This window comes from Diplotaxodon limnothrissa, linkage group LG5 (assembly GCF_057381915.1).
Source record: "Diplotaxodon limnothrissa isolate DT_005_m linkage group LG5, D_limnothrissa_male_GT1.1, whole genome shotgun sequence".
Taxonomy (NCBI): Eukaryota; Metazoa; Chordata; class Actinopteri; order Cichliformes; family Cichlidae; genus Diplotaxodon; species Diplotaxodon limnothrissa.
This window is the reverse complement of record NC_140600.1, coordinates 18526565-18590439: the sequence shown is the minus strand read 5'-3', so window position 1 is coordinate 18590439 and position 63875 is coordinate 18526565. Positions and strand designations below refer to the sequence as shown.

Below are 63875 nucleotides of genomic sequence, written 5' to 3'. Positions count from 1 at the left end.
TGCTGAACACCACTAAAGTGTCTGAGAGCACCAGTGATCGCTAGTTCGGCTTTTCAAATTAAAAAGGTAATGCATGTGAGCAAAACTGAGTGTATTACGTTGTTCCTCTTGGGCTGAGTGCCTTTAACTTAAGTTTAATCAGTTTTATTCCATCATCTCAACAGTAAGAAAGATTTTACTAAATTATAACAGTGAGGTCAATGCACGGATTGGGAGAATTTGAGGGGAAAATTATTTATGGCCTTTGCTTTTCCTGTGTGATATTAGTCTGTTAGTCTGCAACAGCTTTATTTGTTGTATAAGAGGCGCCCTGCAGGCCTTTGCCCTGTTCTTCTGTTTAACTAAGCTTAATATGCCTTAATTAGGCTAAAATATTGTTTGCTCACAAAACTAATTTCATTCTCTATTATTAATTTATTAATCCTAGAGGAAGTTATCTTGCCTAACATTAAGTTACTGTAGGATGGAGTAGAGTCATTAACTTTTACATTAAACTTTATTTTCACCATAGAGCTTTGTTGAATGACAACGAGTAATGAGGCATGAATAGTCAATGGTCTTCCCAAAATACATACCAAGTGCATTTAAAGGACTGACAAAATAACACATTTCATTAAACTGACAGCATGTCAGTACAGGTTTAACCATCCTGCTCTGATTTGTTCGAGATGAATTTTAAAGAACCAGAAAATCCAGATTCCTCTCAAGTGTCACCCTTTTTGTTACCAAAGTGCTGAAGTATTAAGACACGAGGAGTACATTTGACCAGTAGATGGCACTAGAAAGCCAACCAGTTAACAAAACAACAGGATCACTATTCTAGGTGTTATTATGCACATATGTGACAGAATTTTCCTACAGAGACATAAAAACACTTACACACTCTTCCCACCTCTTTCACTGCTCAGAGAATAAATTCTATAAGCTGTTGAAAATCTATATGAACTCCACAGCAATAAGAACATAATCCATTCAATTTTTTCACCTGAACTGAACCCTACAGGGATCTTTACAACTCTTGTAAATTAGTACATTCCACCGAATTGCAACAACCTACACACCACTGGCAGACTGTTAGTATTACATAAGTAACTCTTAAATATTTATATAAGGTGTGTGTAAAGTTTGAATGTAACCTGGTGGCTCTCTTTCCATGTGGAATCTGTCATTAACCAGGTTTTGTCTGTGAAATGTTAAAATACACAACATGAGTACCTGTTTCACGGGCTACCTAGCAACAACATGAAGAAACAAAAGAAAAGGCAATGTATCACTACTTGGATACGAAAATATATATTTTGATTTACAAGAAGACTATGTGTGCAAATGTAAATGGCCTGTATTTGTATAGCGCTTTACTTAGTCCCTATGGACCCCAAAGCGCTTTACACTATATTCAGTCATCCACCCAATCACACACACATTCACAAATGTACCAGGAGATTGCCAAAATAAAGATAGGGCAGTCCACTAAATCTGCTGTTGACATAGCAACCCTGTCCTCAGACCAGTTTTGACTGGATTACTCAAACATGGCAAAGCTCACATATTGGCCAAGTTTAAACAAAGGAAAGGGGCAACACTCTGACACATCAAACACAAGAGTGGACCAATGTGGGCACACTGCTAAATTCTTCCAAAATGTGAGTCACTGCAGGGTTTTCCATTTGAATGTGTAAAGGAAAGTGAAACTGCGGGCGTGACCTCAAAATGAAACTGAAAAGATGGGATTAAAAGAGAAAACAGGTTGCCATGCCATCATAAAAAAGGCATTTTGTCTTCATTTTGCAGTTTCATTCACCTCTTCCTGCTGAGATGCACAGAATAAAAACGTTTCTGAGTTCAATTCCATTTCCATTGCACGTTCTCCCTGTGTTTGTGTGGGTTCCCTCCAGGTACTCTGGCTTCCTCCCACCGTCCAAAGACATGCAGTTTGTGGGAATAGGTTAACTGATTAATCCAAATTGCCCAATGGTTGTCTGTCTCTGTGTGTCAGGGCGTATCTCGCCCTGAAAAGGATAAGTGGAAGCGAATGGATAAGGATCTATGTGTCTGGGAGCAATAATGCTCAATCATAATAATATCTGCACTAATTTGAGAAGGTATTGTAACCGTGTTGCCAACCTGTCAGAGCTATCACAACCTCTACAAATATGAATGCAGATGGATAAATGTCATGCTACTGGTCCAAATTTTGGGATTCACTTCAAATTCCTTGCATTTGAAAAGAAAGTACAAGGTCTTTTGTGCTCTCTTCCTCCCCTCACCCCCTCCCTGTGCCCGCTTCTATTAAATGTTTGTTCCTGTTAAAAAGGAGTTTTTCCTTTCCACTGTGATGATTAATCAAACGACCAGATATAAATTTTTAGCAGAACATCTGCAAAAGTGTAGAGTAAGGCGGCAGCCACCATTTCTGCAAGTTTACCATGCATAAAGACTAGTGAGTGTAACAAGTGTCACCTGGCAGTTTGTTGCCTTCTGCCAGGTGATTGGCTGAAGAGCTGAGAAAAGGTAGTGGGTGTGTGGGGTGAAGTCAGCGCTCTTCTGTGGAAAAACCCAGAGGCAATTAAGTCACTCAGGTGCGAGTGGGTATACTGTCGGTAAGAGACTTTTGCCATCTTTGTTTGGATCATTTGCTATTGCATGTGTCTATTTTTAATGTGTCATTGGACTTTTTTAGTGTGACCCAGGGGCGGAGCGTGGGGGTGGCTTACTGGGCTTAAGCCCGGGTCTTTTTGTCAGAAGCCCGGGGTCTTTTGGAGTGTAATTTTTTCATAGTTGGATGCCTGGCTGACAACTGTATAAAACAAAAAGTACACACAATATTCGAAGCACATAGTGCACACTGTGGGAATTTACGACTGTGCGTGAATCCCCCCTGATATTGGTATGATTCAAGACACTTCACCCGCTGCCTACTGGTGGTGGTCAGGGGGCCCGGTGGCGCCAGTGTCCGGCAGCCTCGCCTCTGTCAGTGCGCCCCAGGGTGGCTGTGGCTGCAATGTAGCTTGCCATCACCAGTGTGTGAATGTGTGTGTGAATGGGTGGATGACTGGATATGTAAAGCGCTTTGGGGTCCTTAGGGACTAGTAAAGCGCTATACAAATACATGCCATTTATGATCCAAGCTCAGGCACTAAGCGACTGAGCGAGGGGGCAGGGCAGCTGCCGCCTGTGAGTGCGCTGTTGGAGAAACGGAGCCAGCCATACTAGGAGAGCTTAAGTTTGACCAGGTACCAAAGCAAATCATTCGTACCGTACAAATAATGTAAATATGACTGTGCATCACGAAAGATTGATATCAAACTGATCACTTGACCAATATTACATTACTCGCTCTTCAAGTGAATCAACAAATGGCGGAATGAAAAGCCGAACAAATGCTATTTTTTTTAGAGAGTCTTAGCTTACGTGTGTTTATTTCATATTTTCAGTTCTTACCCTCCCCGACTAAATCGGTTTCAGTAATGCACTGAAATATAAGAATGGACATTAGAGGGTTCTTTCAAAGAAAAAACTCAGGTAAATGTTATTTTATATATTATGCTTTGTATGGTGTTCAGTATATTTCTATGCAAAACAAGAGGGATTTCAGTACACAGCAGGATATTCACATTTGTAACCAGATATTTACATACACTTTAGGGAGAAAACGTAAAACATTTTTACTGTACAACATCAATTTAGAGTAAATTTTTGTTTTAGATAAATATTGAAATATATTTTGAATTAGTTAAATGTCAGAATAAAAAGAGACAGAGCTTCTATTTTTATCACTTTCATCAAATTTAGGAGTACATATACACTAAGTTTATTGTTAATTAATAAGAAAACTCCAGACGATTCCATTCTGAGCTGAAGAAGCTTCTGATTGGTTAGTAGAGTCCATGTGAGTAAATTGGTGGCACACCTGTGGATGCATATAAGGCAAAACACAGAGCCTGTTTCTTTGAAATGGGAAAATCAAGAGATGTCAACCAAAACACCAGGAAAAGAATTGTGGAGCTCCATAAGTGTGGCTCAAGTTTGAATACAATTTGGTGCCATTTACAATTAAGAAATACAGATAGTTTCTCTCTTTACTCTTAAAGTTAACAAATATGTTTTTTATATTTATCAATCTAAAAAAATAAACATTTAGTCTGATTTGATGTTACAATTAAAAAAAGTGTTTTGATCTGAAGAGTTCGTAAATATCTGGTTTCAACTGTAGATTTGATGATTGTCAGCACAAAGAGGGAGAGAGAGGAACAGAGAGGGAGAGAGAGGGAGAGGAGAATGGGAACAGAACAGAGATGAACAAGAGCAGGTAGACACACATGTTAGTCAAATGGTCGTTTACCACAAGTATCACCGTATCATAGGTACTCATGTATCTCGTACCTAGTGTTTCTTTTTAGGTTTGTTATTTTTCAAATTCTGTATTTATTAAGTTATGCAGCTTGTTTGCACAACAAGGCTAAATAATTATATAAACTTTTCTCAATCTAAATATTGTACTTTGGTAGAATTAAAAAAATAAGTGTAGTGCAGGTGTATGATGATTTTTAGTGCTACTATCATCTAGTTCTGATTCTGGTTCTGTCTTGGTTAAGTCCCAAGTAGCCCTGATTTTGAACTGTTGTAGTCCTGTTTTAATTCAGGATCAGTTCTGGGTCTGGTTGAATTGGGGTTTAGTCCTCGTGTCTTGATACAGCCAGACTTTGTTCTGCCTTGCTGCTTAATTAAAAAACTAGTTTAAGGTGTCCTGCACATGTGATATATATTTTTCCCTATATGAAGTCATTCTTTTTTGAACAAAACTCAAAACAAAGCCAATTAATCTTTCAGTCATTTCTAACCCCCCCCCCCCCCAAAAAAAAAAAAAAAATCCCACATGCATACTACCCTTTAGGGCTAAGCCCCGGGTGTTTCAAATGTCTGGCTCCGCCTCTGGTGTGACCACGAATTTTAATAGAAGAATTGATCAAGCCCTAGATCGACTGCGCGCAGGGAAACTGATCAATATTGTAGGTATATTGAGTGTTTGTTTTAGCTTCATGATTTTGAATGGTTTCATAAAATTTATATTTTATTGGGTAATATTTTAATTGATAATGTTGTTTGTTTTTCAGCTGTGCTGTCTCTGCTGTCCTTTTTTCGTTCTTTTGATTGATTTGTAATTTTGTTTTGGTTAGTCCGTCCAGCCGTAAAGGCGGTTATTGATTGAGAGTAAGTTGTGTAAGGGCGGACTAATCCCCCTTTTTGTTTTTTAATTGTTTGTGCCACTTCCCTTTATCTCCCAGATCGCAGGCCATGCATAGCACTGATTCCCAGCTGCGCTGAGACCCGAATTGTTTGCGGTGTGTGCCACGATTGCAGTGTCGCTAAGCGGGGTGTGACGGGTTGCAGTGTTGTTATTTTCGCACAGTTTGTGTGGTAAGTCTCATGTGCTCTGGGATATCAGCAGGATGTGTTGTAAGTCCTGTCTGGAAATGACTGGGAATAGCTAGGTTTCATTTGACGTAGACGTGACGTCGACGTAAAGCGCGAAATTTGACTGGCGGTCGGAAGTGAAAAAGATAAGCGCAAAATCACAGACAGACAGTACGCAAAATGCCTATGTCCTGTTGTGTTTACGGATGCTCCAGTAGGTCGACCCGAGAAACTGATAAACGGTATTTTAGGGTACCAAAAATAGCCCAACGAAGAGGAGAAAAATGGAAAATTCTAACCGAAAAACGTAGGAAAAAATGGATTTTAAATTTACGTTTACAGTCGGGAGGAGCAGAGTCTGCCAATGCCCGTGTCTGCAGCGACCACTTCGTCAGAGGTAATGTTATGTTTGCAAACGAACTTATTAGCATTAGGTTGTCGTTAAATTCTCGTTTACTTAGTGCTTTTAAGTTAGTAGTCTAATATTGACTTGATTGGGACTATAGGCTGCCCAAGTGCTTTGGATGACGAAGAGTCGGAGGACTGGGCTCCGACGGTCAATCTCGGCTACGAACGAAAACCCAGATCGGAATCAGTTCTCAAACGAGAGAAAAGAATGAAGCTTAAGGCAGAACAGCATCGATGTGCAGAGGCGATTTTGACTGGTGTCAAGCCAGCCTCCAATTCGAGACTTGCAGTCAAGCCAGCCTCCAGTTTGTTTTACGTTCCCTGTGTATTCAAAGTATTACGGGAATGGATGTGGAAACCGGATTTCAAAATAAAAGCCAACTTCGAGTGAATTAACAGATATGTTAAGAACATAATAACATATAATTTAGGCTTTTTTTTTTTTTACAAACTCTAATGTTAGATCTATATGACACAGCCTTGTACCCTAATTGTGCCCTGTCACTATCAAGGCCATCTTATTTTGGATTTCAAAGTAAAAGCCCTGTGAATCTTCATTTTTGAACTACTCTTTCAATGACTTAATAATGCTCTTAAAAGCAAAAGTCGTATTTCCAAATACTATTTGAACTTTATATCAACACTTTCCAACCACAGTCTTTTTACAGTGATACCATATCAATATCAAGTCAGTCTGATTTTGCCTTTCATAGTAATGGCCCTTTGAAATTGTCCATAATTGACTTAATCTTCTAACGATTCAAAATGCTCTAAAATGAAAAATTCTTGTTTCCACAGGGTAATTCCACCTTAGATCAACAGTATACAGCCCCACAGTGATACCATATCAATATCAAGTCATTCTGATTATGCCTTCCAAAATAAAAGCCTTTTTAAATTGTCCATAATTGACCTAACTTTCAGTGATTTCAAAATGTTTTAAAATGGAAATTTCCTGTTTCCACAGGGTAATTCCACTCCAGATCAACAGTATACAACCTCACGATGTTACCATATCAATATCAAGACATTCTGATATTGCTTTAAAAAATAAAAGCATTTTCAAACTGCCCATATCTGAGTTGCTCCTGGAACAATTTCAAAATGCTCTAAAATGGCACATTCCTGTTTCCACAGGGTAATTCCACCTTAGATCAACAGTATACAGCCCCACAGTGATACCATATCAATATCAAGTCATTCTGATTATGCCTTCCAAAGTAAAAGCCTTTTCAAATTGTCCACAATTGACCTAACTTTCAGTGATTTCAAAATGCTCTAAAATGGAAATTTCCTGTTTCCACAGGGTAATTCCACCTTAGATCAACAGTATACAGCCCCACAGTGATACCATATCAATATCAAGTCATTCTGATTATGCCTTCCAAAATAAATGCCCTTTCAAATTGAGCATATACGGCCTACTTTTTTGACGATTTCAAAATGTTCTTAAACAGAATTTTGCTGTTTCCACAGGATAATTTCACTTTAGTTCAACAGTATACAACCTCACGATGTTACCATATCAATATCAAGTCATTCTGATTTTGCTTTCAAAAATAAAAGCATTTTCAAACTGCCTATATCTGACTTGATCCTGGAACAATTTCAAAATGCTCTAAAATGGAAAATTCCTGTTTCCACAGGGTAATTCCACCTTAGATCAACAGTATACAGCCCCACAGTGATACCATATCAATATCAAGTCATTCTGATTTTGCCTTCCAAAGTAAAAGCCTTTTCAAATTGTCCACAATTGACCTAACTTTCAGTGATTTCAAAATGCTCTAAAATGGAAATTTCCTGTTTCCACAGGGTAATTCCACCTTAGATCAACAGTATACAGCCCCACAGTGATACCATATCAATATCAAGTCATTCTGATTATGCCTTCTAAAATAAAAGACTTTTCAAATTGCCAAGATACAACCTACTCTTTTAAAGATTTCAAAATGCTCTAAAAGTGAAAATTGCTGTTTCCACAGGATAATTTCACTTTAGGTCAACAGTATACAACCTCACAATGTTACCATATCAATTTCAAGTCATTCTGATTATGCCTTCCAAAATAATGGCCTGTTGAAAATGCCCATAATTTACCTAACTTTCAGTGATTTCAGAATGCTCTAAAAAGGAAGATTTCAGTTTCCACAGGGTAATTCCACTTTAGATCAACAGTATACAACCTCACGATGTTACCATGTCAATTTCAAGTCAGTCTGATTTTGCTTTTCAAAATAAAAGCTTTTTCAATTTGCCCATATATGACTTACTCTTGGAGCGAATTCAAAATGCTCTAAGATGGAAAATTGCTGTTTCCACAGCATAATTCCACTTTAGATCAATAGTATCCAACCCCACAGTGATACCATATCAATATCAAATCAGTCTGATGTTGCCTTCCAAAATAAAAGACTTTTCAAATTGCCGATATACGACCTACTCTTTTAAAGAATTCAGAACGCTCTAAAAATGAAACTTGCTCTTTCCACAGGATGAATCCATGTTAGATCAAAAGTGTACATCCACACCATGGTACTACTTCAATTTCAAGTCATTCTGATTTTGCCTTCCAAAATAATGGCCTGTTGAAAATGCCAATAACTTACCTAACTTTAAGTGATTTCAAAATGCTCTAAAAAGGAAATTTTCTGTTTCCACAGAATAATTTCACTTTAAATCAACAGTATACAACCCCACAGAGATACGATGTTAAGATCAAGTCACTCTGATTTTGCCTTCCAAAATAAAAGTATTTTCAAATTGCCCGTAGACGACCTACTCGTTTAACGATTTCAAAATGCTCTTAAATTGAAAGATGCTGTTTCCACAGGATAATTCCACTTTAGATCAACAGTATCCAACCCGACAGTAAAACCATGTAAATTTCATGTTGGTCTGATTTCGCCTTTCAAATTAATGGCCCGTCGAATTTGTCCATATGTGATATACTCTTTCAATTATTTCAGAATGTTTTAAAAATGAAAATTGCTGTTTCAACACATATTGGGTTTTCATTTTGAAAAGCAAAATCAGACTCAATTGATTATGACAGAATTGAATCATAAAGATGATGTAAAAGGAAGCTGAAATTGCCACTAGGTTGTAATTGATAGTACGTTTATATTTTAAGTCTGTGGAAAGATGTCATTCTAAATAAAGAAATTACAAAACAGCTTGCAAACCAACCATGACATCTTTCCACAGACTTAAAATATAAATAAAGATCACGTCCGATATATTTTTTAACTATCTGTTTATATCTCTCCCGAGAAACGGGGTCTAAAGTTGCACAATAGCTGCTCTCCTGACTCTCCACAGTGTCCTCCATGTTTACTTCCGCCCTCCACTCAAAAATCGCGCTGCCTCCGCACGTCATCAGAACCACGTGACCGCAACCCAACTATTTGTATGTCTAACTCATGTAATAAATAAATGATCAATTTATTTCTTTGCCCCGTTTACTCATCCCTTGTCCTCGGTTACATGAGCAAAGCGGGAAACTGCTGTGCTGATTGAAGAAACAATACATTCAGTTAGTCTTGTGTCTGGAACATTAGCAGCTCCTTCAGAGCTTTCTTGTCTCTGTGAAAGTGAGGCTGTTCCCATTCATTATATTTGCTCGTTTTAGCAGCGCATGAAGGCTTTTCGTGGCTTCTACATTTGTGCATTTGTTCAGGGTGTGGAGGACAAGCTGTATTTTGCATACCAGTTAGTATTTAACCTGTCAATCAGGTGCGTTCAGGATTATCTGGTCATTTAACTAGAGCTGAGCGTGTTAAAGTCACTGCTGGCACAGTCAATTTAGCAAATTGTTTATAATGCCTGTTATGTAAAATTCTGCCATAGATGTTGATATCACATTAATAACTATATGATAATACGCTAATAAATTGTTTTATATTTTGCAGCAAAAAAATAATAACGAGGTGTACATGGTTAATTAAAGGTATAAAAAGGTGTTTTATTTGTTACAGTTAGTAGTGAAGTTGTTTTATTTTTAAGACAGAATATTCAAAATTTAGTTTTATTATTAATTATTTCGGCGGATGAAGCGTGCCCTGTGCTGTCATTACGTGGATGAAGTAGTAGCTTTCTTGAACGTTCCTCGTTCACTGTGTGTGTGTGTGGGTAAGTTCAGAGATCCACAGGGTAGCTGTCCTTCGGGCATCTTGAGCAACACAGAACACTGCACACAGAAACACAAGAGAGGTGAGTGCGCTGCGGTTTGGACCAAAAAGCGGGAGAAAACTGATTTCTTCTGTTCATGAAGACTTATTTACAAGTTGGGTGAGGAAGGGCTACAAGAAGCATGCTTGCTAACTGAAATGTTAGCTAGGTTAGCCGTGAGGATGGTGATGAAGCGCAACGCCGGCATGTTTGTTACGTAGACATTGAAGTGCTGCCATTTTTAAAAAAATAAAATAAAATTTAAATTAAAACTGTGCTTGTGTTGAATTCATTAGGATTATTGCCGCCTTGGTTCGCTGTGGTTAATATAAAATAGTCAGTGAAGATTTTTAATAGATTTTTCCCTCGCTTGTCATCAGAAGCCTCTAACCGGTTTAGCTAATGTGTACTCAGCGTGAACCAGCAGGGACCTGGAGCTTCTGTGCCCTCATACTCCTTTTTTGGTATTATTATTATGATGATGTTGTCCATGCTGGTTGTTTTGCCAGGTTTGACCAAACTAAAAAGGACATTCCTCTGTATTTTATTTCTGTCTTGGTTGTTTTGAAAGTACATATTGTCCTTTTAGTTTACTTTTTCTGAAATGCAGGATTTTATATTGTTTTCATTTTAGTTTCATACATTTTATATAAGTCTGCTAATACATGTAATTTACTTTATGAAGTGTAACATATGAAGTGTAAGTATGTCCTGTCCATAGTGTTAGTTTTGAGGAACACCATGCAGATACTAGCAGATACTACAGAAACAAGGTGATTTAGCACTTTACAAAAAATGTTGAACCCGACCAAATATGGGATTTTGCAGATTTTGTTGATTTGTAAATTCAGTATTCCAATATATTGGCCAATATTTTTTTTTTCTTCGAGGCACATATTTACATAACATTTGTGTGTTGTTATTTACTCCTTTATGCTCTGCCCGACCTTGCTGGGATCAGTTGTTGTTGTTGTTGTTGCTTTCCAAAGATTTTACCAAAGATGGTAAAATCCAAGCCAAGGCTGGACAAATTACGCAATGTTAACACTCATAACATGGGTGATTGGCGTTTATCCTATCCCTTTCTTTTTAAAATTCCATCTACTGGATGATATAAATGCTGATGGTGACTGATTAGATCAGTTGGTAAGGCTGTAACATACATTTATTCATTCGTCCTTTCACCATTCAGAGCTGCGACTGAGCTCTGCCCTGGCAGGCTGTGCTGGGGGAAGTTGTGTCTGTGGTTGTGGTTACTGATTGTGGTTGAATTTCAGAGGTGGGTCGAGTATCCAAAAATTGTACTCAAGCAAGAGTAGCATTACTTTAAAATATTATTACTCAAGTAAAAGTGAAAAGTAGTCTTCAAAAAAGTTGCTCGAGTAAGAGTAAAAAAGTACTTGGTGAAAAGACGCAAGTAGCGAGTAACTGTTTGAAATGTCTGATTTTTATAAATAAATGCTATCAGACAAACAATAAATAAATATACAAATTTTAGTATTTTCAAAAGGAATATATGTAAAAATCAACAAAATAAGGCACAACAATTCTAATTTCAAGATTTCAGATTTTCACAACATTTTTCAAACAAGCTTTTTTCACCAATACCTACAGTAAATAATATAAATATATAAACAGTGCAAACAATTTCCAGTGACAAGATATGCTGTAAACTTTATATTCATTTTTGCTCCAAATGGCACAGCAGCCTCAGAGAAAACATTAGAACGAGGCAGCTTCATCATATGTACATACAAGGCAGCTCAGTTTACCATAAGTTGTATGGGTGTGCATCTATTTCTGCATATTTAGCAAAAATGTGCCATTTCTTCACTCAGTGAGGTGATGGTAAGCTTCAGCAGCAGTTTGCTCTCAAGGTTCTTGCTGTGAAGCTGTCACTGTTTATCAGTGAACAGGAGTCCTGCATGACTGAGAAGTCCTTCACAAGCTCCAGATGCAGGAAGAGCTGTATTGATTTTGATCAACAGCTTCTTGATGTGAGGAACACCATGCAATAGAGCCACACCTCCAGTGAATGGACATGAAAGGTACCTCTCCAGCCCTGCTTCTGGCTTTCCTGACCCCATGGATCCATCATCTTAGTCGGTTAGGCTGCTTTTTGCGCTGGCCTCATCCAGCTCTGTCTAGGCGATGTCTGATGAAGTTGAGACCTGTGGAAAGATATAAGGTTTTCAAAAGAATTAGCTCTGGTCATTATAGTGCTGTATACACTGCAAAGCTGTGGATGTTTGGCAAGAAGATTCGATCACACTGGAGATGTTTTTTTACTAACTCTTGTAGAAAAACAAAATCTTGTCATTCATATCCCGCACAAACAGTTTGCAATGAATTCCAGATTAACCCATATGGAAAAGATATATATAAATCTTATAAAGTTTGTATCTGTCTTGTGTGAAACTTGTATGAAAAGCATATAAGAGTGAAAATGGATATAAGATCCCTTGAAAAATTATATAATGAAACTTATATGTTTTGGATACTTACTAAAATGTATGAAAGTAATGAGAAAATGGCCACTTTCATGAGTAAATCATGTAAGCCTTATATAATTTACTCATGAAAGTGGCCACTTTCATGAGTAATCGCATAAGTTTTTACTATTTCTTTTCCATATGGGTTAAGTTTAAAATAAGAATGCGTGCAAGGCTAAGCAGTGCTAGCCAATAGATCCTCCTGTTTGGCTGTTACTCTGGGAAAAGACGAGAAAGACATTGATGGAAGCGTGACTGGAGCTGCGATGTAGCCTATATAATATTTATATTGTACGAACGTGATAATTCTGTATATTGTAATAACGTGATATTATATTGATACGCTTCCGTATCCGAGGCTTTTCAATGTGGCCTCACAAAATTATCACAACTACAACAACCATGAAAAGAGCTGGATGGACATTGCTGCTCAATCACAGCTGCCTGGTCAATGTTTTTCATTAGTAATTTAGCAAAGTTGACGGTGGTGGTGTGTGTGCCTGTGTGAGTGAGTGAAAGACAGAGAGAGGGAGAGCGAGAGACAGATTTTGTATGATAAGCTTCATGTTATGAATGCACAGTTTGAGCACTCAGGTCGTATCAGGCCGTATAGTGTGAGACCCTGCATCGTGGCCTATGAACTTCTACCCATAAATTCATATGGATATTTCACCATCTATCACCATTCAGACACAAAGAGTCTGTGATACCTTATTTAACAGGATTTTATGCATTTTCTTGTTATTTCAAGCCTTTTGATGAACAAAAATCTGTTTTTCAAGTTGGAGTAAATCATAAATACAAATCATAAATCAAGGTTTTATGTATTTATTTTCTATATCTATTTATCTTTTTCTTATCGCTGTGGGTGCCAACAAAAACCGCATCATTGTGCTTTTGTCACATGTTAGCATACTTGTAACAATACTGCTGCATGTCGCTCGTCTTACACCCATTCATAAAGTAATATGTTGCCAAGAATCATGATTGCTAGTATACATCCACATTTAAAACCAGAACCACTGTAAAAGCTGTGTCATCTTTTAAATACAGTCTGTCCAAATCAGGTTTGTAGTTGAAATCAACAGTGCAGAATCGTGCAGAGCGTTGTACCAAGTTTGGTCCCAATACTTTATATGATAAAATATAAGGTAAGCTTAACTCTACAGGTTAGACACACACACAGATGTTTTTCTGTAGCCCTGTTGTTATTTTACACCAATACAGTTGTGTTTATGGTGATATGCTCAGTTGTAACATCTCCGAAAGGTTAGATTTGGTGATGTTTCTGCTAAAAAGTGAAATTTTCAGTTGTCATTCTGAGTGAGACAGACTGAGGTCATGGCATTACTTCTGTTCAGCTTTGTGAACACATGACTCGGTGGTTGCACAACGCTTTCTGTTAAAAAAAAGAAAGTGGTTAGATTCAGGAGTTAATGACGTCATTCTTGAAAGTCTTTGAAAATCTGAATTTCCTCAGTGACTGTAACTGTGCTGCTTCTTTAAAAGCTGTCAGATAAGTCAAAGTAATGTTTATGGCTGTTGTGATAAGATATGTGTAATCACCTGATAAAGCACAGCTATGTCATGTGATATCTTCTGGTTTATCAGTGGTCTGTAAATGAGTATGGTATTGTTCTCGATTCTCGGGTTAGTCAATCTTCTATTCCTCAGTTTTTATTGTTTGCTGGACAACATACAAGAGTGAATTGAACCCTTGGCCTCCTCGTTCCCCTCCTCCCTGCTCACTCCCCCTCAGCTGGTTGGCTATTTTTTTTTTTTTGAAGGATGAAGTAACAGCTTGTTGGTCAGTTGATTAGAAATGGAAACATTTTAAAGTTCTGTTTGTCATTTACTCAAAACCCATTGGCTGTAAGTGTACACACAGTTTGGAGTTTCTCGAGGAGTGCAACAACATTGAATTATACAAGTAAAAATTGGGAACTCTGTTGAAATGTTTCACATTACTGACATTTTCAGAAGTACATTTATCTGCCCCTAAGACCTGCTAACAAAGTGTGGATGGAAAAATAATGATCAGCTACCAGATGATGCTCATGTGCTTTTTTATTTTTATTTTTGTTTTTATTTTTTTATTTCTCTTTCTTTGTCAGAACGTCAATGCAATGCTGCTCCTCAGACGCTGCCACAGGCTGAATCCAATTGGCCCGCTCAGCATTGACAGGTACATTATTATAACAACGTATTTCTAATGTTTATTTCATATAATTTACTTGTGATGTAGCTCAGTAGCTGAGCTCCACTAAGACAACTTTTTCTGGTTAACAGACTGTGTACCTGCAAATTAATTTAGTGTTACGAGTTTTTAGGTTACGTTTTTAGTGTACAATAAATCTAAAAGCTTGCACTTTATTTTGGTGCTACAGTAGCAATTAGCAACATATATTCCAGGTTTTTCCTGGTGAACATTTAAAACTGACAGAAAACTGACAACTACAGGATGTCTTAGTTTTTTTTTTTTTTTGTCTTGCATTGTGCACTTCTTCTTTCTGTCACAGGCATAATCTGTAAACAAATGATGGCTGTAGCTTCCAGTGAATAAAAAGTAAAGAAAATGCAGAAGTGCCTTAAACCTGGAAAGTGTCTGATTGACAAGAACATTTTTCAGCTTAACCCAAACACATTGCCAGTGCAGTAAAAGCATGCATCAGTCATGGATTGGCCATCCTGGAGCTCAGACCTCAACTTTACTGACCCAGTGTGGGATCATTATGACAGAGAACCGAACAAAGAGCAGCCATCTTCCAAAGAAGCGCTTTAAATGTCCTTCAAGAAGCCTAGCCTTCTGAAGACTAGTTAATGAAATGACAAGAAAGCTGCCTAAGAGAGTCAGACTGTGTTTAAGAATGAAGGTGGTCATACCAAACTTTCATTCTCATTAGAATTTTACTAGTAGGTTTTGCTGTGTGTATATATGTCAAAGTTATATTTCCATTTTTAAAATGTTCTCAGAAATCAGGTGGCACCTGTAGTTGCATCGTGTGCAGTTCGTCTCTGCAGCAGCAGCAATGACCAGAGGTTTCACCAATATGGCTTCAGTGCCAGCTGGAGACACGTCCTGGCAGGACTGCTGGCTGGCACAGGGGCTGTACTAGCATATGGTCTACACCGTCACAAGGTTACAAACGGACAATATCTGTCCATTTTTACTTTCTTTTTAAAGTTTAATGCACTTTTTTTTTGCCATAATTTGCTAAATTATGCTAACTACATATGTTTTTAACCACAGCAGCAAATGAAAATTTAAAATTGCACCGTCTCAGCAAAAATCTTTATCAGCAGATTTTGTACCTTCAGAGTTTGTCAAGCAAAAACAGAGCACTGCCATGCAAAGTCCACGGTCGTTACAGAAACCCTTTATCAGCAGTACAACCAGATTAACAGCACCGACAGCATAATTTTCTCAAACTGCCAAGTCTGACATTTTCTAACTTTAACAGTTAAATGTCAACTGATGTCTTTCCAGGAATTAGGCTGTACCTAATGAGGCTCGTATGCAAGCAGTCAGTGCTAACTCTCAAGGAGCTGCTTACTGGTTGTTTATCTAGTCAAATAAAAAAGGCCACACGGTTTTATGTTAAGGTAGTAAGCAGCAGTAGCGCTTCAAATTTGAAAAGTTGAAAGCTCATATATTTTCTTCTTTTGACATCCCAGGGAACTTTTTGGTGTTTTTAATATAAGTAGGGAGTATATAGGTCTGTGCATGACCATTAGTTTATTGCTATTTTGATAGAAACTGATGCCTGATGCCTCTTTCTGTGCAGGCTATAGAGAAGAGCTCCCCGCTTCCTATCATCAGCCAGGAGGAAGTTACAAGGCATCGCTCCCTGAAAGATGGCGTTTGGGTCACCTACCAAGGCGGTGTCTATGACATTACCGAGTTTGTTTCCATACACCCTGGTGGGGAGAAAATCATGATGGCAGCAGGTGGTGCCATTGAGCCCTTCTGGTCGCTTTATGCGGTACACAATCAGGAGCATGTGCTGGAAATCCTCTCTGAGTATAAGGTGAGAAACCCGCTTGTTTCTGTTGATTTAACTAAAGCGCTGTTACATACTAAGGAGTTAAAATGTACTGCACTGGGGTTTGTTATTCAGTATTAAAAGATCAGGTGTAACCACTGAGCTTGGTTAGAGTTTAACATAATCACCCCTGTAGTAAGTTAGCTAAAGGGGAGCGTGGGTGTAAAAGCTTTAGCAACACTGCTATTCATAGAAATTTACCAGGAAAAAAAACTTTCTTATGGGTGGAAATAGTTGTGTCAAACGGGATATTACAAAGTATAGCTGTGTGGAAATTTGCACTTAAACCAAACTGCAGACCTCAACACATGTGTGAGCCTTTCATTTGACATCAACACAGACATACCCACTGCTAAGCTTGCAGAGCTCTTTCTTTTAATAAGGTTCTCACTCAAAAGAAAAGCTGACATAATAATAAAACAGTAGATGCTGTTCATTAGATATTTTTGAAAAATTGCAACAGAGGTTGATGAGCTTTCGCAGCACATCGCTTGAATTTATCCTTAAATTAACTTTTTAAATGTATGCTGTTCATCTTGCCCTTCTGTTCAATGCAGACACATATGAAAAGGTCTGCTGCACACTATATACTGAGGAAAACCTCATGGCTGTAAGCTGAATGCTGGCACTCCCTCAAGTGGTCACTGAGGAAAAAATGTGTGGCTGATGTTTTTATTAGCTTCTTGAGCTGAAGAGAAGTTCAGTTGCAGTTTTGGTCTAATAAAATCTTTGTGTTTGTGGTTGATGCAAGATTGGTGAGCTGAAAGCAGAAGACCTGAAGAAGCAATCTACTTTTAAATCATCAGACCCCTACTCTTCTGACCCTGAGCGTCACCCTGCCCTGCGCACCAACAGCCTCAAGCCCTTCAATGCTGAACCTCCGCCTGAAATCCTCGCTGACAGCTACATCACGCCCACTGCTTTCTTCTTCAAAAGAAACCACCTCCCGGTTCCTCAGGTGGACCCTGATTTATATCGCCTACATGTGGAGGGGCTACCCAGAGGAGTGCTCACACTGTCTTTAGAAGAGTTGAAGACTCGATTCCCCAAACACACCATCACAGCTACCCTGCAGTGTGCAGGAAACCGCCGTAGTGAGATGAATAAGATCCGGCAGGTTAAGGGACTGAACTGGGGCTTTGGTGCCATTGGTAATGCGACATGGAGCGGCGCCAAGCTCAGGGATGTCCTGCTGGCTGCAGGTTACGGGCCAGATGTAGCCCAGTGGGCTCGCCACGTTCAGTTTGAAGGACTGGATAAAGAAATAACAGGGAGTGCGTACGGTGCTTCAATCCCTATAAATAAGGCAGTTAGCGAGGAGGGTGATGTGCTGCTGGCCTATGAAATGAACGGCAAGGATATTCCAGCCGACCATGGCTTCCCCATTCGTGTGGTTGTACCAGGTGTAGTGGGCACACGCAACGTGAAGTGGCTGGGTAAAATAGTAGTCAGTGCACAGGAGAGCAGCAGCCACTGGCAGCAGAAAGATTACAAAGGTTTCGCCCCTGGAATAGACTGGGACACAGTGGACTACAAATCTGCTCCAGCCATCCAAGAGCTGCCTGTTCAATCTGCCATTACCACACCTGCAGAAGGCTCCGTGATCGATCGCAGCGAAGAAATGCTGACTGTGAAGGGCTATGCTTGGAGCGGCGGGGGCAGAGAGGTGATACGCGTCGATGTTTCTGTGGACGGAGGGAAGACGTGGAAGGAGGCCAAGTTGAAGAGCAGCAACAAGGAAGGAGATCAAACTTCTCCCCCACTAGGACGAGCTTGGGCATGGAAGCTGTGGGAGATAACGGTTCCTCTTCCTCCAGAGGCCCAAGAGCTGGAGCTCATTTGCAAGGCAGTGGACAACAGTTACAACACGCAGCCGGACACATTCAGTCCGATCTGGAATGTGAGGGGCTTGCTGAGTAACGCCTGGCACAGAGTGAAGGTGAAGATCAGCGAGGATGACGACGAAGAATAGGCTCAGCGGTTGAAGTACAGAAATCAAAAGACTTAGAGCTTAAACAGAGTCATCTCAGAGTGGGCTCTTTTTGTCTTTTTTAATTACATTTGTGTCATGGACTCAGCAAATGTAGGATCAACCAGGAGTAGCACTACATTTTGAAATATTTTTGACAAACAGCCTTAAAAATGTATTCATTTTGTTGCCTGGGAGATTTGCAGCGGTACACACATGGGATGAAGCTCAAGGCTGTGAACAGCCAAATTAAATTGTCTGGTTATCTCCATTTATTAGTCACTGTCTTTTATTCTTAAGCAAAACTGTGGTTCAGTTTGACTCTGAAGCTCTGTGGTTTATAATGATGAAGCATTTATTTTTTATAATCTATATTTATAACACTGAAGATGAACTTAGAGCTATTCAAAGAAAATCTACCTGATGTTTGGCTTAGGTTAGCGCATCAGTGGTGGACTGTGGCCTCTGACTAATCATGCTGCTCTTTCAGAGGAGATATGAAATACAAAACTATAGTGTGAAGTTCCAGCTGAAGTCCAGCTGTGTACAGGACAACGCTACAGCGCAGCAGAGGTCCCTGTGTGGTAAGGAGAGGCCAGAAAAAATATACTGTTGAGAAGTGAGTGCTGACTCCTTACACTCAGAGAGAGGACGGGAGAATAATATGTAGGACCAGTAAAATGTAACGGTTAGTCATTTTAGCATTTGTTTGAAGAACTGGAGAAACTGCAGGTTTTATTTTTTTACAACATTATGAAAATATGCCGATGCACTGCTCTTAAGTCTTATTAACAGGTGGATTATATTTGAAAGTGTGAGAATCATGAAATGTATTTAACTGCTTACAATGAATAAAGACTTGGACTTTACACTGGCCTATGTCTGGTTATTCAGCTTTTCCTGATTTTGGCCTTTCACACTATTTTTTTTTTTTTTTTTCTCAAATTAATGTACAAGGAATAATTACACCATGATGACAGATGGCTGTTGTTACAGATGGATTTCAGCAACTTTCAGTCCAGCTGGTACACACAACTCCTCCTGTCAGTCACGTAGCTCTGCTCTGTTTGCTTTAGATACTTACGTGTGTGTGTGTGTGTGTGTGTGTTGTCTTATGATTTCAAAAGCAGCCCGATCCCAAAAAAAGAACACTTTGTACATACTAGTCTTACTCTTCCCTCCTTTTGTTCCTTTTTCCCTTTTAATTACATAACTAACTTTCACAACAATGACAAATGCAAATGGCAGGAAGCACAAAGCTGACGCCTGAGGTTTACTGCAAGGTCAGCAAACACGCAGAACTGTCACATTGATGGTAAATGGTAATATTTTGCCAGTATGATGCGAGATTAACATAACTGAAGTCTGCAATACAGTTGTTTTCTTTGTAAAGTTTTATAAAAAGACAAATATTAAGAAAAGATGTTTCACCTCTCATTGAAGATGCTTCTTCATTTCTAAAAACAAATAGTGGAGAAAGAACAACGTATTTAAACCCTAGTGGGGTTTTGGAAGTAATCCTGAGGGTCCTCATATGAGCCAAGTTGTGGAAAAAAGGCGTGGGTCATTACCATCACCAGGGGTTAAGGGTGAAACCCCCTGTGAGACCTTGCCCCACTCTGCCATGTGAGGTCACCTAAGGAATAGTGTGAGTGTTCATTGAAGATCCTGGGAAGAGATCTCAAGACTGCATTTTAGGTGGCTAAAGCTGGTGTAAGTCACCGCCTCTGTTCAATGATGGTTGTTCACATTGGACATTGATAACCTCTTTCACTCCTGTTTCACACCATCTGTCTTCTCGGTCATTGATATGATGAGAAAGAGGTTTTTTTTTTAAGAACTAAAAGAACTGAAGAAGTCCTGTTAACTTTTCAGGCTCTCGCGCCTACCATGAACCTGGACAGCTGAGACATAAGTCATTCTTCTTAGCTTAGTACTACTATGTAAATCAGTGCTAGAACTGAATAATTATGAGCAAAGACACATCACGTTATAAAAGTTATTACTATAACCTAATAAAAAAATGTGGATTCAGACTCCTCTGCTGGTGTAACAGACTGCCTGTGTGGTACCTGTGAGGCTATACGATGCCAACCATGCACTCACATCTTGAGACCAGCTGTTTTACTGCCTTTAATGCTCCTGTACATTTATGCCACTTCAGTACACAGCGCTCTATTCCAATCATATCGCAGACATTTTCAAGAATACACATCAAAATACAATCTCAGCCTTCCATCATCTGCAATTTTTTCATTAGATGCCAAAGCAGGGTTGAACGAAATCAGGAAATCTTCAGAATGAGCTAAGCTCGTCAAAAGGTATGACTTGCTGGACTGGCCATCTGGCATACCGGTTTTGTGCCAAAAAAGTGATTGTCTGCCAAAAACTGATGTTTCTGTGTAGTTTTTATGTGTAATATCTTTACGTATGTTCGTAAATAGACTTCGGTGAACAGGGGATACAAAGGGGTTACATAAAGAATTAAAAAAATTTCTTTTTTTTAAGTATCTTTACAACTTGTACTTACATTATAACCAATCCGGTCCTTTATCCTCACTTAAAATATTTTTACAGAACTATTGTAATATTTGCTGCCATTTCTGCTGTCCTGTTGGGCAACTTACTCTTACAAAATCCATTTTTAATGTTAATGAGATTTTTTTTACTGCATAAATAAAGGTTATATAAAAGTCACTGCCAAAAACTGATTGCGGCTTCTATCTTGTTACACGAATGTTGTTTGTGGCTCAAGATGACTTTATGTCATCCATAAGGGATGCATTTGACATATGTTTAACATATTATAGCCCAACAAGTTACTTATAGGGACGATAGCACTTTAAATATGAGCAATCGCTTTTTGGCAAATACCGGAAATCAGTTTTTGGCAGACAATCACTTTTTGGCACAACACCGGCTTCCCGACTTTTGGGAGAGAAATGTTGTCCCATTCACACAGCTGATTTGAATTTTAGCTGCTCGACAGTTCTGAGTCTTCTTGGTCATGGTTTTCATTTCATGGTGCTCCAGATGTTTGCAGTTGATGAAAGGTTTGCACTGCATGCAGGCCAGCACCCAGACTCTACTATTATGAAGCCATACTGTTTTAATAGTAATGCAGTATGTTGTTTAGCATTAGCTTCCTGAAAAAGACATCATATGAATAAATGAGCACATGTTGCTCTAAATCCTGTACATGGCTTTCAGCATTGACGGTGTCTTTCCAGATTTCCAGATGTAATCTGTCAATTCCAAAGGAACTAATGGACCCTTTTACCATCAGAGATGTAGGCTTTTGATCGAGGTCAAGAACCTTGTTATCAGCTAGACAGTCCCTCTTTTTTGAGATGTGTGTCTGCCATCAAATTAAAAATGAGCTCATGTTTTCTTGAAATCATAAATGTCTTATTTTAACCGTTTGATTTGTTTTCTAAGTTCTATTGTAGGTAAAATATGGATTTCTGAGATTTCCAAATCATTGCAATATGTTTTTATTTACATTTTATACACAATCTCAAGTTCTGTAGTTTGAAGTGGAGTTGTACAAAAAAACCTGAAAAAGATACACATGCAGCAGAAGAAATCGAAACCAAAGGCAAAACTAAACATGAGGACTTGATCATGAGGACTGGTTTTTATATCGCACCTTTCTGCCTTACTTGAACACTCAGAGCATTTTATTGTAAATGTCATGGTGCTGAGTCTGTGGACTCAGTGGTTTTGATTATTATCTTATGTTTCAGGTTAATTCTTGTTAGGATTTTCTTGTTCTGACGTTTGATATTTGTTTTGTATTTTTGAGCTCCTTTTGTTCTGTGTCTCTGTGCCTTTGCTGCTCCCACGTCTCTGTGTTCCCTCCCTGTTGCCATGTCTGATGTCTTGTGTTAAGCTCGTGTTTGTTCATACCTGTTGTATTTGCTGTTTTACTTTGATGGTCCCTGTCCTGTGTGTAGTGTGTCTGGTTTTGCTTCCCCTTGTCTTGTCAGTTCTGATTTCTCCCGGCTTTGTTTCCTTCCTGTCTCCCATTCCCTGATTGCTCCTGTGTGTATACAAGCCCTGTGTTTTCTTCTGCTTGTTACTGGTCCGTCTGTTTCCTCCGTGTTTCTTCCTGTGTCGTGTCATCCCGTGTTCCACCCTGTATGTTTTCCTGTCAGTTACGGATTCAGATTTGTTTGTTAGATTGTCCCAGTTTAGGTTTGTTCTTAGTTCCCGTCTGTCCCATCTCTGCTCTGTCTGTATTATCACCTCATGTAAATAAAGCTCACTCATTGCATCGTCAGTGCCCCCGATTGGGTCCCTTTCCCTTCAACCCCACACGACTGCCGCCGCAGCTGTGACAGTATATTTTTTCTTATTTGTGAAATTAAAGACAATAAGGAGAATCGCAAAACAACATTTTTAAAAAATGGGAAAAAAAATAAAATAAAATGCAGGTCCACTAAGAATACTGTTCCACAAATGGAAATACTAAAGCTTTTATCTGTTTGTGTATTAAAGATATCTGTTCCAGGTAATACAGGTGTGGGGGTGACAGGAATGTGAAAACAGAGGGCAGGGCAAATCCTGTGGTTTAGGCCCATACCTGAACTCCAGTCATGTGTTAAGGAATGAACAACTCTGCTGTAATCCTGGATAGTGATATATCAGTGTTGCTATGTTCAGGAAGAAGGCCCTCTCTCCACCAGCTCATAAAAAGACCAAACTAAACCCACACTACTGTAACATTTACTACATCTTCCATACAGCACCTGCATGTGGATCAATAGCTTCCTCTCGGGCCGTAGACAGAGAGTCAGAGTTGGCCATCACACATCCTCAGCCCTGAGTCTCAGCACTGGCTCACCCCAGGGCTGTGTGCTCAGTCCACTGCTCTACTCTCTCTACACACACGACTGCACTCCTCGCCACCACAGCAACATCTTTGTGAAATTTGCAGATGACACCACAGTGGTGGGGCTCATTTCCAAGGGAGACGAGTCTACGTACAGAGACGAGGTGGAGCAGCTGACGTCATGGTGTAAGGCCAATAACCTCCTCCTCAACACTTCAAAAACCAAAGAACTCATAATAGACTTCAGAAGGAAAAAGGCAGAGATCCAACCACTATTCATAAATGGGGACTGTGTAGAAAGGGTGGCAAGCTTCTGCTTCCTGGGAGTCAATATAGAGGAGAACCTTTCCTGGAGTGTGAACACCTCCGAGCTGCTGAAAAAGGCCCAACAGAGACTGTACTTCCTGAGAATTCTCAGGAGGAATAACATCACACAGAGACTGCTGGTGTCCTTCTACAGAGCCACCATTGAGAGTGTTCTAACTTACTGCATATGCATCTGGTACACTAGCTGCACAGGGGCTCAGAGGAAAGCACTCCAAGGGATCATTAACACCGCCCAAAAGATCACTGGCTGCCCTCTCCCCACACTGGAAGTTCTACACAACGCCCACTGTTTTAAAAAGGCCCAAAACATCATAAAAGACACCTCACATCCTGGCCACTCCCTGTTCGAACTGTTGCCCTCAGGCAGACGGTACAGGGCAATCAGAGCAAGGACTAATAGACTCAAACACAGCTGTTATCCAACTGCAATAACACATCTGAATACTACAAAAAAATGTCCATCACGCCACTCTTGTGTTAATCTATGCACGGTCTGAAGCATGTGTGTGGGAATGTATGTGAATGTTTTACTGTTACATCTTATTAGTATTTTAAGTATTCTATCTATTTTATTTATTGAATTTTATTGTTTTATTTATATTTTGATATTGCTAGGGATGATGCAATGATCGGGGACCATTCTTAATTTCGTTGTTCTCATGACAATGACAATAAAGTTTCTGATTCTGATTCTGATTCTGATCTTATGTGTAGAGCATGCAGGCGGGGTGGGGGGGGCTTTCGGTCTTCCCTGACAGCTGTACAATTTAACAGCAGACATGTTGATAGTAGGTCAACTGGCTGCTCTTGTAATCCTCATTCTTCAGAGGTGGATCATCACAGCTGCGGGGCTGACTCATGCGCCGGACGAGTTAAAAACCGCTGGAGCGCCAAGAGAACAAAGAGTCTGCTGTGGGACTCCGCTGAGCACGTCTCCAGAGCACCGGCTGTGAAATCTAAATCTGAGGATGATTATGGAGCACAAAGGACTGCTGCTGGTGCTGCTGCTGCCGGTGTTCAGCCTCAAAGGAGTATTTTGCGCAGTGGTACCATGGACGGAGTTCAGTGAAGCAACGGTAAGATGGCAGGTCGTTTTGTGACTTGTTTGAAAACTTCTCTAAAAGCAGACCTTTTTACTTTATCTAATCAGAGAGTCCTTATGATGTGTTTATAGATGTCTCTTTATTTTCCTGCCAAATTAGTTGATTTATCGTGGTCGCACATGACAGCTTTGTTGTTTTCTCACACATGCACAGGCTTATTTGAGGCAGTACGGCTACCTGAATGAGCCCATCGATACATTGGACCCTCGTTACCTAGAGGAGGTCATTGAAGGCCTCAGGTAAAGTAGATTATTGCTATTTCTACAGAGAACACACTTCCAGTAACATCTGCTGTTAGATCAGGATCTGTTAGAGCGATACTCCCTACACAGGATGTGGGGTGGAGTGTTTTTTTTCCATTACTTTACAGATATTTGATTTCCTTGTATTCATCAGTGTCTTCCAGAGAGTGAATGATCTGCCACCTACTGGAGAGTTAGATGAAGCCACACTGGAAGTGATGAACCAGCCCCGCTGTGGTTTGGAGGATCCTTTCAACAAGAAATTCCACAAGTACAGAGTGATGGGTGAGAAGCAAATTGTGTACATCGGTGGTTTTAACATTTACTTGCAACTGTTATACAAAATACCCAGCCAGTGTCACAATTTCCTGATTATTTTGGTTTGTTTAGTTTTTTTAGTTTCATAAAACCACGAGCAGCAAGACATCAGTGTTTCTAGTATCCTGAGGCTTTACAGTTAAGAATATATGTATATTACACAAGACAAGCTGTCATGACCGGGTATAGTATGATTTAGTACTCGTTTGTTAACTTGTTACAGCTGCAGATTAGCATTAAAAAGCTGGATCTTTAAAGGCAACAGCTATGACGTTAGTTTAAACACACTCCTGAAACAGGCTTTTCCATGCAGTTTCAAATTCATCCACTCTACTTGAGGAGCTGACAAAATGCATTTTCAACCACCCAACTCTCCACGCATAAAGTACATAAAGTCTTGATTTCGGTTTCATTATGATGACTTAGAAACAAAATGTTCTTCTCTTTTAGGCCGCTGGAGGAAAAGGAGCTTAACCTATCGCATCTACAACTACACTCCTGACATGATCAAGTCAGACGTCAGGAACGCCGTCCGTTCTGCCTTCAAGTACTGGAGCGATGTGGCAGCTTTGACCTTCAGAGAGGTCGATTATGGCAGAGCCGACATAAAGATCTCCTTCCATAAGAAAGATGGATTCTGCTCTGTCCCATTTGATGGCCGTGGTAAGTCTTGTTTATAAATGCATGTGTCACTAGGTCGTCTGTGACTGGGTTGCTGGGACTGTGACTGTTTATTTGCTCTGGGTGCAGGTCATGTACTGGCCCATGCTGAGTCACCAGAATCGGGTATTGTCCACTTTGATGAGGATGAGTTCTGGACTGAGGGAACATATTATGGCACTAATCTGCGTATTGTAGCTGCTCATGAAATTGGCCATGCTCTCGGCCTGGGTCACTCTCAGTTCAGAAGCGCTCTGATGGCACCGGTCTACTCTGGTTACCGTGTCAACTTCAGGCTGCACTCAGATGACGTGAATGGCATCCAGGCACTATACGGTGAGTGTGTCGAGGGGGTCCTGCAACATGATTGGTGCTGTTACTGGACCTGGGCTGTCGATGTTGCACATATACAACATTTGTCAGTTTAAGGGTGATGATTCTGGGCTCTGATTGCATATAAGAAAACATGCAATCGTCCTAAAATGTTTAACTTATCTGTTTAAGGCAAACGCATCATAAGCACGTTAGCCAGTCCCACAACTCCAGACAGTCTGGTTCCCACAGTGAGCAGCCAGGGGACTGAGAACATCCCTGATCCCTGCACAGCAACACTGGATGCGATTATATTAGGTAAGTTATCGATCAGTGTTTGCTAGACCAGCTAACTTTACATTAGGCCATCGAAATTAGTTTAAAGAATGAAACTTCAATATACCAAGATTACAAAGTCACCATGAGTTAAAAGGGTTAATAGATCTTGTTATTCAGATCGTTTCTCATGAATGGCTGTTATTATTTGTTCAATCAGGTCCCTGGGAGAAAACCTTTGCTTTTAGTGGTGATTATGTGTGGACTATCTCTGACCTGGGACACAACCCACCTATAAGAATTGACAGACTGTGGAGAGGCCTCCCAGGAAACCTAAATGCTGCTGTGTACTCTCAGCGAACCAACAAGACATATTTCTTAAAAGGTAATTTTAGTCCAGTCAAGCTACACTTCAGTTACCCACCGCTCTCTGGGTCGGAATAGTCAGCGTAAAAGGTTTGTGCTCTTTCTGGTCACAGGCAATAAAGTGTGGAGGTATACCAGTTTTGTTCTGGACTACGGCTACCCCAAAGAGCTGAAAAGGATTCCCCCTAATATCGATGCAGCCCTGTATCTGAAGAAGAACAAAAAGCTTGTCTTCATTAAGGTAGCTATGAAGAGAAGCACTTAAACATGAATCTACATCCACACCTTCTATTCCTCATTGCCTCATTTGTTTTTTTATTTCCGTCACCCTGTGTAGGGATCAGAGCACTGGCAGTGGGATGAGCTGAAATACAACGACCTAACTTTCTACCCCAAGCCGCTCAGCATGCTCTTCACTGGAGTGCCACCCGCTCCTCATGCAGCCTTCACCTGGACCAATGGCAAAATATACATATTCAAGGGAGACGACTACTGGCGAGTGAATGAGCAGCTGAAAGCAGAGAGAGGCTATCCACTGAGCAAGAAGAAACGCTGGATGCGATGCTAGTGCTCCACCATCAGGGGGCAGCAGGTACCAAAAGGTGTGAAGCACAGGGCATTTACAAGCCACCCTAACCTCAAGAGCAGCAATTCATCGTAAGTAATCACTGACCACATTAATGGAAAAGCTAGTGTGGGAACCTGTACCCTCGAGAGCAGGTTTGTGTTTGTATGTCTCTGAATGCAGGATTGTGCAAACTTTTGTATTATATGATCCTTGAGAAAAATCAAAGCTGTTTTGTTTTTTGTTTTTTCCATTTAACATGTGTGTTGGATTAGCTGTCACTATACACTCAGTAAGACGTAATACGATGACGGGAACGTGCACTTTCTGGTCAGTTGTGTTTATGGACTTCATTGCGTTCAATGAGTAACACTGGTCTGCGAGAAAAGCACGAGACACTCACTCGTGCCCTCGTTTAAAGTGAAAATGTATAATTTTCTACGAATAAACAAGACATAACATCAACAATAAAACTGCGTCTCGGATTGCTCACAGCATCTTCACAACAGTTGCTCACACAGCCACATTGAAAGGACAGAAAAAAAATATTTACTGTGATGAAAGGGCGGTCTGTCTCACATTGTGTCTGCAAAGAAAAAAAATCAGAAAACTGTGCGAGCGCCATGGCAACTCCAACCAATTGCAGAGTAGGAAATCCTCCCCATGACCTCTTTATTGCCTATGAGAAATCTGGTGAGTAATGCCGGCAGTGTTGCTAAGAGCCCGGAGAGACAAACAGTCTCAATAACTCCCCCCCCGACTCAAGAGACGACTAAAAACTGCTTATTATTAAACACATTTATTAATCTTTGACACTTCTATCAACAGGTATTTACAGATTCGGGCAACACGTGTGTAGTCACTGCAAAAAAAGATCCCAACAACATCTGGATAATTATTTAAAAATCTACAGATCAACAACAAACATGCTTTGTTTTTGTTTAGTTTTTTCTTCTTTTTTTACTTAGCGCTACTAAGGTACTTGAACTTTATATAAATTAAATTATAAAAAGTGGACTCTAAATCACCGCCCATTTTATTCTGATGGGAGCTACATTGCAAAAACAGAAAGATCACAGAATTTGTTAGAGTTCTGCTAGAAGATCCCGCTAAAGGTCCCAGCAAAAGGTTTTTTCCTCTCTCACATCATTTAGTTTTCACTTCACTTTGTCTTACTCCACACAGCCAGGTCCTATACTTCACTTTTTCATCATACTCCATCTGAAGAAATACACAAAATAAAATTTACTGTGATGACAAGACCTCCCCCCCCCCCAAAAAAAAAAATCCTACGACCGGACGGGAAAAGGGTAAAACAGGTAATAACACGACACTTGATTGCGATGACTAACTTCTGAAGTACAGTACATGTAATGTCAAGCATTGCTTTGTGATGTTCACTATCAGAACAGAAACACATCTGTCTTCGAGGCTCATTGGGCTGTTATGTGCTCAGTGAAGAGTGGAAATGGTCGACCTTTATTTTTGTTCGTGTCTGGGGTTTTTCTTGTGTTTCTCTGTGAAACACAGAAGTTGCAGTGGTTTTAGCCTCATCCTCTTACATTCTCCAGCAGCGCTGTGTTTTGCTGAACACCTGCGACCCACTGAGGAGAAAATCAGTTCAAGGGCGACAAACACCCCATGGATAGAAGAGCAGTTATTAACTTCTACTCTACATTAGGAAGACACAGTTGGAGAACCAGAGTGCATTAAGTAGTCCCTTCTTATGTTTGTGCTGCTCAGACCCTGACGACTGGCGTTGTGGCTGTGAGGGGCACCGTGGAGCCAGTGTCGTAGTCCAAGTCGATCGTGGTGTGGTTGGCGGTTCCCACGCTGCTAAGGGAAGTGCCGGTGCCCATCTGTCTGTCCCGCAGACTTTGCAGGTAGCTCTGAGGAGAAGAAGAAGAAGAAAAACAGAGAGATTAGCGAAGCGAACAAAGAGCTAGAAAAAAGTCCAGCGTCTAACGTCTAATCGCTACCGCACGCGGCATGTTTGTCACACTGACCGGTGCCAGTAGATCCCCAGCGTAACGTTTCACTGGGGTGGGTTTACGGCGGTAAGTGCCTTCCTGCCCACCTGCCTGCTGTCGCTTCTTGGCGTCTTTCTCTCGGATCCGCATCAGCTGGACTCTCTTCTGTCTCCGACTGATGACAACTATGAGGTGAAGGGAAAGTTCGAGAGCAACTTTTATCAATTGTGAATCGTGCTTGAAAAATGTGAGTCTATATTTATGAAAGTAATATGAGAAAAAAAATGTTAATTTTGTGAAAGTAAAAGTTTGCTATTTTCACTTCATGCGGGAAACCTAAGCTTGAAAAATTCCAGCAGTTCAGATTTAAATGATTTCACACAAAAAGGTCAGAAGATGTGATGTGATCGCCAAACTTTGCTTTCATATGGAGAGAATACTTTGATGCTAAGTTTAAGCCTTGGCTTGATTTGATTCATCGGAGGAATGAAAGCACCACGCTTACCCTCTGTGTGTGAGAAGCTGTTGTCCGTCAGTTTCCACTGGACCAGCACTCCTATGAGGCTGAGAGCAGGCCAGATGCCCAGAATGACCCAGCTGTACCAGCAGAGCGCCTGTCCGGGTGTGAGGCGCAGGCATTCATACACGTACATTCCCAAAACCAGCATCTCCACAAAGTAATCGGCACACACTGTCATGATGGCCGCCCCAAACACAGCGGTGGACAGCATGGTGAACATCTTCTGCCACTGCAGTGTCAGCACGGCAAACAGCATGCCCGATCCCAGAAGAGCGCCCAGCGGCACCCACAGTGTGGTTGGTGTGTAGAACTGCTGAGTGACCAGCAGGGCGGCGAGAGCCAGGAGGAAGCCGAGCAGCAGGCCCGTCATGAAGAGGCCGACGCTTCGCACGAGCATAGTGACGAGGCCGCACAGGAGGCCTATACCGAGGCCGATGCCCGCGCTGGCCTCGACGCTCAGCTGCGTGTCCAGCACGTGCTCCTTGTGGCACAGCAAGAAAATGATGACCGAGCCAAACATCAGGCCAGACAGGAACATGACAGCTTTGAAACACCGGTAACCTGGCAGAGGAGGGCACACAGGAGAGACGTGTAGTGAGGAAATTAGAGAATGAAGAACTGGAAGGAAACTAAAAATGAAGTTAGGCCAATATATGACCAGAAGATAAAAACAGCAGACTGCACGTGCGCCTGCAGTCTCATGTTGCCCCAAGTTTCAAATTCTGTAAGCCAGCAGAGATCCTCACCAAAGAAGCAGTAGATGATTCCAAACAGGCAACACATGGAGCAGATGACAGTAGGGATGACATCATACTTCCTCTCTATCTCCAAACTACAGGCATCTGCCATGGCTGACCCTGCCCCCTCAGAGCTCAGTCCAGTGGGATCCGTCATCGTGTTGAACTTTGAGGCTCTGGGACAGGCTGAAAGTCAGGATAAGGAAGGCGGGGACCGCTGTGGGGGTTATCTGAAGTCCATCAGAGCAGGTGTGACTGCAAGAGAAGAGAAAAGTGCCGATAAAACAAGGAAACCTAAGAAAGGGTGACCGTATCCTAATCAGTGAAGCGTTTTTAATGCTGATTAACACTGAAAATAAAGTAATTCAAAAGTAGGGTGTTAAATCTGTATGTTGCTCTGTATGTGCAACTCTCACTGCAACTCAATAAAACCCTAAATGTTGCAGTCAAACATCTCATTCACTCGCTCCGCTCATATGCAAGCTCAGATCTTCCTGAAAAGGAATTTTTATATGTCAACAAACTCTGGTTTCATGGTAAAGGAATTATGTTTCTTCACCACGTTTTACCGTCTCATGAAAACCACTCTTCTACACCCAATTTTTTTAACACTAACAGATTGTGTTTTTAATTTTCTCTCCCCTGAGTAATTCACCCTTTCCTTAAAATAAATAAATAAATCACCAATCGTTTCGTGGAAAACAAGGCCACAGATTTATCTATGGGCTAAATTGGCCCGAAGTCCACTTTTGTAACTGCAGGCGACTGTTAATATTTCCCCACCACCTTCTCTTCTACTCTGTTATAATCTCTTTTCAGAGGAAGGGCACCAACAAGCACTCTTAAAAGATTATATATGCTATTTAAGCTGGCAGGCCTGCAGATCGCCACAGAGGGCTGCAGTGGGGCTAAAGACTTATGGGTGGACTGCTCTTTCTGAGGCTGCTGGCAGGACTCCTGTATGAGCTCACCGCAGCTGAGATCCGATTACAACTAACTCACGTTTCTACTTGAGACACTCAGGAACATTCGGTGCTGCCTTTTCTCCTTAATAACCAGCTCCTCTCTTTCTGTCCATCTTTACCTCACCGTGTTTCACATCGAAGTTCCCCCACCTTGCAGCTGTTTTCTCTTTAACTCTACACACTTCTTCTATCTGTTCCTCAGACAGAAGAATGACTAATTTGGATGTCCTGCCTAAGAATGACTTTACATGGAAAAAATGAACTGGCCACTGGAAATTTCTCTTTTCTTTTGCAGTCTCTCACAGTTCTTCTGCCTTTTTCCCTCTCTGCCCCTCTTCTTTCTGTCACTGAAACTGCAAAGTCCCAATTGTGGGTCACAGAAGAAAAAATACATGATCAGTGCAAGTCTGCTGGGCTTCCCCTGCATTTTAAAACTGATTAATGACTTAAAGATATGCATATCTTACTTTTCTCATAATAAAAAACCTCATTCTCAGACTATAATGACTCCTATTTGTCAGTTTCTTCATTGGAACAGTAAACCAAAAGGAATAAGCTGTTGTGCAAATAGAAAGATTGCAAAAAAAATGTTTGTTTGTTTTTAAAAAGTAATGAAACCAAGCTGTGCTCTCTGTTGACTACAGCAGGACAAATAATAAAAAGGAGAAAAAAAACTTTTCTAACAAGAATGACTGCTGCGGGCCAGATCTCTGTTTACAATCATGACTATAATCTTCACATCAGCCCTTGCCAGCTTACAATGAAGGCCCATACTCAGCTCTGGGACGCAGCTATGCACAGAGGTCCGGGCAGCATTGGTGGATCAGTGCAAATATGACAGCTGGTGTCTTTCTTCGACATTTTTGCATTCTTTGTATGATTAAGGGTTAATGCTACCTCCTAAAATTCAGAGTAAGCACTAAATTTCGAGCAGATGTTCGCGTCAGTGTGTTGTGAAAGAGGTTTAGAAGGGGAAAAAATCCCTTACTGTTAGAGGCTTTTGTTTACCTCCGGCTGGGGAAGTACTACGGTCTCCCTCCTCGTGTTACCAAAGGTGCAGTCATGTGAGAGAAGGGGAAGGTTTTGTATATGCGTGACTCTCTTTAGGTGTCAAATGAATTTGAATGAAGAAAGTTGGCTGATGCACTTTATTTATGAATAGAGCTGACTTTTAGTGTACACTCAACTCAATGTTAAACCCAGCTGGTTTGTGTCAAAGACTCTTTGCATTAGCTGGTGTTATTATGACACCTGGTCAGTGTTGATATGAAACAGCTGCTTCAATTTTGTCTTCTTTTTTTTTAACAGTTTTTACAAGTTTGATGGCTTCTTCATATTCCAGGCATCGTTACTCCTTTAAATTAGTAGAAGACTAAAGTCCTGGGTAGGTAACTGGCTCTAAACAACTACAGCAACACCAACCTGAATAATGTTTACCACGAAGATTTGTGGGCCGTTATTAAATATTATTACTTTTATAGTAATTCCTGTTATTCCACATTAACAATATTCCACATTTACACTCACAGGCCCGACTCTGAATGAACACTTTGTCGTCTTCTAATTAGGTTTAGTTAAACAGCAGGAGGACGGCGGCGGCGCTAACACGAAATAACAACCCAGGCCTCTTCCTTTCTCTCACATATCTGGTTACTGTTGGATCTCATATCTTAACTGCTAAGATAATGACTTAATTCACTCTTAAACTAGAGATCAGCTCATATTTCAGCAGGATTTTAACAGTAATCTGCCTCAGCTTCACACACATATACACCCATGTTTTACTCCCATGCCTCTGCCTCATGCTCCCTTTTCGTCACAATGGTGTCTTATGTGTAGCAGCCTTGGGAGTCATTGCCGCTGTGGGAGAATAGAGCCATTATGGGGCAAAACAAAGACTCTGAGGCCCATGCTGTGACCTCTAGTGGCACTCGGAGGAAACCATGCGAATGAAAAACGAGACCGCATAAAGATGACTGAGCGCAGCAGCAAGGACGCTGCTACATCCCAAGTCGTTTGCTTTAAGAGGGGAGCCAAGTATTTGCCTTCAGACGGCTGGTAAGTGATGAAGGGTGGTCCTAAACTGGAAGACAGAGCTATCAGTCTTAACGCTTGAACTCCCTGGAGCCCCCCCGCCAAAAAAAAAACCTTACAATGCAGAATTTTCAACAAGCTGCCTGGCAACAGATTCATTAGAAGTCAACTAGACTTTGAGTCTGCAGCCACACAGGCAGCTCTCCGAGGCTGCACTTTGGCCTGGCAGCGCTTTGAGTCAGAAGGTAGCATCACTGGTTTTCCCCCATGCAGCAAAGTACTGCAAAAAGGTTAATGAATTCAATTCTGACGACTCAGTGGAAATTAAAGTGAAATTCGTTAGTTTTACAGCAGCTATTTGGGAAATTTTCAAAATATGACACCTATATAAGCTAATAATAGACACCAACACATACACAGGACCACCAGCCAGGGGGAGCTTGGGTGTAGTTGGACAAAAATGGGCCTTTCTAAAAACCTTTCATAAGAAAAGCCTCTTTTTAAATTTTCCTTATTTTATTTATATAAAGACATAAAGAGGTCAAATAAAATTTTACCTTGTCTTCCTATAATGCAAAAAAAAACAAACAAATCACCCGTAACCTTAAATCTACATTTAAGGTGAAGTATAACACCTACCCTTCCTCATGGAGGGTCTAACAACAGAGAAACGCATCAGGATTTTAGGGCATTCGTGCCCGTAGCCTGAGCAGAATAAGAATGAGTGAGGACGAGCTATTTACTATCCCCCCGCATGACAGGAAGAGCAAGCGGTGAATGGAAATTATTGCTGTGCTTACACGGTGGAAAACAAGGGCTTTAAGCAACAGGTTAAAAAGCTTGACGTCAGAGGTAGACAACAGTGTAATCATGCGACCGTGGTGTGCAGCGCTACAAGGTTAAGTTACTTTAGTAAGTGTTAAGTACATATTTTATAAGTTTACTTTACTAGATTTTCTGGGGGGGAAAACTACCCAAAGCTACTTCTGTGCTTACATTTGATATTCGCTGTATCACTGGATATAATGCTGCTGCTGCAGCTGCTGCTGGCACCTTGTTTACATACTTTGAATTAGGCCATGCGTCATCAATGAAAGTAACTCATTAGAAAACAAGGCCGGAAAATGCCCTTCATATAAGTATTCTTATAAATGCTTACCATGTGTCTCAAACTGCCACTCAAAAATAGGCCCATGCATCTGTTGCTTCTTAGATAAAACATCCCAAAAACTGCCAGAAGCTCCGCTGTGACAAACCATCAGCTAATCCAAAGTGTTGCAGTGTGAGTACAATGAGGAATTAGCAACACGAATCAGATTTCTGTAGCTTCCCTTCATTAGTTCACACAGTAAAGTCCACAATAGCTTTTAACCCTTTAAAGCACCTCAGAGTGCAGGTTTGTGGTTCCTTCAGTTTTAAAAAGTCTTACTGAGGCAGACAGTGTAGCTCCTTTTATGAACAGGCCTGAAAGTTTCTGTACTGATCACACTTACAGTTATTGCTCAATCAATTTAGTTTTTACTGGAGAATCTCATATCATGAATGCCCTGAGCTTTGCTTCTCTCTGGCTCCATAAATTTCTGCGCCTCTGCTGCATGTCATTATGTCGTCCCTCCCATAATTTTATCTTTTTCCTCTTTGTCTTCTCTCTCTGTTGTAGTCTCTATTGTATTTTCTCTAGTCTCTTCTGTTTTGTCTCCATTGAGCTGGATCGGCCGCTCCCAAGTCTGCTTTTGCTGCAGATTTCTTCCAGCTGAAAACAGAAAATAGTTCCATTTCTCTTTGGGATATTGCACCATTGGAAGGTTTATACTTTACAACATAAAGTGCCCTGAAATTACTGTGAAATGCAGCTTGTACAGTTTAATAACTCTTTTGCACTTCATTTCCCTCCCTTCTTTGTGTCCTGTCTACCTCTGCACTGTTAAAACACAATGAACAAGTAATAATTCAGATCCCTTCTACAAAGCTCACTGAGCTCACACTCAGTATCAGCTGCAGCGCTATTGGAATAACGTGTTGTCCTTGGGTATCCTCCCCTTGAACACACCCAGCGGGGTGCTGTCCTGAACAGCACAGATTTGAGTGCTCAGCTGCTGGAACAGACAAGGCTGACTAAAAGTTCCCCACATAGCTAATGCGGGTGTGTTTAATCAAGGGGGTGGGCGTGCGCGAGCACAGCCAAAGATTCTGGGAGCGTTTCTCCGACTTGACGGCCGGGGCCAGCTGAGAACTGAAAAACCTGCAGAGCTATGGCCTGGCCGTCTGACAGCTTCACTTGGAAGACCCTACCAAGAATGCGAGATGCACTGGGGTCTCAACAGTTGTTGGTATAAATTATGTCTCCTCAAGGTGAAGACCCCAACCAGCTGGAAGACTGAGTCAAGAAAATAAAAATGTGAATAAAGCGAACTAATGTCACAGCTGGGGTCTTTAAATATGATAATACATATTGTGCTAAGCACAAAACTTATCAAAATAACATCTGCTTTAACTCTAAAGCAGACAGAGCAAGACTTCAAATGACCCACTGCTGAGCTTCCTGCCTCGCCGTAGCAGGAAACTGAGGACCACATGAGGAAGTGGAACATCAGGTTTCAGCAGGAACTGACCCCCTGTGTTTGTGACATGGACCAAAAAGGCTATCAAAGAGCTGGATTATCAACACACAAAGCTGAGGAAAAACAACTACCTGGAAGTCAAAAAACTAGCAGTGTCTTTAGAAACCATTTCACCTGAGAAATTTGACCATTAGGAAGTTGCAGGATAGGCAACCTTATGATGCAGCGTTAATAAGCTGGTAATCTGTCTGGCTCATGGGCTAAGCTACACATAACACTTTCAATTATGTCATAATGCCCCAGCTTACGTGATTGTGGCTACTTTCAGAAGGGTTTTTTGCATAGCAGCTACTGCCATGTTTGTATGCTAAGAACTTACATAACGAACAAAGCACCACATGACAGTCAGTTTTCACTTTGACCAGACTTTGAGTCCCTGCGGGCTTTGCATTTCTTCTTCATATGCATCCGTGTATGAAAACAGATTAGTAGCTGTCACAAACTCTTGGCTGTGGTCCTTTTATTTATTCATTCTGATTACTAAGTGCCAAAAAACTAAACACACAATACACACAGAGATTTATAAACTGAGCTATAAAACTAGGGGCAAGCTATTTGGTTCAAAACCTTTAAAAAGCAGCATTTTTCAAAGCTGTTGAGGCGTAGGTAACTCAGGTCTCTCTGTGTTTTTTCACTCCATTGTACATGAATTAACAACAACTTGTTTTTAACAACTTTCCACATATCAATCCAAACTTTCAAGAGCCATTTTAGGGCCGCATGTGAACTACGACATCAACATAAACCTAATTTTTCACTGCACAAATCTGACCTGCAACTCCCCCCCTCACTTTAAAGTTCTTCATGTGTTCTCTGCCTCGTGGTCCTGATCTATACTAAAGAGATACCTACACACGCAGGGATCCGTACATCTGTCTATAAAGAAATGTCACAAAACTCAGTGCAATCGATGCCTTTAACCAAACAGTTCAGAGGGGATAATAAACTGCCTTGTGACCACAGTCTCTTAAATGCTGAGTTCAAGTTAAACAATTTCTTCTATTTGCCTCCCAAAACTGACCCAGGTCAAAAAACCAACCTCATTTTCCACAGTGGGAGGTCCCTGAATTAGGTCATCACCCTGAGGTATGGAAATGCACATTGGCAGTATTTTCGTGTACTCTGCAAGACAATAAGAGAGCCACTAGTTGAATTTCTAATTCAGTCAAGTTTATATTTTCACTGCAAAATCATTTCCCCTGTAGTCCTGGGTCCCAATTACATCCACTTATGGCTCCCTTTTTTTTTATATGAGCAGCAATCTAACTTTTTTCCTGCTCTTTAATCTCTCCATTTCATGCTTGCCTGATTTTCACCTCAATAAAAGAGATCCTTAGAGAGCTATTCATAAAGAGGCATAAAAAAATCTGATATACAATGAGCAGCCTTTTGAAGAGAGTCACATGTCAGTGGTGCATGAGTGTATACTGTACCTCAGAGAAAAAGGTCATTAACACAGTGAAAATATACTAACGTGTAATGTACATTCATCAACTGTGCTGTGGTAAGTTACCACTGTGAGTGCACCGTATGTGCTGTAAGGAGGGGCGGGTTCACAAACGCTCTATTAACGTCTGTGGTGGGGGAGCAGCGTTTAGCAGGCTGTGTGGTGGAGTCTGATGTCCATATGTTAGCGCCAGCGTGGCAGTGTATGAGATAATATAAGCGGCTGATGAACAATGACATCCAGGCCGGAGTCTAAATATAACCTCCAATCATGAAACTTTGAAAAAAGGCCACTCACTGAAATGTAAAGAAAGCCCAGTACAGAGGAAGGGACGTCAGAGCGTAACACAGCAGTGGTTCGGACCTCTAGTGCTGTGTCTATATACAGTACGTCTGCAGCACTTCCAATGCAGCTCTGTCATTTAGAGCAGGCCTTTAACCCTCTCTGTATAATTCCAGCCTGCAATAATTGTACCCCCTACAGCGCCGTCACAAGCCGAAAATATCACACGTCCTTCATTTCCCCCCCAACCCAGCACCACCCTCATGTCACAGCTATAGCACAGAGTACTTTAAATAGTTTTTGGATGTTAGAGAATTCAGTTCAATTCAATTCAAACTATACAGCTCCGAGTTACAATAATGGCTGCCTCAAGGCACTTTATATTAAAAGATAGAGACCCTACGATACGATAATACAGGGAAAACCCCAACCATCCAATGAGCACCTATGAGCAAGCACTTGAAGACTGTGGGAAAGAAAATCTCCTTTTTAACAGGAAGAAGAACCCCCTTCAAAATTATGGTCTTTACTTCTTTAAAAGCTACATGTAACACTCAGTTTAGCTTCGTATCAGTACAAAGGACAACGGTTAGAGTGAAAGAAAATTGATGAAAACGTGATGAAATGCAGTTTTTTTTTCTGCACTGTAGCAAAGACACAATATATACCGAGCCCTGGGTTGCCCCTCATTCATCGGAGTGTAAGTGTGTGTGTGTGTGTGAATGTTAGATAAGGCGCCTAGCCATAGAATAAAAAGCTTGGTGAATGTGTATGTGAATGGGTGAATGAGGCTTGTAGCTTCAAGTGCTCATTCTTTGCCCTCGTAAATGTAAAGCAATAATTTTGAATAAAATCTAACTGAAATATATAAAATCGAGGGTTTATTTTCTCATATAATTAATCATTTAGGAAAACATGACTGACATAAACTAAATGTATACCAATCAGGTACATTTTATTTGACCTGATTCCATTGCATTTGATGTTTTACGTTGTCGTTATGTAACACAGTTGCATGGGAAAATGTACATGTTGTCAAATGATTTAAATCAGCATTTTGGCCATAAATATTTGTGTGCGTGTAAAGGTCCATTTAGCCCACATCTATTTAAATTGCACTCTGCATTTTTGCCTTACTTTAGTACTGAAGTTTTCAGAAATACACCTTTGCTGTAGTTTCCTAGCAGCTGAGGGAGTCACGGGTACAGAGTACTGGGGTCAAGCATGTGGCCTGACACACTAACACATATGTCTTGAAAATTTCAGAGGTGAACTTTTCTAAATAATCATCATCCAACAGCATTTTGGATGTACAAGTGTATTTGTGTTTCTTGTTGCTTAAATGTTACTTGGCAATGTGCTGTAAGACATTGCATTTGGACATTTAACTTAGATATTCCATCTTTAGCAAAAACATGTCTCATATAGGTTTGAAACTGCAGATAAATAAAGACGGGCAGCAAGTCAATGCTTTAGTCAGAAGAATAAAAACCAGCCTGTGGTCACTTTGAGAGAAAAAATGTAACAACACAGACTGTAATCTACGTCCTACCGAGATGTCAAGTTAAAGATTTAAATGTGCATACACTCACTCCAAAGAGTGTTTGACATTTTTCTGAAATGTCACCTTGTGTTTCAGTGATTTTAGATGAGCAAGCATATTTTACTAACATCAAAAAGACAAAAACCGAGACCCATGCATCCACGCTGACATCTGCAGACTGACTTTCATCAGCCCCTGCGCTTCGCGCTTCCTTCTACTCCTTCCCCAAAGCAGGGAAGGGCTTCCTCTCAGCCTGTTCAAAGGAGTTTTTAAAACCATCTGGTGCAGGCTGAGGGAGAAGGTCGTGTAGATGGCGGGGGGTGCACGGAGGGGCTGTAACTGCAGACTGTGGTCCCCCAGTAAAGACGGGACCTGAAGGTTGTCATCATACTGCCCAGAAAAACCAAGAGGCACTCCTACCCTGGATCACACAGCAGAACCACAGGGCAGGGCTCTTTGCACGCCATCCACAGACATAAAAAGATGTAACTATATAGTTATCCTTGAATGCACGCTGGGTGGATACAAAAGAAGGTAGGGTGTTGTTACAAACCACCTGTGGCTCTCACATAAAACCCGGATTAAAAGCACAAATCAGCAGCGGTTGATAACTTCAACTAAGATCTTGACTTTTATTTCTCCCCCCACACACAACTTCAGCATAACTAACATTGAGTTGTTAGCCTCCACTGATTAAAGCACATTACTGTGGGACTTTGGTGTAAGTGTCCGGTTCAGTGCGCACACAAAAAGCCTGCATTATCCCGGATCATTACGTCTTTGTGCCCAAAGGCTCCGGGATAAGTTGCATTACGTGCCTCAAGTTTAAAAAACTTTAAAAGAGGAGCAGCTGTAGAGCTTGGCATCGATCAGTCAGGATCTGGATTCAACTATAATCAGCCATCAACAGCTCTATCAGTGGAATATATGCGGCTATTGTCTCCATACGGCTGTTAACTGAATTCAGATATCCACTGACACACTTAACACCGCAGATGACATCCAGAGTAGGCTGGCATTGTGGACGACACACACACACACACACACACACACACACACACACACACACACACACACACACAAATATGTTTTAAGTTAGCCTAAAGTTAAAGTTACAAACTTACCGACGCGCCCGTGAGCTGCTGAAGCCTCAAACTTTTCTGTGACACTCGGCCCTGTCAGGCAGGAAAGGCAGCCAACCATTCAAAAACACAAAAGCAGCGGCGGTAGGATTCAAGGGAAAACCGGTTTTCTCTCCTCAGGCTCTTCCTTTTTTCTTCCCCTAACTCACAAGCTCCACTAACCCGACAGCAGCGGCTGCATGGTCTTGCTCCCCGTCCCTGCCTTTCCTTATGCAAATCTCTTTAAAAAAAAGAAAGAAAGAAAGAAAGAAAAAGAAAAAGAAAGAAAAAGAAAGGCTCCGACTGCAGATGTGCGGACCTTCAGCTCGCTTCCATTCTCCGGGTAGAGCCTCGGTCACTCCGACCCAACTTTCAAACTAAAATGTTCAGTTTCCGTCTCAGTCCACCTCTCTGGAAAATCTTACCAGTCCTCCCTCTCTTTCACACACACAAACACACACACACCTCCCCTCTGCTTTTCTTCACACTGAAATAAACGACACTTAAAAAAACACAAAAGAGGGAAAAAAGTTCTCCCTCTATCCCCCACCCTGAGCTAATCCCCTCTCTATCTGCATCCAGCCTCGGCAGTTTGGCCGTTGAAAAGCGGGAGGGAGGGGGAAAGAGAGTGGGAGGGTAGTGGGGCCCAGCTCAACGTTTTACTGTGGCTGCACCTGAGGGGGGGTTCATGTGAATGTAAGAGAGACAACAGCGTACACGTACTGCATATAGATTACAGAGTAGTGGGTTTTAAAGGACACGCTAAACGGGAGTTCATATTTAGACAACCTTTGCAAAGGGTTTATAAGTGACAAAGAATGCCTAATAAATCATTTACTATGGATTTATGGGGCATTTAAACCAACTAACTAAACCAACTTAGCAGGACTATTTGTTTGAATTAGTTACAATTACAGGGGCGTATCCAGGATTTTTTCTTAATGAGATGACAGGGTGTGTGTGTGTGTGTGGGGGGGGGGGGGGGGGGGGGGGGGGGGGCAAAAAACAAGACTAGGGGGGAGGGGTTTACTCTGAAATAACCTCAGTTTGGCCAGCACAGTGGTTGTTAGCACTGTCAGTGCACACTAGGTACTGAGTTCCAGTACAGCCTGGGGGCCTTGTGACTTTGCATGTTCTGCCCATTTGTGGTAGAGATGGGTGGAACGATCCAAATGTCGATAGTATCGGACTGATACTAGTGCTATAAGATCGATACTTGGTTTCTGTCCTCTAAGTCAGTGGTCCCCAACCTGTTTTGCGCCACGGCCCGACAATATTTTCACAGACCGGCCTTTAAGGTGTCGTGGATAAAGACAACAAAATAAAACTAGTACCGGTACCGAAAAAAAGAAGATTTATTCATAACACACGTGAAAAGACCCAGGAAAACCGAGTTAACGAAAAAAAACGATACCAACCCTGAAAACCATACATTTCACACCAAAGTCTCAACTCTCGCGGCCCGGTACCAAATGACTCACAGACCAGTAGCCGTCCGTGGCCCAGGGGTTGGGGACTGCTGCTCTAAGTTCAGCATGCAGCCCACTAAATGAAATGAAATGAAATGGGGTTTTTTTATGAAAAATATCAAAATATACTTCTGTACCAAATGCAAAAAAACCCCCCAAAAAACGGCTGTGTATAAAAATATGTGGACAGCCATGTCTATTTTGTATAACCTATAGCAAATTTCAATTGCAAAAGCTGACCCAAAGACTGGAGCCCGTCTGAGTTTGCATGTTCTCCATGTGTCTGTATGAGTTCTCTCCAGGTACGCCGGCTTCTTTCCACAGTCCAAAGAAAAGTGTGGGATCAGGCTAATCGGTGATTCTACATTGCCTGTAGGTGTGAATGTAAGTGTCAGTGTTTGTCTGCCTTTCTGTGTTAGGGCCCAATAATAATATCCTGGTCAAAAACAATTCCAAGATTTCTCACACTATTACTGTACACATAGTTGAGATGACTGTGTCTACATGTTGAAGTCCAAAGTGAGCATCAGAATGATGAAGAAAGTTGATATAAGTCATTTTGAATCTGTCACAGTGGTTGATGACAGACGGGTTGGTCTGAGTGTTTCAGAAACTGCTGAACTACTGGGATTGTCCCACACAACCATCTCTAGGGTTTACAGAGAATGGTCTGAAGAGAAAAAACCCCAGTGAGCAGCAGTTCTCTGGGTGAAAATGCCTTCTTGAGAAGTCAGAGGAGAATAGCTAGACTGCACCAAGCTGATAGGAAGGCAACAATAACTCAAACAACCATTTGTTATAACCAAGCAATGAGGAAGAGAATCCTGAATGCACAAGACGTTGAACCTTGAAGCCGATGAGCTACAGCAGCAGAAGACCACACTGGGTGCCACTCCTAATAGCTAAAAACAGGAAACTGAAGCTACAATCCACACAGGCTCATCAAAATGAGACAATAGAAGATTGGAAAAGGGTTCACTGGTCTGATGAGTGTTTGAGCTACTGTGACATGCTGTAAGCAACCAGCATGTCACAGTTCAACCAGACTGCTGATTTCTGCTGCAGCATTCAGACGGTCGGATCAGAATTAGATGAAAACAACATAAAAGTGTAGATTCAATCTGCCTTGTTACAATGGCTCTGACTGTTGATGGTGTGATGGTGAGTGGGATATTTTCTTGCCACACTTTGGGTCCCTTAGTACCAAATGAGCATTGTTTAAATACCACAGTCTATTGTTGCTGATGATATCCATCCTTTTATCACCACAGTGTACCAGTGTACCCATCTTCTGATGGTTGCTTACCATCAGTAGCTCAAATCATCTCAAACACTTTTCTGTAACATGACAGTGAGTTCACTGTACTCAAATGGCCTCCAGATTTCAAGAGCACCGTTGGGATGTGGTGGAACTGGAGATTCACATCATGGATTAGCAGTTCAAAACCTGCAGCAACTGTGTGACGCTGTCATGTCAGCATGGCCCAAAATGTCAGAGGAATGCTTCCAACACCTTGTTGAATTTATGCCACATAGAAATAATGCAGTCCTGAAGACAACCCAGTGTTAGCAAAGTGACTGATCAGTGCATATCTCTTTAGTATTACAGCTGCTGCTGATTTGAATTTCTTATATATTTGCTGGAAAGCTTGATCTGTGGGAATGCATTTTGTCAGCAATAAAATAAGTATGGATACTTTCAGCTGCTCCCTTATTTCCAGTGTGGTTGCCACAGCAGATGGATCCTCATGCTTGAGTTGGCACAGATTTGACACTGGATGTCCTTCCTGAAGGAACCCTCCCATTTATCTAGGCTTGGGACTGGCACTAGGAATACAATAGTTTGCGATCCACTGACGCTGAGTTTTGTGTCTATTTCCAGCCTCGAAATGCAGATCTTTTGCATATAAGGTGAATGTGTTAACCATTAAAGCTTTACAAAAATGGTACGGAATACAAACTACAATATTTGCATCCAAAATTTAGTAGAGTAAAAGCAGAAAGCAAAACACAGAAATACTTAAATAAAATACAAGTACATTAAACCTGTCCTTCAGTAAAGTAATAATTTTTTTTTACTTAGTTACAATCTTACTGGTTCTATCCATGCTCTAATCCAGTGGTTAGATTAATGGAACTGTAGTACAATGATATTGTTTGGAGGAGGGGCCCTGCAGGGGCCAATCATTTTGGGGAGGTATGTGATACTGCAAATTTCACTAACAATCCAATACCAAGTAATCCAGGTCCAGTATTGCTGATACAAATACTGATACTTTTAAAATGTAAAGGTAGCTTTATGGTAGGAATATGGGAAAATGTAAAAAAGGAGGACTGGTATTTGTTTAAGATTATGTTGTTGTCAAGCAAAAAGGTGATAACAAAGAATTGGCTGAAAAGCGATCCTTTAAAACTGGAAGATTGGATGGACGTAATCGAGGACATATATACAATGGAAAAAATGACTTACACTCTGAGACTGAAATCTGACAAACACCGAAAACAGTGGACAAAATGGATAATTTATAAGTCTCAGTCAGCCTTATAGGGCGGGACCTCTCGTGGTTTTTTTTTTTTTTTTTTTTGTGTGTTTGTTGTTGTGTTATTATTATTAATGTCTTGTCCGTATGTAATACAAAGGAAAAAGTACAAAATAAAGAGTAAAAAAAAAAAAAAAAAAAATGTAAAGGTAGCTTATGGAGGGCAGAGCAGCGTGTCATGAGTTATGAAACGACCACATACCCCCTCTTCAGACATGCCATTGCTGCACCATATTTATTAACAATTCATCAACACAATTCATCCTGGGTCTGCCCCGGGGTCTCCTCCCAGTGGGACATACCCAGGAGGCATCCTTGTCAGATGCCCAAACCACCTCAACTGGCTCCTTTTGATGTGGAGGAGCAAGGGCTCTATTCTGTGTCCCTCCTGGATGGCTAAACTTCTCACCCTATCTCTAAGGGAGAGGCCAGGTACCCTTCAGAGGAAGCTCATTATCGCCGCTTGTATCCCGTTCCCTCCGCGAATCGCTACCTTATCGTGGTGGAGGGGTTTGTGTGTCCCAGGGGCTATGTTGTCCAGGGGCTCTTCTGGGATGATCTGATATCTTCTGTAGGGTCTCCCATGGTAAATTGGTCCTGGGTGAGGGACCAGACAAGAGTCATTCAGAAGACCCCTATGAGTAGAACATCAAAGGGACAGTTCACCCTGCCCGGGATAGGGGTACCAGGCCCCCGCCTTGGAGCCAGGCCCGGGGAGGGTGCCCAAGGGTGAGCGTCTGGTGGCCGGGCCTTAGTCCATGGGGCCCGGCCGGGCACAGCCTGAAAAAGGGACATGGGCCCATCCTCCTGCAGGCCCACCACCCACAGGAGGCGCCGTAAGGGTCTGGTGCATTCTGTGTCGGGCGGCGTCCAGGAGCGGAGGCCCTGGCTGACCGATCACCGGCCACCAAGACTACAACCACTGTTGCTGTTAATATTTCTATTAATTTGCTGGTTACCTTTGTTACTTAATTAACTTATTTGCAATAACTGAGAGGAGACTTTTCATAAATATCCCATCCTTTAAAAATGGGAAAACATAAAAAAATATGACTAATACATATATATATGAGGCCTGTCGAGCTCTGCGTGTTAAAACAGAGACAAGTGTTTAGATGTGTAGGTCAATTTGTTTACAGGCCAACTCATTTGTTTCTACTTCAGTGCTCACACAGGGAGTGACTTGGGTACAGAGAGTAACAACTGGTGACACAGGACCTCAAGGATTGCGCTGGTACATTCAGAAATGAGCTGCAGCTGTGAGCGCTGCTTGTAGGAGCACTTTTTTTCTTTCACAGTCAGATGAGTTGGTTGTGCATGAGTGTTGTTGAGCAATAGCCCCAGCCACGGCCCTGTCGGTTGAAACCAACACCCACACGTGTTGTTTACCACTCTCTCTGTGTCCCCCCCCATCCACATTTGCGTATGGAAATCATTGTTGGATGTGCTCAGTCACGCTTGAATCATGTATTGTAAATCATTGGTCTGACAAACCTTGTGCATTTTCTTATCATGCTGTGGCATGAAACTCAATTACACATGTATTCTGAGATAAACTGCAGTACGACAAAAATATCAGGAAGTTGTGTTTTTTCCCCCAGTCCTTACAATGGAATAGGCAGGTACATTTTCCAGAGAATCTACCCACAAACACACAGCGCCCCAAGGCAATCTAAAGAAGGAGAATGACTAATTGCCTTATGCCCGATGTATGATTTAATAGTTTTCATGGATTTGAAATTGAATGGGTGCTGTCAGTGGGTTCAGTTTTGTAAGGCATTAAATCCTTAGAGGACCTGTTTGTTGCTGAACTACTTTTAAAAATTACAGCTTTCTTTAAACTACAAAAAGTCCCGAGAAATACAGGAAATAAAAAGCAACAGTTTCATATCTGCTGAGAAAAAGTGCCACAGTCACCTTGGGGCAACAACTAAACAACTGTTTATTAAAGGAAACAGTTGAGTACAAACATACACACTTTAAAAATCAAATGTCCTTTAATTTTTTTAATGAAAAGTCAACTTCCATTTGAGTTACCATTTGTTAGACTTCTAAATATTTAATCAATTGGGCAACACGATGCCTCATTCACATCAGACGAATGCTTCTGGTCACAAATCCTGAGTCACTGCTAACAACTAAAGTGTCTGACCCTTAAATTCATGTAGACCATTTTACTGTTCACAGGAAGTGATGTACCTTTAACCTCTCAGCTTTAAGGACTCCACCCACACATGCTTAACTCACAGCAGTGTCTGTAGATTGTCAGCTCTGCTTCTGGCTCTGTGGGATGGGGGCAGAGCAGATGCTGTGACAGGAAGTTACAAACGTGGTCCAGATGTGAGGACAAAGACCACCTCCAACCCAGCTGGAAAACGTGGACGACTAGAGGCGGTGACTGCAGACTAGATGCAAGATCCACACGTGGAAGGAAACCGAATCACACATTTATTCTTGGGATCTTTTTTTTTTGCGTTTTTCACAAGTATGACTGAACCAAAGAAGAATTTTTATTTGTTCCGGCTGTCTTGTACATCTCTGTAACTGTAAAGCCATTTTTTTCAAAAACTGAAAGCCACATTTGAAAGCAATAAAGAGAAAAAAAAAATGAGTCTGTGTTACTAATTCTATACTTAATTCTTAGTTAATAACATGTATACGCCCCCTAGTGGTGCAACACAGGCCAACGTACAACAACAACAAAAAAATCCTGCCAGGAAGCCATTTTTGTATTCTGTCAACAGTGTGGTTTTATTAATCAGTACACTTGAATAGAATTATCAAGTCCCAAGTCAACACTGACAAGAACTTGAAAATATACATAAGACTTGTATGCATGGAACAGCATTCAGATAAAAAGTTTAATCTTAGAGTAAACATGATGCACAACCTTCCCAGCATTGATGGATATCTATTTGGGAACCTTTTAAGAACATATGTAGACTAACAAAATTAAAGACCAGCAGAACTTCTTTAGCAGGAAATGCCAATAAATTGTCCACTTGGAGAACAAAAAGAAGAAGATTTGTTTCTTCTCTTTTTTTTTTTTTTTTTTTTTTACACAGGCTAATTTTCCATATGTTCTTTTGGGTTACTTTTTTTTAGTAATCCATTAATAGTTTATCCTGTCTGGACTTCAGGTCTCCAGCGGGCTGCGTGCAACATGCGGGACTTTTAATGCATCTCCCATCTGAAGTTTTACAGCCCATTAAAGGCCGTCTCTAATCCTCCTCTTCCTCTTCTTCAATTAAGACCACGCGTCTTCTCTTCACAGGAGCAGAGATGTCCTCCTTGTCTGAATCTTCATCGCCATTTGTATCCATAGCCGCTGCAGTAGCGGAGTCTTTGTCTGCAAAGACAGCAACGTGTGAGCAAAATGATGAAATGAAATGAATGAATCAAGCTCTGTCATAATCAAACACCAGTGAACCCTTCAAACAAGCAGGAGCACAATACCGTTCTCCTCGTCATCGTCCAAAACTCTGCTTCTGTTTCTTTTAGTTGAGGTGCTGTCCTGGGAACTGATGTAAACATGGATATTTAAAGAGTTAATCCTCTGAGGATTTTCGCCTTATGTTTACTAGTTAATAAAAATCATAGGATGAGACCTCACCTTTCATTTACATCATGTGTGTCATCGACAGGAGCGGCATCTGACTCAGGAGCTTAAAAAACCCCCCACAACAACAAAAAGCCCAGTATGAACACAAGTCACATCAGTGTAATTACTGCTCCATCCCCGATTAAGGGTACACATGCAACTTCTTAATTTTACCAGCATTGCAGCCATTTCCCATCCTGATTCTAACGCAGCTGTACTGCTTTGCCCAAACTGGCACAGCAGAGGACTCTCATCATAACATGTGCTTTCTGACTTTATATTATGTGCACCCTGCTTTTTTCTAGCAATTTCAGATGCAACTACAACAAAAACATGTTTGGCATAACTTGCATAAATAAAATACAAGGCATAGCCAAAATATACCCAATACAACATAGCAGTGCTTCACAGACAGATGATAAAACTGCTAAATAGTATAGGAAGCACATTCAACATTAAAAATTAAACTGAGTTTTATATAGAGAGTAGAAAAGAAGTCCTCATCAGTGAAGCTCTGAGACCAGGATTCACCATGGCAACAGGTAAATAAAGAGCAAAGCCTCCATTTAAAATCTGGTGGATTTATCTTAAAAAAAAAACAACAACAAAAAAACCAAAAGAAAAACGAGGAAAGAAAAGTGTAATTTTAGTCAGTAATACCTGTTAAGTTGAATTTGTACTAGATGAAGCTGGAATCCTAATTTTACATTTATTTTGTTTTTGTAAATCAAATTATTCAAACATAACTTGACAGGGACAAAGTGTAGGCGACTCAAACTGAGGATACAAATCTGGAGAAACAGCTAAGACAACGTTTACCGTTTGATCTTTGACATTAGTTACCAAGAGAGCAACAGATAGATCCGCCCTCAAGTCCCTTGACCTTGAGATTCGGGGGTCACTGAAATGCAAACTTGTCTGAGATTTTTAGCAGATACAGGATCAAAATCTTTTCAGCCTCATCTTCACTCAAGTATTCACATTAAGTCTGAGATGCAGCTCTTTGACCGATTATAGTACGACACATTATAACCGACGATTGATCGGTTATAAACTTATGGTACAGTAAAAGTGTCCAGTGCAGGGAAACTGGCTGACAGTCTGACAGCTGCATTAATGTCCACAGTCACAAAGATGGAGACTATTTTATTCTGAGCTGATAATAAATCACTGTCTCCTTCTTTTTAGGTATTCTAACAACTAAACGATTAAAAAGCGCTCATGTGAGGGAGTCAGGGAAACTCCGTTTGTTGAAATAAACCTGCCAACAACCAGGTTTAGTTCACAGAGTCTGCTAAGTGACTCAGGGATGAACATAAAAGCCAAAATTTCCCTCATCTCACGGTTAATAAACTCAGAGTCGTTGGCCAAACCTGCTTCCTGGCATAAGGCCCAGCTTCCACTTCTTTGGTTTGTTTTATATTCAGTTAAGTTTCCACTGTCTAGACTGCAGACCTCCAGAGGGCTGAATTCACCCCCCAAACCACTTTAGGGAGCTTTTGTTTTTCTCAGCTCCTGTCTATAGCTTTTACAGTATACTAAAGATGGCAGCTAATCCTAATCCTCAAACCATCTTCTGTCTTTGCTTCACAGGAGCAAAATGACCCTCGATTTAATCTACAACATCTGCATTAGGCAGCTGAATTCTTTTTTTCAAACTTAAAGCTTTGTTACTTTTTTCCTAAACTACAGATGCAAACAAACAGTGGTCAGTTCTTCACAACCTATGAGAACAATGCTATTGTAACAGATTAAACTACTACATTAATTATTACTCAAGGTTACTGCTACATTGTTGGCTATGTGACAAGCCAAAGTGCTGTAAGCTGTAATTAAATGGTTTCATCCTAGACAGAAAATAAATCTGCCACATATACCTGCATCCTCAGCGGTGTATCGTTTCCTCTTGCGTGCAAGCAGCAGAGCTCTCAGGGCCTGAGCTCTCTGTTCATGAGACGCGTCCTCCTCTTCCTCCCCACGGGGTTCCTCTGCTGGGCTCCTGGTCCCATCTTGCTCATCATCATTTTTAGGTTTGTCCTCCTCAGGGCTGAGAGCTGCAGCTGCACTCCGGAGCTGAGATACACTGATCTGTGCAGGGATTCTCCAGAAGGACTCCTAGTTACCAAAAAACAACAACAACAACAAAAACCCTTTTCAACAACACTCACCTCAAGTTTTTTCTTTTGTATTTAATGTAGTTCTGTGTCATTTCTAAATATAGATTTCTCTAATTCAGCCCAAACTACAGTCGCACAAAACAGATTAGGAGTAGGACTACAGCACAGAATAATGTCACATGACTCATTTGACAGTGAAATATCACTCGCATACAAGCACACACCTGTTCATTTGCAGGTGCTCGCATTCCCAATTTGCGCAACAGTCGTTGGAAGCTCTTGTTTTCCATGGCTTCTTCATTTGACTCTGTGAACGGGGCCAGTGGAACAGGCTGAGACAAACCTGGGAAACGGACCACAATCATTTCAATATCGCGCCAAATAAAAGTAATTACAACATGCTTTAAACGCACTGTGCAGCATGCATCCATATCTTCCTAAAATCACCAACAGCAGAAAAAAAAACAATGTCTGGAAAATGTTTGTTTTTTTTTGTTGACAGATGCACTCACCGTCATTTTCACGATCATCTGCAGTTTTGTTCAGACAATTCTGTAGCCACAACAAAGGTCCAGACATGCCTATGGGGGGAAAAAAAATCCAGATTTTAATATCTTACTACAAACATTAAATCCACATCATCGCATTACATGTTATCCATTCATCCTCTCTGATCAGTGAGAACACAGGGGCAATCTGGCCTTTGTCTCACCTTCCTGTTTCAGAGCATACACCATTTTCTCTACATCAGGTCTCCTTCCTCCTGTAGAGTGCATGCCTTGGCTCCTCCTGCCACCATTTAGTGGTCTTTCACTTTCCTGCTCTTCAAGGTCCTCTGCCTCACTCTCCTCAGACTCATCCTCTTGCTCATATTCATCATCTCTGTCCACAGGATCATCCTGGGTGCCTTGTGTGAGTTCAGCCAAGAACTCTTCTTCAGTCTGCATCAAAAAATGAGTTTAAATTTATTAAGAAATTGACATTTCTTCAAATATAATTCACTTCAATTCAATTCAATAAAACTTTATTGATCCTGAAGGTTGACCCCGAAACAAATCTTATTTGTTCTGAAGTTTTTAATCTCTTATATTTTAAGTATAAAAGACTAAAGTAGCTACCATTCCTTTTCCAGTGCTCTTCCCGTGAGCACTCCGACTTCTCTTCTTATACAGTTCTCGCCTCTCAGACACCAGGCCCATGCTGAGCAGCTTGTCCACCACACGTGCTCGGGAGCGCTTAGCAGTGAGCTTCTTCATGATGCTACCCAGCACATCTGTGAAAGCAGAGGTTTTATCAGTCAAAACTGGACACACATACTGTGAAGCATTCATGCTTAATTTACTGAGATTGGAACAGAGGACAGATGAAAGGTAAAATTTAATTTTTCTGTCATACGTTTAAAAATAAGAGAATATCTGTTACCATCAGAGTCTCTGTACTCCTCAAACAGCATCTGCAACTCCAGCTCTTGCTCTTCAGTCCACAGAACAATTCCAGTACCTTTCCTTTGAATATGACAAAAATTCTTTAACGGCAGCCTTGTATTATTAGTTTGCATTACATCCTTCATTGAAAATAAATCAAGTACATACTTGGGTTTCTTCAGTTCTTTAGCATTGCCCACCAGGCGCATATGTACCAGCTGCGTCACTACCTGACGCCGAGTGCGGTTGCTGTTGCTTAGTAATGGCAGGAGAGTCTCCACTATGTCTGGCACTATGCACAAGAGTCAGCAGTCAGAAGCTTCATGTACAAGTATATTTAGTAACTTATAACAAGTTTTGGGTGTAATATACTCTGAAGTAACACATTAATGTGGTCACATTACTTTTTCAGTAACACATCACTTACTTAACTCAGTAATCATGTCACAGTTAGAATTATGTTGTTATGGTGCTCCAATGGTTCAATTATTAATAAGCTGGTTTGACAGTCAAAAATGAATTAAAAAGCTATTTCTATGTGTACATATTTCTACAGTAGAACTGCAGTAACAACTGCTCTAAAGTTACTTTGGGTGATTTCTAAATTTGCTTTGATTTCAAGCAATAAAAGGTTTCATGCGTGTTATTATTAGGATGTTGATTTATGTGTGTGGGACTACAGAATAAGATTTATTTTAACTGGCAATTATTTAACTGTGTATTTCAGGCCAAGTTATAGAGTAACACAAAAGGATGTAACAAATACTGTAACAACTTAATTTCTACAGTCATTAAGTAACTCAATGCATTACCTAAAACAAAACAAAAGAAAAGCCCCAAAAGGAATAAGTAATATTTAACATGTTCCATTTTTTTGAGTAATGACCCCAACACTCCTTATAAGAGACAAGAAAAGATGTGCAAACAGCAAACAAAGCCAACCGTCAGAGTCACGGTGCTCCTCGTAGAGTCTGCGCAATTCCTCTTCCTCCTCTTCAGTCCATGCTGGTCTCTTTTCCTCTCTAACAGATTCACAACAATGACATGCAATACTTCAAATTATGGACATAAATACATATGCATGCTTTACATTGTTACACATATGATATGACACATGAACCGTTTTCACACATGAGCGACGAGAAAGTAATTGGGCACACAAGGGGCGCTGCCTAGAAACATGAGATTATTCTCTGTATTATAATGTCTATAATAGTTCAGGGCTGCAGTGCACATGTGAAAATGACTTTACATGAACACATGTATTAAGTCTATGTAAACAGAACCTGAAAAAAGAAAAGCACCCACTCTTTGGTGTAGCCTTCTGTCATCTCACGCACAGCTCCCACATTTTTCCAGAACAGCAGCTCCACATACGCTTTATTGTTCTGTGCTGCCAGTGAAACGAACCGCTTCACTAAATATTTGCCAAGAGTCACTAGTTCCTGTGATGGAGAAGAGGAAAAAAACATGTAAGCGATTGTGTAATATCTAAGCTTTATATCAACAGCTTGCAGAAGAAAGTGTTCTTTTTAATTGCTAGATATCTGACATGCCAGGTGCCCTCCGGTGTTATCAGTCACAGAAGCTTCCCTCACCTGAATGTAACAGCGTCCCCTCCCTTTAGTGCATGTTCTGGCTGCACACCAGGCAACCTTATTTTCTTCTACAAAGAGCGCTTCAGACATAACTGATTTATTATCCACCGTCAGGGTAGTCCCTGAATGTGGATATTCTGGTATCAGAATTTAGCATCGGTAGGAACCTCCCATAGTGAGCTATCTCACACAGATGTCAGAGAAACTTAACTAGGATTACCAAACGCCTTCCTCCAGTGTTGTTACCCTACCTGGTAAGCAGCTGCAGCAGGGTCATTTAAGATTTTGTTGAAAATGTGGAAAACTGACAACTGGAAGAGCAGGGCGTCCATTTTAAGGTCAACAGCCAGGCGGTGCAGCATTCGAGCAATGCAGTGGTTTGTGTGTGGGGTGTTTTTTGAATAGGATTTCAGCAGGAGAAGGTACGGATGAACAATACTGGGGTTGGCAAATCTGTAAAGACCAAGAGAAGGGGCAAACTTCCCATTAGGAAAGTCACAGAACTGTATGCAAACAGACTCTAAGGCAACATTTAGCATGGATTACAGCACAGATTTGCCACAAGTTACTTCTCACCTCTTGATGAAGTCTAGAAATTTGAACTCTGTTTCAGAAACCTGGACAGACTCCAGCTCTTCCTCTTCCATCTCTGGCCCATCCTCCTCCTCTTCCTCCTCCTCCACCACAGCAGTCTGAGATGACCCTGAAGTCAAAAGCAAAGGTTTGAATCCTGCATGGAGGCTTTTGCACAAGAATGATAAATATACATTTCAATACTTACTTGGCAGTTTGGCATGGAGGATCTGCTTAAGGAGTTCCAGTTCCTCTTCAGGTTCCACATCAGCTGAACCAAACACATCTCCCTCTGGCCACACCTCTCTGAGCATGACAAGAAAGGAAAAAAACACAAACATTTTCCTAACTACACATGCCTGCTTAGAAACTTAGGACAACTGAAAGAAAAGTCTAATTTAATAATTGAATAAACAAAGTAATTTTTAACCTTTAAAAACTTCTTCTAGAAAAGGCATTTTTCGTATCCACATGATTTCAAATTGAGTCTCTATTGTGGTTAACTTCAGAAACTGTAAATTTTAAACATTTTGCAGTGGCCACTATAAGATTTAAATAAAAAAATAAAAAATAATACTGAGTTTTACTGACCTGGCAGCACGCAGCAGCCCCAGAGCTTCTGGGCCCATTCGAGCCAGCAGAGCATCCTGCACTCTCACCATAGCCTCAGTACGCTGATCCTCAAGGGGAGTCTCAGACGTGGCATCAAACGGCACTAAGCTTTGAGTTAAAGATTCAGACAACTGCAAACAGAGGACAAGAGGAGACACTGAGCGTGAGCAAGTTTGTCACATCGATATGTTTTTGACATTTTTAAGACCTCTTGTCTAAAATCAGCTCTGAAACAAAGCTTTCTCTCTGCTACTCCTGATAATAATATTATAATATACGTACAATGCAACAATATTGGAGTGTGAGTGTGTGTGAATATAAAGCACGTAGACATAGATAAAACAGCTATATGGATGTGAGTGAGATCAGGTGCCTGAGAGCAGAAAGGACTCTGAATGCTCACATGGTGTAGAAAGGTGCTTTTTAACTACCAGTCAGGTCTATAAGTTTCTAGATAATGGTAAATTATTTTGTAACTTTCCAATTTCATGTTTCTACATAACCAAACAAACATCTCGAGGCTGAGCTTCACACCAACCTTAAACCCTGCACCCTTCAGCTCTTCCTCTACAATCTTCCAGGTCTCCTCCAGGGCCTCTGGACTAGTTTCTGGAGCTGCCTCCTTTTTCTTACCATGAGACTTTCTCCGCTTCACCCTCTTCCTCTGAAGAGTTAACAGAGCAAATGTTAACATTAAAAAAAAAAAAAAAACAAAAGCAAGTGAAAATAAAATAAAATAAACAATAAAAACAAAGGTGAATCAAATAGACCAATACGGCAAGGCCGGGACGGTTCATTTGGTAAAGTAAATCCGTTGTGCATCTTTCTTGGCCTTTAGACAATAATTCTGATGGCAAAAGAACCAAATGGGACAGGCGGAAAAAAAACAAACATTGCAAATTAAGCACAAGAACTTACCTGCACCATCAAGTTTCTGCGGCCTTTGCAGAAGCGCTCTAACATTCGCAAGAAGAGGTGAGTTGACTCTACCAGGTCTTTGAGGTAGGATTGAGGTTGCTTGGTTTCATCATACTTTCTCAGCAAGGTCAGGAAAATCTCTCTGTACTCCATCAGGTAGAATATGTTACCTAGAAAGTAAAAGTAAACAGATGAGACAAACTCAAACACTGGGGATTGTCTTAGTGGTATACACGGTTGTGGACAGAAGTTTACATCGGCTCATGATGGGCATGAATGTTGTGGTTATTTTTGGATTTTAACAATTTCTGTGAGTTGTTCTTGTTCCAGGTTGGAATAATTCTACAGTATGTCTTGGGTGAATAAGTATGAATTTATATTTCAAACATATACCACTAATATCTGGCTCATATTAGTAACGATCCTCTAGCTGCTGATTTGAGGGGAAGGTGAAAAATTTGGAGGTAGTCCTCCTTGTTAATTATTCCATCCACTTTGTGCAATGTACCAGTACCACTGGCAGCAAATTAAGTCAAGTTTGAAGACCTTACCTTCCCTCCTCCATACATACCTCTTGACAGCTCAATCTCTGTCTCATCTGACCCTAAAACTTTTATCCAGAAGGCATTTGGCTTGTCTCTCAATTGATGGTGATGTAAAATCCACTTCACTGTGGACAGTGATGCTGGTCTTTCAGCAGTTTCCAGTTTATGGCAGGCTTGAGCCTTGAGGTTCCTGGGTTGTTCCTGGGTTGTTCCTGACCAATTTCCTCTCATCTGAGGGTGACAGTTTGGGTCTTGTTCCAGACTTTGGCAAAGTCTGAATTACTGATCTTAGAATCTGCAGTTGTTTAGAAATGGCTCCAAGAAATCTTCCCAATTTGTGCAAATCTACAATTCTCCTTAGCACGTCTGTGAAGTTCTTGGGCTTCCCCATTGTACTTAACAATTGTCAATCCAATGAGTGCTATCAAGCAAATCCTTTTCATGCCAGTTGTACTCAATCATGACCATGAGCGAGAAATTAATAGGCCTTGGCGAGTTGAAAGTCACTGTAAAACCTTCAGCACCACTTGTTAAAAGAGTGTATTAGTGGTACATATTTGAGACTGTTTGTATACTTTGACCCTGCGTGGTTCAGAGAAAATCCAAAATAAATTAAAACTTGTGAACTAAAGTCTTCTTTTTTAAAATCATTTAAGATTTATGTTGTACAAAAGCCCAAATTTACCATGACATTCATGCCCAAATGTCTGATCATAACTATACATATGCTAGAAGACCATGTGAAAAACTGTTCACCTTGAACAAAAGTTATATATAAACTTTTAAACCTACAATCTTACTTTTAATGACGCTGGAACTCTGCCGGATGCTTTCATCCTGCGATCTGTCCATCTCATTCACAGTTAGCAGCAGTTCTTGATATGCCTTTAGTGCCAAGTGCATCCTAAAAGGAACAAATCGCAGCAGTGTTGGGCCGACTCAAGTATTCGATTCCATTAACCAGCTTCTAAACGATCGCCTTACCTGCGGGACCAAGAAGTGGCCTCTTTCCGGTCTGTGAGCAGCATCTCATAGTAGTTGGTAATGTTGCGCTCAATAAAATGAAACGCCCGGATTGACATGGTCTCAGAAACTAGGTCGGCACGGAAACAACTGCCTCTGTTGAAAGCCATGAAAAAGCTGAGTGCCCACAGGTAATAGGTCTCATCATGTTGCTGAGTCTGCTCACGAATGAGGCTTTCCTGTTGAGAAGACAAAGACAAAAATCTGGTGAAAACAAAAAACCTTAGATGCCCTTTTTGGATGTTTTCGATGGTTTTAGATGTCGAGGTAAGAAGCATCTTCCTGTTCACAAAAAACCATTTTAATAATTTAGCTGAGAAAAACTTGTGTTCAGCATGTCACTGTGCATCTATACAAAAAAATAAGACACATAACAGCGGCCGACCTTAACGAGGTACATGAGTCGATTGTAGCAGTTCTCCAAGAAGTCCACACAAAACTCTCGCAGGAAAAGTCGAACATTTAAGGCCGAACGTCGTTTCTCCCCACTTTCTTGGGCCTTTCGATGCCTCTTGGGAACACGTCTCACTGCTTTGCCAATGTCGTGAGTGTAATTTTTGAACTTAAAAAAATAAATAAATAAAACAGACACAATAAATTATTTTCTCTTAACACGATCTCTTAATGGAAAGATTTCATAACGGAAATTGAACAGCTCACATTCTGAAGGTTCCTGTGATAGATCACATCTTTGTCCCCTATTGCCTTCAGTCCTTGAACAACAAAAGACCCTCCGAAGCGAGAGTGTCTAAGAGGAAAACAACAGCATATACATTGTGTCTCAGTACTCAGGATGCTATAGTGTTTTTGGGAACATTTTTGCAAGCATATAATGACATTTATCCATCCATCTGCGCTCATTCTAAACCAACTTGTTGCAACTCCACCATGTGTCTTAATGCTATGCTGACTTTTGTCATGAAACTATTTTTTACTGCAACTCTTCTGTAGCTGCACCTCACCCAGAAGTATTCCTAGTTCACAGATACTTCTAATGTAATACACATTATTGTAAACAGTTCCGAATTGCAGCAAGGAAGTGATTTTGACTGAGAAGATCAGAGGTTCAAGTTGGAACCCTTGTTTACCCAGGACCTCTGGCCCATCACCACTTGAAAATCTATGTGCATTTAAACTCTTCTGTAATTGGCAACGGTAAACTTGGCACTAAAGAACATCTGTGTGTCTGCACCTGGTCCCTCTCTGTAAAGTGCGGGAATGTTTCTCTGCATGCTCCTTCTGCCTCAGTGCCTCCAGCTCATTAGAGTCCTTCTTCTTCTCTTCTGCTGAACGAGCATGGCCGGCACTCACCAAAGCTTCTGGAGTCTGTAAAGAAAGAAAACAACAACAACAAAAATAACAAAACCCACTGAAACAGAGAACAGCTAGAACATTTAGATGTGCACTCCCAAAATGGATCTTTCTGTCTAACCTGGTCTCTGAACATAAGGGAGATGATTTCCAACACATGCATACTCCACTGCTGCTCACTCTGTGCTGAGGCCAGGAACTTGATCAGGTCATCAAAGCCGCTCATGTGAATGGCCCACAGCACTTGATCATGGACACTGGCATCATCATCCACTTTCTGCAAATAAAGGATAAAAAGAGAGAGATTAGGGATGGGAAGAACTTGCACTTATATGGAATCAGCATAATTCTTTTTTAAGTCAAACCTTCTCTTCACTGGGGTTTGCAGGTACATGAAGCACATTTCTAACCAGCAGCAAAATCCTCTCTATCAGCAGGTTATCTTCTTCCTGTCTCTGCTCCCAGTCCTGAGTGACCAAAGGTGAGGATGCAGACAGAAAGGCATGAAGAATCAGAAGCATTTTTACTCTGAGTGGAAACTGCTCAATGAAAACAAAAATCTGAACAAGTGAAATACTCACAAGTTGTAGAAGGTTGTACAATGTCTCACTCAAGATACAAAACACACTCTCACTGGCAAATGCCTGAAAATTAAAGATAATGATAAAGTGGCAACAGTGATACTTTTATTGTGTGCTTTATAAAAACATTGTCTGCAAATATTTTGTTTGTAATTACATAAAAACCACTTTTTATAAAATCCTTGCTTTATTGCTCTTCAAATACCTCCTTATAAGCCTGCAAATGAGATGTCACTTGCAAAAAGTGATGCCTGAACACCGGGTCATCTGGGACTTTACCAAAACAGAGCATGGCAGGCTGCGTGAGGTTGACCATGAGTCTAGAAAAAAAAGAAAGAGAGATTTTAAGTAACAGATTGTTTTTTAAACCAACTGGTATTGACAGAGAATCAAATTTATTAATTTTCTAACAATAATGTGTCACCATAGTAACACATGTTACACGAATTGTATTAAACGACAATATTACTATTTTTATTTGTCACTGTCACTTACCTATCAATCAATCTTTACTCCAGAATCACAAAACATATCACATAACACAAAAATAAGATAAAAAATATACCCAAACAACCTTCGCTAAAATACGGATGAGCATATTTATATATATACACATATATTTTATAGATGAGACTTCTCAGGATTGGTACCTGATGCAGGCATCAAATAAGGCTTTGTCCTGTCTGTGCTGAATGATAATAGGCAGAAGGTCATTCTGTACAATCTGGCTTTCACCCAACTGCTGCCGGACATCACGGGCGTCATCTTCATGGCGTAAATAGCGAATCAAGTCTTTCACGCTCTCTGTAACATAGAGACACGGCAGCTGTGAGAGGACTGTTCTGGATCAAAACAACAACTACATATATATTTACACTTCAAATAGGACTCACCTAAGCAATCAGCCTCCTTGTGATAGGTGTCTCCCTCCAGATAACCTAGAGCACTGCACGTTGCCAAAAGTTCACAGTTCATCATGAATAAGTCCACACACCATCAGGGTGCCTTGAGGTCCAGGGGATCAGCGTAAGTGACCTAAAATTGTCAGAATAATCACAAAAACTCAAGCTGAAATAATTACTCCTTACAAACAAGGTTAGCAAAAGAGCGTCTCAAACGTGTCCTTGAAGTAGATGGCCTACAGCAGCAGAGAACCACACTGGGTGCCACTCCTGTCAACTAGGAAAAGGAAACTGGAGCTACAATTACCACAAGCTCACCAAAATTGGGCAAAAGAAGACCTGAAAATGGTACCTGGTCTGATGAGCCTCAATTTCTGCTGCGACATTCAGACAGTAGAGTCATAATTTGGTGAAAACGTGGTTCAGGCTGCTGCTGCTTGTGTAATAGTGTAGAGGATATTTCCTTGGTATGCTTTGGACCCTTTAGTACAAACTGAGCATTGTTTAAACAACACATCCTACGGAGTTATTGCTACTGACCATACCTACAGTGAACCCACCTTCTGATGGATGATTACAAGCAGGATAACATCATGTCATAAAGCTCAATTATCTCTAACTAGTTTCTTAAACATGACACTGAGTTCACTTTCCTGAATCTAACACAGCATCTTTAGGTTGCGGTGAAACAGGAGATTCTCATCGTGGATGTAGTGCCACCAAATCTGCAGCAAATGTATGCAGTGGCGTGTCTAGAAAATTTTTGTTGGGGGGGGCCAGGTAGGGGCACAGATTTGGAGAAGGGTGGCAGATGTAATTGGCAGATAATGTTAAAAACAATTCTACCAACCGTTAACCATAATTCAATAACCCTGTAAACCTAATAACCGAATGCGCTTTTAACTCTTATTAGAATGAGATTTTAACCACTACGGTGCAAAGTTTTTAGATACTGCGTTGATAAAGTACAAGAGATACAATCAGTCAGTGTTTATTCAGCATTCAAGGACATCAATATTTGCATAGTATTTTTACTGACATGTAGTGCACATATGTTTTGGGCAAAAACATTTTTGAATATTAAAATACGAACATTTTTAACATACAATTGGCAAATTAGCCAATGCCAATGCAAAACCAATGCCTGTTAAAAAAAAAGAAGATAATCTTCTCACAAACTGGTGTTTGATTTTGAAACAGGAAAAAAGTGGGGAAACAAATGAAAAGACTAATATTTGAATAAAACCTGAAAGCAAGTAAATACTTTCTATGCTGCCTTATGGTAAACTTTGGTAATATTGATCAAGAACAACACTGGCTGATGATGAAATACAGTCAGCTGGCATGGTGACACTGCCAGTATTAACCTGCAGGGCTGGACTGGGACAGAAAATCGGGCATTTTCACTACAGATTGGCCCACCAGGTATTAAAGCCATAAAGCCTTTGAATGAAAACAAATGCTGTTGTGACAGTGATGTACACTGTCTTGTTGGTATATGTATGATTTCTATACATTTTACATCAGATAAAAACTTTGTTCGCAAGATTCAGATAATTATTTAATAAAAGCTAAATATTTTAAATGAGAATAAAAAAAGAAAAGTATTTCTTTGTGCCCCACCTTTCCCTGTTAATGCCCTACATGGACCCCCTGGCAACACTTTACTAGACCCGTCCCTGCACAGTTACCAGCTGTCAGCTACACAGAAAAGGATCCTGGTGTTATTTGTCTCTCAGAAACAGTTCATAACTTCCCTTCAACTCATTCCTGTCACCTAAAAGGTAAACCTGTTTCTCCATCACCTGTTCAGCTCTGATGATTCAGTAAGGACATCTCCTGGTTTCATCCTTGTGTTTCCCTCTCACCACATATCCAAACCGACATCATGACCAGCAGCTTTACAGCTGTGGCTCCAGCAAACATCAGCTGATAGTAGAAAGCAATATTAAACTAGAAAAATTTGCATTTCCTGCGAAAATGCTGTGTGGATGCCTTAACGCTGAAGATGTCTGCAGAAAAAAGCTGAAAAAGTTGAAAAAAAAAAAAGGTTGCCCTGAGCAGGATTCAAACCTGGCCCTCCTGGTCTAAGGGCAGGTATTTAGCTCACTGAGCCAAAGTCATTCTCACAAAGAAGAGGTGGAGAGATTGACAATTGTGCTGAAATGAGCAGAAGCTGCTGAGAATTGTGCTGATAAGAGGTGGAAAGGCTGAAAATGTTTCAGAAGAGGTGAATAAGCAGAATTTGGGCAGAAAAGAGGTGAAAACTCTGAAAATTTTGCTGAAAAGAGTTCAATCAGCAGAATTTCTTCTGAAAAGAGTTCAATCAGAAGAATTTTGCTGAAAAGAGTTTTTTTCTGAAAACAGCAGAAAAAACTGAAAATCTTGCTGAAAAGAGTTGAATGAGCAGAATTTGTGCTGAAAAGAGGTTTTTGCCGAAAACAGCTGAAAAAGCTGGTATTTGTGCTGAAAAGTGGTGAAAAAAACGAAAATTGTGTTGAAAAGGGGTGAAAAAGCTTAAATTTGTGTTGAAAAGAGTTAACAAAGTTTAACTGTTGACTGAAAGAAATGTTGCCATAAGCGGGATTTGAACCCAGGCCTCCCAGTCTGAGAACGGACGCTTATCTCACTGAGCTAAAACACAACTCAGTCCAGCATGCAAAATCAGTGAGGCCATTGATAATGTGTTCCATTCATTTCAATGGTCAAAAGTCATAACAAACATCAGCAGAAATAGCAGAATATTTTAAAGTTTAAACATAGTATTTCTGCTAAAACTTAGTATTTAAACTAAATAATATTTTTTTTCCTGCCAAATCATAGCATTTGTGCTGGAACACAGAATATTCTGCCAAATCCTACAATTTGTGCTAAAACATTATTTATGATTTAGTAGAAACACTGGGACTTGGTAGAAATACTATGATTTACATGAAATACTTTAACTTAGCAGAAGTACTACAATCTAGGAAAAAAGTACTACAGCATAGCAGAAATTCTATCATTGAGCAGAATTACTAGGATTTAGAAGAAATACTAAGATTTGGCACAAACACTGATGTGGCTCAAGAACCTTTATTGTGCAGTTATACTATGATTTGGAAGAAATACTATGTTTTAGCACAAATACTATGATTTGGCTCAAATACTATGATTTGGAAGAAATACTATGTTTTAGCACAAATACTATGATTTGGCTCAAATACTATGATTTACCAGTAATACTATGTTTTGGAACAAATACTACACTTTGTCACACATACTATAATTGAGTACAAGTACTATAAGTTTACAGAAATACTATGATTTAGCAGAAATGCAGTGTTTTTGCAGAAACACTGTAATTTCGCTTAAATAGTATGAAATAGCAGTAATACTATGATTTGGCAGAAATACTACTTTTTAGCACAAATACTATTGTACAGAATGGTGTACGTCAGTTTAATGCTGGGTGGTGCTGCAATAGTAACTATCCTCGGTCAGAAGGAGAGGCTGACATCCAGGGATTAGATTACCACAGGTGGAGTAATACTATAACATAACAGTTCAATGTTCTTGCACAAATACCACAATATGGCAGAAATACTATGTTTTAGCACAAATACTGTGATTTGGTATAAATACTATGATTTGGCACACATACTATATTTCGCAGATACACTATAACATAACAGATATTCTACGACTTAGTAGTAATACTATAACATAACAGAATTATTAATTGGGCACAAATACCACGATTTGGCAAAAATACTATGATTGGGTACAAATACTATGATTTGGCAATAATACTGCATTTTAACACAACTACTGAGATTTGATTGAAATACTATGATTTAGAAGAAATACTATTACTCCATACAAATACGATGCTTTGGGACAAATACTATGTTTTGGTTCCAATACTATGATGTGCAACAA

At 40.6% G+C, this 63875-nt stretch overlaps 4 protein-coding genes across 6 annotated transcripts; 2 read left to right on the top strand and 2 right to left on the bottom strand.

Annotated features, from left to right (window-relative positions):
* Positions 1 to 9805: 9805 nt before the first annotated feature.
* suox (sulfite oxidase) lies at positions 9806 to 19356 on the top strand. Of its 2 annotated transcripts, none has more exons than XM_085353204.1 (5): positions 9806 to 10035; positions 14600 to 14670; positions 15459 to 15624; positions 16271 to 16513; positions 17280 to 19356. In XM_085353204.1, the coding sequence occupies exons 2-5, from the start codon at positions 14612 to 14614 to the stop codon at positions 18498 to 18500; spliced, it is 1689 nt and encodes a 562-aa protein (XP_085209330.1). In that variant the 5' UTR covers positions 9806 to 10035; positions 14600 to 14611; the 3' UTR covers positions 18501 to 19356. The 2 variants fall into 2 exon arrangements, with proteins under 2 accessions (XP_085209330.1, XP_085209331.1); XM_085353205.1 differs by lacking the exon at positions 9806 to 10035 and adding an exon at positions 13992 to 14415.
* Positions 19357 to 24626: 5270 nt separating this feature from the next.
* mmp19 (matrix metallopeptidase 19) lies at positions 24627 to 27517 on the top strand. Its single transcript, XM_085354052.1, has 9 exons — positions 24627 to 24734; positions 24915 to 25000; positions 25158 to 25288; positions 25772 to 25984; positions 26072 to 26317; positions 26486 to 26611; positions 26790 to 26954; positions 27049 to 27176; positions 27273 to 27517. The coding sequence occupies exons 1-9, from the start codon at positions 24627 to 24629 to the stop codon at positions 27501 to 27503; spliced, it is 1434 nt and encodes a 477-aa protein (XP_085210178.1). The 3' UTR covers positions 27504 to 27517.
* A 970-nt stretch (positions 27518 to 28487) lies between these two features.
* LOC146632086 (transmembrane protein 198-like) lies at positions 28488 to 41099 on the bottom strand. Of its 2 annotated transcripts, none has more exons than XM_085354050.1 (5): positions 40744 to 41099; positions 30737 to 30982; positions 29976 to 30551; positions 29507 to 29655; positions 28488 to 29389 (listed from the first exon to the last, which is right to left on the bottom strand). In XM_085354050.1, exons 2-5 carry the CDS (start codon positions 30882 to 30884, stop codon positions 29240 to 29242), a joined length of 1023 nt encoding a protein of 340 aa, XP_085210176.1. In that variant the 5' UTR covers positions 30885 to 30982; positions 40744 to 41099; the 3' UTR covers positions 28488 to 29239. The 2 variants fall into 2 exon arrangements, with proteins under 2 accessions (XP_085210176.1, XP_085210177.1); XM_085354051.1 differs by having other exon boundaries at positions 29294 to 29389; positions 29578 to 29655.
* A 6871-nt stretch (positions 41100 to 47970) lies between these two features.
* timeless (timeless circadian clock) lies at positions 47971 to 60036 on the bottom strand. Its single transcript, XM_085354049.1, has 29 exons — positions 59946 to 60036; positions 59703 to 59856; positions 59258 to 59372; positions 59053 to 59115; positions 58837 to 58938; positions 58593 to 58748; positions 58353 to 58486; positions 57821 to 57908; positions 57546 to 57722; positions 57122 to 57339; positions 56938 to 57041; positions 55593 to 55762; positions 55213 to 55338; positions 54654 to 54805; positions 54271 to 54368; positions 54066 to 54192; positions 53741 to 53942; positions 53200 to 53336; positions 52834 to 52913; positions 52060 to 52183; positions 51890 to 51972; positions 51586 to 51740; positions 51180 to 51408; positions 50980 to 51048; positions 50692 to 50810; positions 50228 to 50465; positions 48363 to 48414; positions 48206 to 48270; positions 47971 to 48098 (listed from the first exon to the last, which is right to left on the bottom strand). Exons 1-29 carry the CDS (start codon positions 60028 to 60030, stop codon positions 47971 to 47973), a joined length of 3750 nt encoding a protein of 1249 aa, XP_085210175.1. The 5' UTR covers positions 60031 to 60036.
* Positions 60037 to 63875: the final 3839 nt, after the last annotated feature.

Coding starts and splice junctions, on each gene's coding strand:
- suox (XM_085353204.1), top strand. CDS start 14,612: ATGCTGCTCCTCAGACGCTGCCACAGGCTGAATCCAATTGGCCCGCTC. Junction 14,671..15,458: donor GGCCCGCTCAGCATTGACAG/GTACATTATTAT, acceptor AAATGTTCTCAG/AAATCAGGTGGCACCTGTAG. Junction 16,514..17,279: donor AAATCCTCTCTGAGTATAAG/GTGAGAAACCCG, acceptor GGTTGATGCAAG/ATTGGTGAGCTGAAAGCAGA.
- mmp19 (XM_085354052.1), top strand. CDS start 24,627: ATGATTATGGAGCACAAAGGACTGCTGCTGGTGCTGCTGCTGCCGGTG. Junction 25,001..25,157: donor GAGGTCATTGAAGGCCTCAG/GTAAAGTAGATT, acceptor TGTATTCATCAG/TGTCTTCCAGAGAGTGAATG. Junction 25,289..25,771: donor CCACAAGTACAGAGTGATGG/GTGAGAAGCAAA, acceptor CTTCTCTTTTAG/GCCGCTGGAGGAAAAGGAGC.
- LOC146632086 (XM_085354050.1), bottom strand. CDS start 30,884: ATGACGGATCCCACTGGACTGAGCTCTGAGGGGGCAGGGTCAGCCATG. Junction 30,552..30,736: donor AATCATCTACTGCTTCTTTG/GTGAGGATCTCT, acceptor CTCCTCTGCCAG/GTTACCGGTGTTTCAAAGCT. Junction 29,656..29,975: donor CAGCTTCTCACACACAGAGG/GTAAGCGTGGTG, acceptor TTCACCTCATAG/TTGTCATCAGTCGGAGACAG.
- timeless (XM_085354049.1), bottom strand. CDS start 60,030: ATGATGAACTGTGAACTTTTGGCAACGTGCAGTGCTCTAGGTTATCTG. Junction 53,943..54,065: donor TTTCTAGACTTCATCAAGAG/GTGAGAAGTAAC, acceptor TGGTCTTTACAG/ATTTGCCAACCCCAGTATTG. Junction 51,973..52,059: donor AAAGAACTGAAGAAACCCAA/GTATGTACTTGA, acceptor TCATATTCAAAG/GAAAGGTACTGGAATTGTTC.